The 72,089-nt window shown below is 33.7% G+C and overlaps 2 protein-coding genes and 2 long non-coding RNA genes across 6 annotated transcripts; 2 read left to right on the top strand and 2 right to left on the bottom strand.

The window, feature by feature from the left end:
• Positions 1 to 21,471: 21,471 nt before the first annotated feature.
• On the top strand, positions 21,472 to 22,513 carry LOC132611444 (uncharacterized). The gene is made up of 4 exons (XR_009571650.1): positions 21,472 to 21,738; positions 21,817 to 21,913; positions 22,001 to 22,293; positions 22,388 to 22,513. It is a non-coding gene; the product is annotated as an uncharacterized LOC132611444 (long non-coding RNA).
• A 10,034-nt stretch (positions 22,514 to 32,547) lies between these two features.
• LOC132609318 (2-isopropylmalate synthase A-like) lies at positions 32,548 to 34,374 on the top strand. The gene is made up of 5 exons (XM_060323231.1): positions 32,548 to 32,683; positions 32,766 to 32,849; positions 32,962 to 33,096; positions 33,269 to 33,414; positions 33,821 to 34,374. Exons 2-5 carry the CDS (start codon positions 32,796 to 32,798, stop codon positions 33,948 to 33,950), a joined length of 465 nt encoding a protein of 154 aa, XP_060179214.1. The 5' UTR covers positions 32,548 to 32,683; positions 32,766 to 32,795; the 3' UTR covers positions 33,951 to 34,374.
• A 10,797-nt stretch (positions 34,375 to 45,171) lies between these two features.
• LOC132609317 (uncharacterized) lies at positions 45,172 to 47,108 on the bottom strand. Its single transcript, XR_009570798.1, has 2 exons — positions 46,549 to 47,108; positions 45,172 to 46,362 (listed from the first exon to the last, which is right to left on the bottom strand). It is a non-coding gene; the product is annotated as an uncharacterized LOC132609317 (long non-coding RNA).
• A 3,770-nt stretch (positions 47,109 to 50,878) lies between these two features.
• LOC132609316 (BAG-associated GRAM protein 1-like) lies at positions 50,879 to 68,095 on the bottom strand. 3 transcript variants are annotated; one of them, XM_060323229.1, is made up of 18 exons: positions 67,524 to 68,086; positions 64,061 to 64,111; positions 63,788 to 63,885; positions 62,428 to 62,503; positions 62,123 to 62,251; positions 61,955 to 62,001; positions 59,569 to 59,686; positions 59,348 to 59,464; positions 58,858 to 58,887; positions 58,654 to 58,753; positions 57,620 to 57,726; positions 54,456 to 54,599; positions 54,267 to 54,371; positions 52,719 to 52,865; positions 52,559 to 52,612; positions 52,328 to 52,391; positions 51,355 to 51,416; positions 50,879 to 51,235 (listed from the first exon to the last, which is right to left on the bottom strand). In XM_060323229.1, exons 1-18 carry the CDS (start codon positions 67,695 to 67,697, stop codon positions 51,116 to 51,118), a joined length of 1,743 nt encoding a protein of 580 aa, XP_060179212.1. In that variant the 5' UTR covers positions 67,698 to 68,086; the 3' UTR covers positions 50,879 to 51,115. The 3 variants fall into 3 exon arrangements, 2 of the variants coding, with proteins under 2 accessions (XP_060179212.1, XP_060179213.1); XR_009570797.1 differs by lacking the exons at positions 50,879 to 51,235; positions 51,355 to 51,416 and having other exon boundaries at positions 52,719 to 52,861; positions 67,524 to 68,091; XM_060323230.1 differs by lacking the exons at positions 50,879 to 51,235; positions 51,355 to 51,416; positions 52,328 to 52,391; positions 52,559 to 52,612; positions 52,719 to 52,865 and adding an exon at positions 52,881 to 53,807 and having other exon boundaries at positions 67,524 to 68,095.
• Positions 68,096 to 72,089: the final 3,994 nt, after the last annotated feature.

Genomic DNA, 72,089 nt, shown 5'->3' with positions numbered 1-72,089 from the left:
GCGCACTGGTCAGTGGTTGCTTTAACCACGTCAGTACTCTGTTCCAGAGTTGCTGCGCATATGCACACTTGACGAACATGTGTTCCCTGTCTTCATTATACGTTTTACACAGCACACACACTGGATCAAAGCTCAGTTCCCAGCTGAGTAGTCTATCAATTATCAACAATTTTCCATGAAGACATAGCCACAAGATAAACACAGATTTGGGTCGGGCATCATTATGGAACATTAAGCATTTCCAATTCACTCTCTCATGGTTGTTCAGTAGCTGTAGATAGATGTTTCTGATCGCGCTTTTGGTAGGCAGCGTCCCAGTGGTCACTTGCTCGAGTTTTTCCCAAGTGCCAATAATTTTTCGCACCATCCAACTTGCTTGGCGAGGTATGTTAAGAGTGGCCAACTGCTGATCTTTGATGTAGAATGTATGAATCCATTTTATCCAGAGTGGATTGCTTTTTGTATTTCTTTTTTCCCTCCAGTCATAACAAATGGGTGAAAGATATAGCTAAAACTTAAAAGTCTATAATTCAGTTAGTATTTGGACGAAGTGTACAATTATACGCTTTTGGGGCCGCCATTTAGTTTATGACCCAAGTTAAAAAAATTATAAGTTTAATTCGTTCCGAGCACAACTTTAGACATTCGCGATGAAAACTGTGGAATTTGCGTATGAAGTTTGACAAACATCGACATTTTTTTTGAAGTGTACAAGACCACACTTCAGACATCAAACTTTTTTGCATGAAGTTTGGTATAGCTTGTCAAGTTCAATTTCAAACATTTTTTGCATGAAGTTTGGCATAGCTTGCCAAGTTCAATTTCAGACATTTTTTTACTGAAGTTGTGGACTTGACAAGGTCAAATTTTGAATTTTTTTTACAGGGCTAGTTGTATTACAAAGGGAAAGTCACACAAATACAACTTTTTCAAATGGTAATTAAAAAGATTACAACTAATTTCAAAAAATTACATAAATACAACTTATTCAAAATTTTAACTTCTTAATTACAAAAATACAACTTTTTACATTCCTAAAATATTAATAATACTTAATTTTAGGAGTCACTACCACTAATGCATGTCCACTTTTTACTTTCTCTTTCTTTCAAAATCATTAGAATGTAATTTTTCAAATAAACATAACAAAACCAACTTCAAATCCCATATTCCATCTGCCATTTTAAAAAGACTTTTTTTTCTTTCGTTTCCTCCTCTTTATTCTTTTTTTTTTTTTTTTTTAATTTCACTTGATGATGATTCAATTATTAGTTTTTTGTGACTAAAAGAAATTATTTGAATATATTAATATTAAGAAAAGTATATGAAAAGATATGGTATATGAAAATATGGTATAAGAAATGTACATGAAAATATACCTTAAAAAGTATATGGTATATTCAAATTAGTATATTTAACTGAAAAGATGATAACAAAATATTTGTGAATATAATAGTAAAAATTAGTATATTTAAGTTTGTATATTATATATAGTATATAATATAATAATATTATTTGTGTATATAGTATATAATATTACGATATACCTAATATATGAATATATTACTCTATCTGCCAACCAACTGTACTCTACAATAACATATAAAATATACAATATACAATATATTGAAAGAATAATATAATTACTTATGGATTACCACTAAAATAGGATCTTAATTAATAATTGACACCCCATCCCAAAAACTTGGCTTCCTTTCTGCCATCACATATTAATTATTCAATTTTGTTCTCTCTCTTCCATGAAATAGGAAAATTAACTAATTAAATTTATATTTGTATATATTTAATATAATAAACAATATATGCCTAATATATACAATAATGTATGTGGTCAAATATATCTAATACTTTTTGTTTACTATACATAAGAAATTATTTTATATATAGTATATATTAGTTAACATACTAGTTAATATGCATAAAAAAAATATTATATATAGTATATAATAGTGAAATATACGTAATATATAAGTACAAGAATATATTTACTTGTTCAAGAAATTATATAATATATATCATATAAATAGTAGTATACTATTTTATGGATTAAAATGCTAGCTGAGTATATTGAGATGTTTAGAAAAGTAATTAATGTGTTCTGATATGTATTTAATTTGGTTATCACTAATATAGGAAACTCCTTATTATTAGCCTTTTATTCATAGTAACATTTTTTTATTTATGGTATAAAACCATACATATACCCTAAATATAGAGTATATATTGTAGATTATGTAATTTAGTTAATAGTTGTAGATTACGAAATATTTTACTTATTTATTTGTATTTATGTAACTTCCCCTATTACAAAGCCATTAAAGCAGTGGCTTAGGGCCCAACTTTTTGGAGGCCCCACTTTTTTCTAAAAATGTATCCTATATATATTATTAAAAATAGTAAATACTGTTAATTTGAAGAGAATTTAATTTTTTGGAGAGAGTATAATAACTTTTTATCTTTTAATGTGGGAACTGTTGCAATAATTGGGGAATGAAATTAATTTTTGTTGCAAAACCAAACTCAAAGTAACAATATAAAATATTAGAACAAAAGAAACAATATAGAATATCATAACGTTGTATCTCTTCTCACAATAGGACAGATAAATTTATTGCTAGCAGTTTTGTAGTTGCTTCTCAAATTGCAATTTTAGTGATGAAACGTTTATCTTTTATGCTGTGCTTTATACTGTTGGTGGACTGACTTTTCCTGACTATGCAGGTACCTATAACATTCCTCGAATACTCCATGAATGCAGTCACAAAAGGTATAGATGCCATAGCTTCAACCAGAGTGTTAATCCGGGGTGAGGATGACCTTCCTGTAACGAATGGTTCAGCTGGACATACTCCTCATCGCACATTTCGGTATGAAATCTACAAGAAATATTGTTTGCCCTTTCAGTTCTTTCATGTAGAATCTGGGAACATGGACATGACATGACAGAGTCAGAGACAGTATTTTACACGGAAAGTTTCCTAAGAATGACACATATGGAAGTGAAATGTACCTAGCGCTACAAAACTGGGGCAAACATGGGAATAGAAAAATATACACACAAAATATGACAAGTAACGACATTGGTATCTAAATGTCAAACATTTATGTATCACAAATATATCAAAACATGTCCTACATATACTAGTTCAGCTTGTAGTTGATACGTGAATATCATCTTGTTAGGCGACTCATAGCTTACCACAATAACTGTTATTAGTTTTTCATTTTGACTCGGAATGTTTTTGTCTACTCTTTTCATCCAGTGGAACTGGAGCGGATATGGACGTTGTTATCTCCAGTGTCCGAGCCTATATTGGTGCATTGAACAAAATGATGAGTTTCCAAAAGCTGGTCTCGAGATACAACAAACGCGAAGATAGTGGGGTGGTATAGTTGGTGGTGTGTGATCAAGGAATAAACTCCTGCCTCCATCATCTCTTGTCAACTGTACAGAAATAGGGAGCCTATCCAACAAAAATACGACTTGCCTGGAAGAGAGCCTTTGACCAAAATAAGCTATTTTTTAAATCAATTTACCAAAGTAATACGTTTTTTATTTTTTTTACGGAACTAGCATAAACATATTCTTGAGTAACGTATTAGGCATTATTTTATTCAAAAATTCTAACGGAAAAAATTAGGTCGGGTTAACGGTGTTAAAAGCTAATTCGTGACTGTTAGTAACGTATTATTCCTAATACGTTACTGTCAGTAACGACTTTAGAGAATTCAAATACGAACAATCCTTTTATGTAATCTGACATTGACTGATGTTAAAGCCGTAACTAGGAGTTACGATTTTAGCATAAAATGTAACTGACAGTTACGTTTCTACTCAAACTAGACATGCGCAAATCTTGCCGAGAATCCTGCAAATTGGGAATCTTTCTGATTGATTTGACTATAAAACGTGATTAATAGTTACGTTTTAATTGTAAAACGTGACACACAATAACGACACACTGCTAAAGTCCCTCTTCCTCATACTTTTTGAACAAACCACATATCATTATAAAATATAGTGTATGAAACGAATGTTCAAACACATTCGAACAATTTTCATCAAAGCTTCTACTTGTGTGGCCTATTGTTGGAACAGCATTAAAAAATTCAACAGGTATAAGTTAATTAAGTCAAATATTTCGTAATATGTTAAAATAATACTATAGTTTTAATTTATTTTTCTGTTATATTAATAATAATAAGTGTCTTATTTTCGTGTGTAGGAGTAAAGATGACCAATTTTGAACATAATGTGATGGTTGCTTTGTATTGGGGTGGCGAAATAATTACTGAAATGAACGGATTCAGGTACACTGAAGGTGCCAAAATGATTGTCAGCATGTTTATTTCAACGAACTATGCTGAATTGGTTGAACTATTGCATGAGAAGATGGGGACAAATAGTGAAAATATTCAAATTGATATTTCTGGAAAATATCCATGCTCATTTCAAGGTAACAATACAAGGTTCATTGAGTTTAAAATTGAGAATGACCAGTCCTTGCTACAATTTTTCTCCATACGGCAAAAATTTGCGGATAAGATCGATATAAATATTTTGGAGATTTATGTAAAGACCAAACCAGCAAATCAAAATAATATATTTCAAATGAGTGGTCAGCATGGTTATCACATGAATTTGTTGGCTCAAAATTATGGATTTGCTATGGCCAGTCAGCCTCATCTCGGAATTGAACAAGTTTTTTTTTATAAATATAGTTAATACTTTTATTAATATTTTTAGGTATACCTGTAGTAGTGGTAGGAATCCCGCTATCTCATGTTGCTTAGCCTGTGAGGCCTTACAAAGATAGTGATACTTAAATACACTAAGTTTTTTCAAATAAAACTTACTTCGGGCATCTTTTCAACCCCTAAAATGACGATCCGAACGTCTACGTATCCTTGATGTATTGGGCCTACATTATTGTACGCAGAAAAAAATATCAGGTTCTATATAAAATATTGACGTTTCGGAGTCTTGATCCACGACTAATCGTTGGTCAAAGTATGGAAAAAACACTAAGTTTTTTCAAACAAAACTTACTTCGGGCACCTTTTCAACCCCTAAAATGACGATCCGAACGTCTACGTATCCTTGATGTATTGGGCCTACATTATTGTACGCAGAAAAAATATCAGGTTCTATATAAAATATTGACGTTTCGGAGTCTTGACCCACGGCTAATCGTTGGTCAAAGTATGAAAAAAACACTAAGTTTTTTCAAACAAAACTTACTTCGGGCACCTTTTCAGCCCCTAAAATGACGATCTGAACGTCTACGTATCCTTGATATATTGGGCCTACATTATTGTACGCAGAAAAAAATATCAGGTTCTATATAAAATATTGACGTTTCGGAGTCATGACACACGACTAATCGTTGGTCAAAGTATGGAAAAAAACACTAAGTGTTGCAAAAAATAAAGTTTGGCCAATTTTTTTTGCTTTTTGGTACTGTTTCTATAACGCAGTATTTTACTACGCTAAAGGTAGTTTTGTAACTTTTTTTTTGTTGGAAGAGCGAAACTAGAAGCCTGGACACGGGTTTCGCCAAACTCAATAATTGTTGCTCAAATAATATATGTGTTAAGAAATTTATTAAATATGTATAAATAATAAGTTTAGAACATAAGTATTAAATCTGAAATCGTCGTTCTAAAATCTAAAAACATAAAGTTGAACTCTTGGCTCTGACTCTGCCATCTAATCACGTGGGTAACAATATCCAATTTTTTTTTTCTTTCTATGTGAATAAAATAATCACATAACTTGCACACTAAATTGTGTAAGAAAATGTTGTCAGCATGGAAATGACATTGACATAACAAATAACAACTATTAAAGGTAAGTGTACAATTTTATTGTGTGTCACGTTTTACAAATAAAACGTAACTACAGATAACGTTTTATAGTCAAATCAGTCAGAAGAATTGTAAGTGCACAATCTTATTGTGTGTCACGTTTTACAAATAAAACGTAACTACAGATAACGTTTTATAGTCAAATCAGTCAGAAGGATTCCCAATTTACAGGCACTACAAGAAATTAGGCTTACGACGACATTTTATAAATGTCATATTAAATGCCATAAGTGTCGCAAAATCACTTAGCGACATTTATTTTACATTTAGTACAAATGTCGTAAATTTGAGGGTCGGGAATTTTCCGACATTTATATTAATGTCGGTACATAATTTATGACATTTATTTACAACTTTTTAAAAACGTCACAACAAAATTTCCAACATTTAGATTAATGTCGGCAAAATAATTAGCGACATTTATTTGCAACTTTTATTAAATGTCACCGATTTTGAAATTAATTTAATTGCGACATATAACGAAATGTCATCAAATCATACCATCCTTACTACGCATACATAGAAATGTCGGAAAATCATCTCTAGTCAATAGCATCATTTTTCTTTTTTATATACTGAAAAAATCTAATTTAATGCCACGATGAATCATATAATTCCAGTACACAAGTTATACACTACAATAGAACTTTGAATTAAACAAAAGAGTCACTTCGACAAACTTTTGAAAAATCTCGTGAACACCATTAAATATATGGTTCCGGAAGAATACAAAATTTTCTCCTAAGCTGAGAATGCTATAAATAAAATCTAATATTGACTAGTGACCACAAAAACACCAATTCATTGATTGTCACTTGTTGAGCCTTCATACAAAGCAGCATCTTGAATCTCTATGACAACATGCATCCTCTTCAAAAGACTTCTCTTCTTGACTCTAATTTTTGCATATCGACTTCTGATGAAGATGAGAAAGAGATCTCTGACAGCAAACCAAAGATAAGGGCAAATATTAGAAGTTAGAAAAATATGGTTTAAACAAAATAGCAGGCAACTTTTATAGAAGACAAAAGATCGTGAAATAAGAGTATTGCTACATTCACGATACAGTTAAAAAAGTAAAATACAGATCTCAAAATTTAGTGTCAATCCTAAAGCCCACACCACAGAGGATTACTTTCACATCCACAAAAATATGATCCAATGCAACAATCATATTATACAATTAATCTCTTTCGGGACTCCACTTCGTAAAACCTACAAAAGAAAAAATAAATCAAGAAAAGTAAATGACAAATAAAATTCAAGCAGAGAGAGAGAGAAGAGAAATGGAGAAATTAGGCCGCCGGTGCAGCCTATGACGTAAAGGGAATTGGGGGAAGGGAAAAGGTTAGGGTTCCAGCTTTTATTCGTGGGAGTAGTATTTGATTAAGTTTAAAATTATTGGGGGGAAGATTTAGTCTTTGGGGATTTTTTAATTTTTTGGGGGGAAAGTCTGGGTCCAAATGAAAAAGAGTATTAAAGTACATAGAACCAAAATAAATAAATAAAACTGCTCCTATTTCTATAACTACTATAATTTCATAAGCTTTTTTTTATTAGTAGTAGCAAATAGTATTCCTTGCAAAATCAATTACTTTAATAAGAGCTTAAATAAAGTTCAAATGCATATAAATAAAATAAATATGACACGAATTGTCCCGTAGTAAAATCGATTGTCGTCGATGCCTTTTTCTCGGTTCTTTCCTCCATTACAAGAGTTCGAACAAGAAAAAAATAAGAGTGCCCTATGAAGAATGTTGTAAAAATTCATAATAGAATTTGGCCATAACAATAATGAAAAGATCAATAATGGATAAAAAAGCCAAGTCATATTCTGAAAATAATTAATATTCTTTAAATATTATCCGCAATGACACCTATTCTAATACTACTAGTTAAATACTTTTTAAAAAGTCATATGTACGATAGTTTTCTTTAATTGGTAGAAATATTCAATAGCTCTATTGTTATAATTGTATAATTTAATTTTAACTAATTTACACAAATAATTTAGTCACGTGTGGGACTACACTGTATGTGTTGTTGTTGTTGTTGTAATTTAGCCATATTTTTAGTTCCAAACTCATTCGTTATATATATATATATATATATATATATATATATATATATATAATTACTACTTTATGCATCCACTAATTATTTCCCTAGAATTAAATATAAAGAGTGATGACATAATTTAAAAAGATTTAGATTTCCAACATTAGGTGTAAAAGTCAGTAATTAGCGACTAATAATATGACATTTGAAATAAATGTCATAATATTTTCGACATTTGTATCAAATGTCGTTATTTTAACGACATTTTACGCCAAAAATCGTTGTTTAGCTATATTTTATTCCAAATGTCATTATTTTAGTGACATTTTTCGTCAAATGTCACTATATTTACGACATTTTACATCACATGTCATTATTTTTATGACATTTTTTTCATAAATGTCGAGAAATTCCTTTTTCCCCGACATTTATTTTAAATGTCACTAAATAAATGTCGTCGTATCTTTACTTTCTTGTAGTGAGGATTCTCTGCAAGAGATTGCGCGTGCCTAGTTTCAGAAGAAACGTTACTGTCAGTTACGTTTTATGTTGAAGTCGTAATTGCGGGTTACGACTTTAGGATCAATCAATGTCAGATTTCATAGAAAGATTGTTTGTACCTAGAATTTCTAAATTCGTTACTGTCAGTAACGTATTAGCCATAATACGTTATTGGCAGTAACGAATTATATTTTAACGCTGTTAACCGGTGACTTTTTTGTCCGTTGGAATTTTTGAATAAAATAATACCTAATTCGTTACTCAGGAATACGTTTATGCTAGTTCGGTTAACTTTTAAAAAAACGTATTATTTTGGAGAATTGGCTCAAATAATAGCTTACTTTGGTAAAAAATTCCCTGGAAGAAGTGGCAATGATAAATGAAAAATATGAGTCGTCGTGCATTTTCATTTTTTCCTGCATTCGCTCCATTCTCTGCAGGTTGATGTACAGCTTGTAGTTTTTCTGGGACAAAGCTTAAATGTCTTAATGCGTGAAAGTCAACTAAGCTTTGTGTTGCACCAATTAAACAGAGACACTTTATATGGTTTAGCTCTTGTGCTTATGCATTGCTAAGTCAAAAGCTTCTCTTTGAAGTTAATTACAGAAATTTCTGAGGTTCTCGTCTAATATGGTTTTTAAAATTGCAAAAATCTGTTCTATTGTTAATTTTGTCATCTGATTCTTTGGTTGATTTTCCTTTCCAAAGTAAGTGTTGGGACTTGGGACTTCTCTTTCAGTTTGCCATCTACATTTTCAAATTTCTATTTTGCAAGGGTTCATTTTGCCACTTTTAATCACTTTCTCCTTAAACTGAAATTAAACTAAAATTAACGTTAACATGATAACTAAACTCTCTCCATTATGTGTTTGAAAGGAATTTGAAACTCTTATGAAGAAAAATGTTATGATCTGAATCCAAACAATTAAATGAACTGGAAAAGAAATGGAAATTGCAAGAGTTTTGGGACAATTATCTGTTTTGTTATAACTGAAAAAGACGATTACAACAAAAGACTTTTCATATGTATTACACCAGTATAATTTGGTGAAGAAAAAGGAAGTTTTGTGAGAGTTGCTCCTCCTATTGTAATTCTGTTCCGGTTATGAATAGAAGACTTTTCCAATCCTAACAAGTGGTATTAAGAGCTTGGTTAATCTTCCAGACCAATCTTTTAAAGTTTCGTAAAATTTTCAGTCAAAAATATTTTTGTCCCAAAATTGTGCTCTGAGTATACCATTAGAAAGATCTCGTTCCGAGGATTCCGAATATATATTTTTCGAAATTTTTTGACCACCGGAAGGCCTCCAAAAGTCCAGTCAAAGTTTCTCTGTCCACCATCGCCGCTGCCGCTCCGCCACCTTCCGGCCACCAGCTCACCGGAGAAGACGACAGGAGAAACCCGATCCGACCAACCCATTTTGTCCAGACCAACCAGTTTGACTAGAACCAGATCTGGTCAAAGTCCAATTGCCACATCATCCTTTTGTTGACTCTTTCAACCAACTAGTGGTTAAACCGGCCTGGTTCGGTTTGAATTAGTGCAGCCCGGTTCACTCTGTTTTTGTCCGATTTTCAGATTGGTCAGACCGGTTCCCAAGGTTTTCGACCATTCTAGATTCAACCGTGAGTCCCGTTTTGCATGATTCTGCTTCCACAGTCTAGTACAAGCAGATTAGGTGCACTTTATCATGGAGAAATCATCATCGGATACCATGATTCCGCTAACATCCTCAAATTATAACATGTGGAAACCTCGTATGGAGGACTTGTTAAATTTGAAGGATTTAGCCGAGCCGCTCGAAAATAAAGGTGCCAAACCCGACAAGAAGACAGACGAAGAATGGGCAAGAATGAATAGGAAAACGGTCGCACAAATTCGACAGTGGATTGACCATAGTGTATTCCATCATGTCACGCAGGAAACGAGTGCTTACAAACTTTGAGAAAAGCTTGGGAGCATGTACCAAGCAAAAACGGCTCGAAATAAAACATTGTTGATGAGGCGATTGGTAAATCACAAGCTACGTAGCGGTACCTCTGTCACAGAACACACAAGTCAGTTCTAAGATCTCGTGAACCAGCTAAGTGCAGCCGAATGGGTTCTCAAAGATGAGGAGCAAGCAATCTTGCTCCTAAGTTCTCTACCTGATAGCTGGGAGACTCTTGTCGTCACTCTCAGTAATTCCGCCCCCAATGGTAAGGTGACCATGCAGATGGTTACGGACGCCTTAATAAACGAGGAATCGCGAAGAAAAGAAGCCGGGGTAGATCAATCATATGCCCTTGTTTCTGAAAATAGTGGGCGCAACGGAGGTAGAAGCGGAGGTAGAGGAAGAGGCCGAGGCAAAGGTAGAGGTCGAGGTCAAAGTAGAGGAAGATCTCAAGTTCGAGGGAGATCACGAGAGCGGGGAAAGTCTGTCGATACCAACACTTGGTTCGAGGGCTATTGTAACTATTGTGGCAACTATGGACACAAGAAGGTGGAGTGTCGAAAGCTTAAACGGGAGCAGCCTCAAACTAACCAGAGTTCAAGCAAGGAAGATGGTGAGACCATGGTCACCGTGTCACTAGACATTTCACTTGTTACATGCGGAGAGGAAACATGCTTACACGTGGGCACAAATGATATTGAGTGGGTGATTGATACTGCTGCATCATTCCATGCCACTCCACACCGGGATTTGTTCAGTACTTATAAATCTGGAGACCACGGCGTTGTGAAGATGGGCAACACCAGTTTCTCGAGAATTGTTGGCATTGGTGATGTGCACATAAAAACCAGCAATGGAAGCTCACTTGTGTTAAAAGAGGTTCGTCATGTTCCGGATCTGAGATTGAATCTGATCTCAGGAGTAGCTCTGGATCGACAGGGGTATGGAAATCTGTTCAAGGATGGTACGTGGAAGCTGTCCAAAGTCTCTATGGTTATTGCTAGAGGACATATTTGTGGTACTCTTTACAAAACCAATGTAAAGTTGTATCGACTGAGTCTCAATGCAGTTGAAGAAGAGACATCGCCAAACTTGTGGCATAGACGATTGGGCCACATGAGTCTGAAGGGATTGACGACTCTTGCAAAGAAAGAAGCCATCTCAATAGATAAAGACGTAACTTTGGATCCCTGTTTATTCGGGAAACAACATAGAGTTTCTTTCAGTTCCACCAGAAAGAATCGTTCCTAGTTGCTGAGCCTTGTCCACTTTGACGTATGTGGACCCATTGAAGAAGAATCTCTGGGTGGTAGCAAATACTTCGTGACATTCATCGACGACGCATCACGGAAGGTTTGGGCTTATTGTCTCAAATCGAAGGATCAAGTATTTGATCGTTTCAAGACATTCCATGCTATGGTAAAAGGGAGACTAGAAAGAAGCTAATATGCCTCTGATCCGACAATGGAGGCGAGTACACTTCCCGGGAGTTTTTTTGCATATTGTGCTGAACATGGGATCAGACATGAGAAAACGGTGCCACGAACACCACAACATAACGGTGTAGCTGAAAGAATGAACCGCACTATTGTTGAGAAAGTTCGATGCATGCTCAGTATGGCTAAACTGCCAAAGCCATTCTGGGGCGAAGCTGTTCTGACAGCTTGTTATCTTATAAACAGGTCACCTTTAGTCCCATTGAACTTTGAAGTTCCAGAAAAGATATGGTCTGGGAAAGATATTTCATATTCTCACTTGAAAGTGTTCGGGTGCAAGGCATTTGTGCATGTATCCAAGGAGTTGAGGCAGAAGCTTGATCTCAAATCAACTCCGTGTATCTGTATCAGCTATGGAGATCAAGAGTTCGGATACAGGCTGTGGGATCCCGAAATGAAGAAAGTGATTCGAAGTAGAGACGTCGTGTTCCATGAAAACCAGTTTCATGAGTGTGCTCCAATAGTCATCAAGCAACGAAGTTATCATGCTCCAGATGATGTCCCTGAATCACCACACATTCATCTCAACAACGAGGAACTTCATGATAATGTCCATGATGAACAAGAAAACATTGATCCGGCAGATGTTGATGATGATCAAAACGAAGAAATTCTTGAGCAGGGGGAGCCTTCACCCCAAGACGCAGCTGGAAATAATCGAGTTGGACGTTCTGCATGAGGGTTAATCCCTTAAAGGTCATACTCGCCAACAGAATGGATCCTTCTTACCAGCGAAGGGGAGCCAGAGAGCTTTCAAGAAGCTCAATCTCATCGTGAAAAATTCAATTGGCGACAGGCCATGGAGGAAGAAATGAATTCTTTACAAAAGAATCAAACATATGAGTTGGTGAAACTTCCTCCGGGAAAGAAGGCCTTGAAGAACAAATGGGTCTTCAAGCTCAAGAAAGATGCTAGCGGAAATATCGCGAAGTACAAGGCAAGGCTCGTAGTCAAAGGTTTCCAACAGAAGGAAGGAATCGACTTTGATGAGATTTTTTCGCCAGTTGTGAAGATGATGTCTATCCGAGTGGTTCTCGGATTGGTGGCAAGTATGGATCTTGAACTTGAGCAGATGGACGTGAAAACAGCTTTTCTGCATGGTGATTTGGAGGAAGAAATATACATGGAGCAGCCCGATGGTTTCTGAATCCCAAAGAAAGAGCATCTCGTTTGCAAGTTAAGGAAGAGTCTCTACGGTCTCAAACAAGACCCAAGGCAATGGTACAAAAAGTTCGACTCATTCATGCTGAAACATCAATACAAAAGAACAACTGCAGATCATTGTGTGTACTTGAAGAAGTTCCCCGATGGAAAATTTATCATCCTTCTGCTCTATGTGTGATATGCTGATAGTAGGCCAAGATGCAACTATGATCAACAACTTGAAGAAAGATTTGTCTAAGTTCTTTGATATGAAAGACTTAGGCCCTGCACAACATATCTTGGGCATGAAAATCATTCGTGATCGAAAGGCAAAGAAGTTGTTCTTGTCACAAGAGGAATACGTTGAACGCGTGATCAAAAGGTTCAACATGAAAAATACCAAGCCTGTTGGTACTCCACTAGCAAATCACTTCAAGTTGAGCAAGGAAAGTTGTCCTTCTTCCGAAGAAGAAAAGAAGAAGATGAAAGCAGTGCCCTACTCTTCAGCAGTTGGAAGTTTGATATATGCAATGGTGTGCACAAGGCCAGACATTGCTCATGTTGTCGGTGTTGTGAGCAGATACTTATCAAATCCAGGAAGAATACATTGGGAAGCTGTCAAGTGGATACTACGGTACCTGAAGGGTACATCCAGACTATGTTTGTGCTATGGGGGAGCTAAGCCGATTTTGGAAGGTTACACTGATGCTGACATGGCAGGAGATTATGATAGCAGGAAATCAACTTCGAGTTATATATTCACATTTGCAGGGGGAGCTGTGTCATGGCAATCCAAGTTACAAAAGTGTGTAGCACTATCAACCATAGAAGCTGAATACATTGCCGCAGTTGAAGCTGGGAAGGAGCTTATGTGGCTGAAACGTTTCCTTCAAGAACTGGGTTTCCGACAAGAAGAATACACAATTCATTGTGATAGTCAAAGCGCTATGGATCTCAGCAAAAACTCGAGGTACCACTCACGCACAAAACATATTGACATTCGATATCACTGGCTCAGAGAAGCAGTCGAGCAACATGAACTGAAGCTCTCCAAGATCAACACAAACGACAACCCTGCAAACATGCTGACCAAGGTGATACCGAGAGACAAGTTCAAATTGTGCAAAGAACTTGTCGGCATACACTCAAACTAAAAGCCAGTGTACTCTCCTTCAGGTGTATAGGACTGGAGGGGGAGATTTGTTGGGTCCATCCCATAATTTGAGGAAGGAAACATCTCCCTCATTTTAAGGAAGAAAACAAGGAAGAAAACATTTCCCTTGTTTTGAGGAAGAAAACATATTCCTTGTTTTAAGGAAGAAAACATCTTCCTTGTATTTGGCAAATTGTCAAGTGCTTGCTTGAGTCACAAATGACATCAATAGGTTCATTTCATCCCTATAAATAGGGAAGCCTTCTATCATTTGTAGCATCACCAAGAGCAAGAGAGAAAAACAGTAAGGAAAACACTTGAGTGAGATATAGGTATTAAGTTTAGGATTGGTTTTTTGTAATAGTTGAGTGTGAGAGTTGCTCCTCCTATTGTAATTCTGTTCCGGTTATGAATAGAAGACTTTTCCAATCCTAACAAGTTTGGTGGGAATTTATCAAGGAATAAACAACAAAAGACTTTTAATTTTTATCAATTACACTAATATCATTTAGAGAAGAAAACGGAAGTTTTTCGCATTTGAGACTGCAAGACAAGTTTAGGGGGGGAATCCAAATGAAAACGCACGAAACAAGTCTTTTTTGGAGGAAAGGATGTAAAGCAAACCAATTTATGTGACACTTTTCGTTTTTCGGGAGTTAATTTGATTAAATTTTGAAGCTACAATTGGATTAATTAGATTAACTTAATATTTTATGATTAAAATTTATATATCTGAAATCTACATGAAAAGTACTATAATTTGCAACTTTTCTCATATCGAATTGGTGAAAGTACATCTTAAAATGTTAGTCAAAATTTTGAATCTCGAAAAATGAAAAGTGTCCCATAAATTGGGACAGAGGGAGTAACTCTTTTGGAAGGGAAATTTAAAGTGTGAGGAGTTTCAACACGTGTCATTGGACTTTCTCTATGCCTAAAGAGTATAAATGTCAGCACAGTGTTCTTGATAATTTCTCGACAGAAGTCTTTTTTCGAAAATTAAGATAGTCATATCTATTTATATATAATATAAAGCTAGACATAGACAATCCTATGTGACACCTCTCTATGACCGCCATTGATATTTATCTTTTTTCTCCTTTTTTCTTTTTTTATTTTGAATTTTGAATTTTTTCTCATTTTAAAATTAATAAATGTGTTGTATATTAAATAATTCAAAAGTCACTCTCTAAATTCTATTAATTAAACTTCTTAATTTCTTAATTACACCTTTCCTCTCCTGTTTAATATTGGTACTTAAAATTGCAGTTAGTGATGAACCTTATGAAGATCAAGGGTCAGTAAAATAAAGCTTAAAATTTGAGGGGCACGCTACATCTATCTTGTGATAAGTACAATCCATTATTATATCTTGTATAATAATTTGTAATTGCACTAAATATTACTCCTACAGATTACGTTAGTAGCATTCCCAAAAGTCACTTTCTTAATCTCCTTAATTACACTATTTCCACTCCATTTCTTTTGATTTTAATGTATATTGAATGTGGTATTCATTTGGAATGTGAAGTGGCAATCCCAAAAGTCACTTTCTTAACATCCTTAATTACACTATTTCCACTCCATTTCTTTTGATTTTAATGTATATCGAATGTGGTATTCATTTGGAATGTGAAGTGCTTAATCTTTGTATATATTAACCAAACAAGACAACATGAATTGAGCATTCATTTTTGCAATTTTTCTATTGTACCTTTGACAGCATTTGATCTTTTAGCTTTCTCAATTTCGATCTTTTTTAGTTTATTCTTGACATAATCGTGTTTCTTCATTAAAATCCTTTATCTTGCTCAATTTCTATCACCTTATTTTTTTACTTCTCATGTCACCTTAGTAATAATATTGTAAATTTTCTTATGTCGGTAAATTTGAAGAAAGGCTGGTTGCTCGACATAACAGAAATTAGAAATGACTATGATTGGTACATAAGGTAAAAAGGGAATTGTAGCTTTAATTTTTTGGTTTCCAATTTCATTTTTCTTCTTATTTGTAATTTTTTTTTTTCCTACAAAGATTATTCTTTTGGAAGAGTACAAGGAGGTTCCGATTAATGAAAAATGATGTGAGGTAATTTGATTTGACGGATTGCTCTTTCAATTCAGTAGGTGTAGATATGTTGGCATAAATTTTGTGTTCTTTGCATTTGTTTTCTTTGTAAATGTGAATAGAATATAACATTGAAATTCTACTCCTCTTGTATTTGCAGTTCTCTTTAAAATAGTTTCTACATTTTTCATCACTGATCATATATTTTTCTCACTCCTCCTTTTATATTTCATTTTGCATACATTATTTATGTAAATGTGAAGCGATTTTTTTTTTTTTTGTGTTTAACTCTTACGAGATGAATAAAATTTAGTTTACTTCTACGTTATATGTTTATATTTTGAAAAGAGAAATGTCTATATATATATATATATATATATATATATATATATATATATATATATATATATATATATATATATATATATGGCATAGATAAGGTGATTTAACACCTCTCTATGGCCGAAAAAATTATTTATGGAGAAGTAAGGGGACACAGATTGTGAACAAAATGGATGCAAAAAACTATTATTCTTATGTGACTGTAATTTTAGGTTACATTACTGACGTCCAAAGTTGTAAGTCTTCCTAAATTGTATAGATCGCACCTTCCCGTTAGCTAAAGTAACCATTACGCAAATCGTGTTCATACAATAGTTCTAAGGGAAATTCGCTCTATATATCTTTAAAAGTAAAGGCAGCAGCTTCATTATAAGGTCATTGCATCTTTTAAGAATTGAAGGACAAAAAATCTAATAATATTATACTACATTGCAATTGCTTTTAATTCACACCTCTTTGTCTCCTTAACTTCTGGTCTTAATTTGTATCCATAAGTACTGTGTATTTCATTTTCATAACTCCTAAAAATATTTAATGTATCAAAGATTGTTTCATAATAATAATGGCAATAAGTACATCATATTGCTATCCTCTTAATTGTAGTTCCTTAATACGTAATACGTAATCTATATATAATATAAAGCTAGACATAAACAAGGTGATGTGACACCTCTCTATGGTCTAGCATGCCATTTATCTTTTTTTTTTTTTTTTTTTTTTTTTGAATTTTGTCCTCCACTTTCATTTATTTCTTGCTTTTTATTTCCTCTCATGCTTTACATTCAACTGGTCTAAATCAGGGGCGGACCCACGTACAACCTACCGGTGCTCGAGCACCCATTAACCCCCACGTAAACTATATATAGGGTCAATGTATATGCGGCCCCCTAAACTTGCCCTTTTTTTCCATTTTAGCACCTCAATTAAGTATGCATATTGAACCTCTGAACTCGTCCTCAAATGTGTTTGTCAAACACAATCCGACTTACATAGTATTCTATTTTCAATGTAGCAACATGCTAATATATAGTCTAATTTAATTAAGCCATCTTTCAGCTAAGATTAACAACAATTGAGAGGGGAAAAAAAGAGTAGCTCTTAATTAAGCTGGCAGTGGAAGAGCAGAATCAGCAGAAACCGATACATCTATTACATAAACAATAGCTTACCACGTGTCTAAAATATTACTCCACCTGCAGCTCCCCAATTTAATTTTTTGCTTCTAATAAAAATCAAATTTAGGGGGTTTGATAGACACACTGGAGGACGAGTTTAAGAGTTCAATACGAACAACACTTAGTTGAGGTGCCAAATTGGAAAAAAGAAACAAGTTTAGGGGGCGCATATGCATTAAGCCTTATATATAACTATATAGAAACTGCTCAAAAAAGAGGTATATTAATGCGATAGCACCCAGTGAACAAAAAGCCTATTGGGTGCTCTGGTCGGACGGTTGGCCTGAAAGGTGTATCTTTGGTCTAACTCGAGGGTTCGATTCCTATTTGTGATGATTCATTTTATATTTTCCTCCTTTTTTCCATTATAGAGTTCTATTCTTCTTTTTTTACTATTGGCAATTTGGCCAAGAAAATCCTTCAAGCTAATTCTTTTTTTCTTTTCAAAAAGTGAAAAGTCATTTTTTGTATAATGATAATATTAAGTGTCATTTTCTCGTTAACTCTTTAAATTATCATGTTTAAATAATTGTGCACTTATACTATGTGGTAAATTTTTATTAAAAGAAACGAGCATCCACAAGCCGAAAATCCTGAATCCGCCACTGATCTAAATGTTGTATTAAACTAAATTATTCTATACTTTAAAACCACAACGGTTTGGAAAGTCCTATTTGTGACGATTCATTTTGTATTTTCCTCCTTTTTTCCATTATAGAGTTCTATTCTTCTTTTTTTACTATCTTTGATTACTTTACATTTATTTTATAAATTCCTTTAGCATTTATGTAATTTCTTGTGAACATGCAAAGAGAAAAAATCATTGTCCAATCACTTCTGTTATTTTTCTTGAGAGATTTTGGCAATTTGGCCAAGAAATCCTTCAAGCTAATTCTTTTTTTCTTTTCAAAACGTGAAAAGACATTTTTTGTATAATGATAATATTAATTGTAATTTTCTCATTAACTCTATAAATTATCATGTTTAAAAAATTGTGCACTTATACTATGTGGTAAATTTATATTAAAAGAAGCGAGCACCCATGAGCCGAAAATCCTAAATCCGTCACTGATCTAAATGTTGTATTAAACTAAATTATTCTATACTTTATAACCACAACGGTTTGGAAGTCGAAAGAAACAACCGTTCGGCATTCGAAAAGTCTACCAAAAGTTTAAAAAGACCAAGCTTGTATAGATCAAACCCAAAAAACTATAAAAAAAAAAATGCGTGAAATATTGAGTTCACATGGGACAACGATATCTATGCAATTTGTATTCTTTGCTGCACTTCAACCCGTTTTTGGTAAGTCGATTTCCATGGGTATCTATGTATTTTGTATAAATTAATCTCATCCGAGTTGAAGGAATTTGACAATAGCAAACCGGTGCAATAATACAATACTAAAAACAGACATTCCTCCATTATTAATATTATAAGGAACTTGTGTTTTGAATAAGCTCTGTTAGGCACTCAGTGTGGTATGGTTTTGCTGGCTACCGTTGCTTATGTCTTTTTAATTTTGTTCCTCTAATTATTTTGAGAAGATTGTCCTGGACTCATTTCTCATTGAAGGGACGTTACGTTGGATGGGAGAGGGAAATTTTTATCATATTTTAAGTCCTAAACTTAACCATGTAATTAAGTTATGGGAAACTCAATTTAATGATTAGTGCTGTTACATCCCCCACACTTTTTGATACATGCAAAAATCGTCTTACTCAGGAATAGAAAGCAGTACCCATAGCATACGATCATAAGGACAAAGAAACAATAAAGGAAACAAATGTTAAGGGAAGTTCATTAGTTAAAATAGTCACTTCTTAAATTAGTGTAAAGGGAAGTTCATTAGTTAAATAAGTCACCTCTTAAATTATTTATCATTGAATTTCCCTCTCATCTCAATATGCATATATATGAGTTATTACTACAACATCAAACAAACTAATATGTAAACTTGACATATGAGATACTATTATTGACTTGTGAATTATTATTCTTGAGATATTTAGTCTATCGGTTTCATTATGTATATAAATTCCCTGTTTGTGTTATTCTCATTTTTTGCTTTTTCCCTTTAGTTTGAATTACTATATTATTTTAAAGAAAATTAACTCACTAATGCATTGAACATCTTTTGTTACGTACCCACTTTTATTATGCATCAGATTTCTTAGGTTACATTTTTAGGATATCAAAGTCTTTTTGGTTTTGACTTTTGTTTATACAAAGGAAAAAAAAATACAGATTTGATATTTGTTTCTGGGAAATCAATGGGTATCTATATCTATATCTATATCTATATCTATATCTATATCTATATATATAAAAAAAAAAGAGGTACAAGCAATGTGGTTAAGCCAAGTGGCAAGCTAATAACAAGCCACTTGGCAATTTTAAGACAAAGTTAATGAGAATTAGGACAAAGGTTTTTATAATTATTATCAAATTCCTTAATTGATGAATTAATTTTATAACTGAAAATAAAGTTTTAATTTTTTAATATAAAGCTAGCATAATTACCTAAAACAACTACTCATCTTTATCATTAGCATCGTAATTTTAGGACTTTTCAAATTCAAACTATCTCTTTTAAAAACAATTATTTATTAACCAATGAAATTCTTTTTTTTTTCTTTTTCTATCAGTAAAGTAGAATACGTAAATATACATTTTCACAGCTATGGAGACAACTATGAGAGAAATAAACACCAATTTTATGGCTTTTACGTTTATAACTAAATAAATATTTGCTTGAGTTTACGTGATTAATTGAATAATCTTAAGCAATTCAAAATATTTATTGTAAGTATCAAATGTATTTCAATGAGCCAATTAATGATATTTTATAAATAAGGAAAAAAGGTAAAGACAAAATAAATAGAGTGGAGAAAATTCACACTTCATAGTTAAGTTGGTCTTTCAACGGAAAGACATAATTAATATAACGGACAATGATAAGGAAGAGTGGAGAAAGATAATGATCATTGTTTAATAGATGAGTTTGAATAGATAGGAAAAAGAATCAGTTTTCAATAGGAGTTTGAATTTTAAAGAAGTGATCTAAATGTACTGGAAATTTATATATAGATGAGAAGATATGTTTCCGTAAGTTTGAATTTTGAATAAGTGATCTAAACCTAATGGGAATTCATATTTCATTTCAACACGAATTTAATTTAGATTCAAATTCAAAAATAATACTAATTGATAGGCTTAGAAATATGATATGTTTTTTAGAAAGATCTTTTCAAATTAATACTCGGTAAGCATTAGCTTTCTAAGAAACATATCATATTTCTAAGCTTATTTGACTCTATCCTAAAAGAGGCCTACTGCTGAAACCATGCTCTTCAATTTCTTATATAAACTGCTGTAAGACTCTCCGTAACACAGTTCAAATTCAACATTGAAAAACAAATACGCTGTCCATTATATACATCAAAAATATGTCTCCCAAAATTGACTTTATTAGCGATATATCGAGTAATAAGATGATGTGGACCTTAAAGGTTCGCGTAGTGCGATTCTGGAAGGTTACTGATATTGAAAATGCTGACAACGTATTGTCGCTAGAGATGCTGTTGCAGGATGAGAGGGTATGTTTACGGTTTTGCTATTCTGTTACAATTTTTATTTCATAGCTATATGATCTCATTTATCTGTATCCATAAATTTAAACTTGCTCAATGTATTATCTGTTTTCAGGGGGGGTCGTATTCAGGCATCTTTAGGAAAATCTGTTATGAACAGGTTCCAAATAGAGATAAAGGAACTAGGACTATATTATATGAAGAATTTCGTGGTTGGCCCGAATAAACTAAAATATAAGACCAACGATCACCAATTTAAGCTAATGTTCACCCATAGAACGAGTGTGGAGGAAACAATTGATGCACACTTTGGTATGGAAGTCTTCAATTTTTGACCATTTGAGCACTTGATAAATCAAGTGAATGTTGAGGATACTAAACTATTCGGTAATTATTCTTCTTGTATTTTGATTAATTTGAACATTTTACCAACTTTATCACAGGCTGCTTTTTACGTTGTGATAGATGTCATAGGAGAGATTGTTAGTTACGGACCTATACAAGAATACAAGCAAGGTGATAAGTCCAGCGCTTTTATGAATGTTGAACTCCAAGATCATGAGTAAGTTCGCGATCGTGAATTCGATTAGTGATATATTTCATGTTGTCCCGCTTTCATATGATTAAGTTGCACATTTTTTTCATGTAGGAATAATAATATTTCAGCTACTTTTGGGGGGGAATTTGTGGAGCAAATCATGCCACACTTGGATACTTCTATCGAAAAGTTTGTCATTGTGGTTATGCAGCTAATACGATCTTATAAGTTTCAAGGTTTTCAGCTAATTCTGATGTACATTGGGTTCTCTTTTGTGTATATTTAACATATGATTAAATATATAGATAAACGGTTGCAGGTAAATATTCTGTACGTAATTCTTGGCATGCTTCGAAACTCTGGATTAATCCAGATTTGCCTCAAGTTGCAGAATTTAGTTCCAGGTTTATCATACTATAAATTCCATTTATAAGTTTTAAAATATTTATGGAACTTTTTTATTATATTAGGCTTTCTTACAAATTTTAATACATGTAGATTGGAAAATGTGCGTGGGGAGAAATCCGAGAGGATTTCTCAAATATCCTCTCAACGTAATTATTCTGCTGCAAAAGAGTTGGCTTCTGGAATGGCTCAAGTTAAAACAATCAGAAACTTGGTTGAGTGTCTTCAGATGAGTACACTGTTTGGAGTTTTCATGATTAAATAGTAGTATATCGTATAAAATTTCTTTTAACAGTGTTTTTTAATATAGGAAGGGAGCTTCTGGATTGTTGCCACTATAGTGTATATAGAACTTAAGAACGGTTGGTCGTATATGAGCTGCATAAAATGCGCCAAGAAGGTTTACAAAGTGGGCAGTAAATTTAACTGCCCGAAGTGTAAAAGCAACGAAAATTCTGCGCTAACCAGGTTCGAAAGCAATCTAATTTCGATAAATGAGATCATTAAAACATAGAATAAATAATTTTTGCAACACCTGCCTTTCAGGTATAGACTACAAGTTAGAGTTATGGATAATAGTGGCTCTGTTTCTTTGTTAATTTGGGATCTCGATGCGACAAAGCTCATCGGTAAGACTGCTAATGAATTAAGAGCGGGATTACTTGAGGTATGTTATTCTCTTTAAGTTTTTATTTTTTATTTATTTACTACTTCTGATACCACTTTGATTTTAGAAGTCTGGTGCTGCTGATGCATTTTCATATCCATCGGAAATGGATAACATTTTGGATAGAAGGGTCATATTTAAAGTGGCTGTAAAGAGTGACAACATAGAAAACCATGATGAAGTTTATGGTGCTATTAAATTCAGTAAAGATGAGGATCTCATTAAGCAGTATGGTTCTTCTCCAAGCGAAGATGCATTCTCTGTATGTTGTTTTACAAGCATATCTCATAACATATAAATTTGTTGGTTGATGTTAAATATTTTTATTATTGATTATGATTGTTGTTTGACAAGATCCGGATTTCAACCATGAAAAAGACTCATCTGTAAATAATGAGCTCACGGTGATATGGACACTCACTTTTACATCCTTTTAAAGATTATTTGAAAAAACTCATAAAGAAACTTATTTTTTTCTCGACCTTCATATCTTAATTTTGTAGGATTCCATCACTGAAAATGACATGAGCTCTCCAACAAATACCCCTGCAAAGAGGAGTAGATCGGAGAGTGGGTCATCTGTGGTTGAAGTCGATGATGATCCCAGTGCACAACTTTCTAGCAATAAGGCCAAAAGAGTGATAAAGAAGGAGAAAATTGCATGAGTCTCTGAATGTAGAGGAGTCTTAAACAAGATATGTTTAGTCGGATGACAATTTTTAATTTTTAGTTTTAGTCGTGGGATTTCATTTAGTTCTGAACGATGTGTTTTGATGGCGCCAGTCACCTGGTGCGATTGCTTAAATTTTATGGATTGCAAGCTTATGTTATAATTTTCTCTGACTTTTCTGGAACTTTATGACATATATAAGAATTTTGTGGTTGGATGCACACTATCTGTTATCAAAAACTACTTTAAAAATGCAAATAATTGTGAAGATTTATGATATGGTGTCTTTTGATCCATTTCGTTACCAGCAAGTAAGAATTTCATTTGACTTCACCATTAATGCTTTATATCCTTCAATATTTGCTCCTATAAAATTCTAAGTCCTTTCGTATAAGATGAACAAAACAAATAGATATATTCTGAACTTTTCTTTGTCTAGGTAAATATAGCAATGTTATGTTGAAAAATGGTTCAAATATTATGACACTGCATCTTATCGTAATATCCCATCTGCCTAAGAAAATTAGTATATGCTGCAAGTATGTTCAAAATAGACAAATAGAAAGAATAGAAGACTGGGTCCTTTGTATCCTTTCACTGCTGGGGTCTATGTCACATTGATGATGGCCCAGGTCTGCTTTTTATTTCAATCCATATGGTTGATTTTATTTTTATGTTTGAGTCGTAAAAGTAGGTCCGCTGTGTGTATATTGAGTTGCTGTCAACTTGAATCTCTTCAAAATCCTTCTCTTCATATATGCTCTCTTTTTAGTTTTTAGCTACAAGAGTTTTTTACCTACTGATGCGAGAATACCTTTTAAGTTCCAGCGAAGACAATTTCCCATCGTTACGTCTTTTGCCATGACCATTAATAAAAGTCAAGGCCAGTTGCTATCTCATGTGGGGTTATTTTTGAAGAAACCAGTGTTTACACATGGACAACTGTATGTTGCTCTTTCACGGGTGACAAGTAGGGAAGGGTTAAAGATTTTGGTTTACGACGATGATGGGAAAATAACAAATGAAGCCAAAAATGTAGTGTACAAAGAGGTTTTTCGTAATTTGATTTGAGAGGTTGTTAAATAAACTTTTCGCTTAATTGTTATCTTTTACTGCTGTCTTTTGATCTTTTGGTCTTACCATGCCAGACAGATTGCTAAATGAATTGATCATGTGAATTGCTTCTTCTTAATCAAAATGAGGATTTTATCCCAGTACACTTTGTTCTCAATCTTATTCACAAAGCATATAAATTTCGTGGCTGAATACCAATCAATGGTTCGCTGAAGGCAGATATATTATGAGCAGCATGGTAATGATGCTCTAATTTGTAGTGACAGTGAGGAGGATATTGCTGAACCAGAGGAAGAGTCTTTAAGCTCCCAACAATTACATTTTACTAAGTTTAAGTTGCTTCTTATCACTGAGAGATATTATGTCCAGATGTATGCGCAGGGATTCAGTGTTGAATGTAGAGGACTTTATGCGCAGGGATTTAAGAGTCTTTTATGCTAGCGGGTGCAATTGAAAGGCCATTAATGCTTCTTGCTGGTAACACGCAGCACACAAACTTGGCAATTTACATTCTTATGTGCGCGGCTGTGTTGGAATCACGTTGTGGAATAAAAAGTAAGCGGTTTGGGAGCATATGCAAGTCTTTAACTTAGGCTCATGGAGACATTTTCCTTATGTGTGTATCCCCTTCACAGATCCTGTAAGCATTATTTTTCTTCTTTTGTGGGGACCTAATTTCATGTAAAAACATACTTTAATATCCCTTTTATTTAATTGCAATCAATATACTTCTTATTTGTGCTTTATACATATAAAACGTTATTATTACTGCATAATTTATTTTCTTTCTAAACAATATAAAGCTGCAATTTTTATGCATTGTTAGCAGAACACTGTTGATAAACTGTAAAATTATGAACAAGTAAATATCTCTTCTTTCATCTTTATTTAATCTTTTAAGTGTTGTGTCCTTATTTTAACATCTTAGGCACAATATTTATAATGATTCATTTCTTTTGAAGCGATCCGCGCATCGCGCGGGTACGTATACTAGTATATAAAATAGGAGAGATATAAGCAATGTGGTTAAGCCAAGTGGCAAGCTAATAACAAGCCACTTGGCAAATTTAAGACAACAATAATAAAAATTAAGACAAAGTTTTTTTAATAACCAAAAAATATCCCATAATAATTGATATATTTATTTTTAAAACTAAAAAATAAATTTTAATTGAAATTTTGAATTCAAAGCCAGCCTAATTTTTTTAAAGGTGGTTACAACAACTTATCTTTATCCTTATCAATTACAAAATTGATATATTATAATAGAAAGAGAAAAAAAAAATGGTGGATTGAGATAACTATGGCTGTTTATGCATTGATCCATTTAACAAATATAAAGTCATTAAATTTGAATTGAAAGATAAGCATTAACAACATTAAATTCAAATCACATTCAATTCAAATTCAAAAACTATAAGTCACCTCAAACTTCTCCAATTGTACAAAATTCTATACGGATGAAATTAGACTTCAATTTTAATTAGAAAAATATAAAATGACAATTTAGCCAATAAAACCCACGTTTTTGGCTCCTTTTTGTAGCAATTAAATCACAAGTTTTTGTCTCCTTTTTACTTTGTTTTATAACAATTGTGGTTATCCAAATCAACACAATTGAAATTTTTGAATTTGAAATACTTAATTTATAATATTATTTTTTAAAATAAGTTTAAAATTTCAATTTGAGGATGAATATTTTAAAACGGGTAATAACAATAATAAACTAGATATTGTCATATAAATGATAGATATTTATTTACTATTTGAGATCAATTTAGATATTTTGAATTTGATTCATTTGAAATATAACGGTATTTGAATTTACAGAAGTTATTAAATCTCAATTGGGCTTGAAAATAAAATTGAATATGGATAAGGAGGGAAGAAAGAGAAAAAAGGAGGAAAAGAGAAGAAGATAAAAGTTGCATTTTACGCATCAATATTTTGCTTGCATCATATTATTGTGATAATCTTTTGATTTAAATTTTAATTTGAAGATAGAGTTTTCACTTAAGTTGGATACTTTTTTTTTATTTGACTTCTATATCTTTATCTGTAGCTATAATAATATCTCTCTTTCCTTCACCTATTTAATCTCCTAAAATCTGAAGTAGAAGCGGACATTTACAAAGCTCAGTACGTTATTCATTGAAATGAGTGTGAAATTTTTAATTCTTATTGATTTATTGTTTTCATTACTTACGAAGCTATTTGGTTATGCTTCTCCTCAATTATTATTCTTTGCGATATTTTTTTTTACATGTAGCTTAATTTGGAATTCGTTTTTGGTCTATGGTGTTACAATTTCTTTCCTCATTATTCATGTTTTTAGTTATTATACTTTATGTTAATTACCTTGTTGCTGTTTTTGGTGGTACAGTTTAACCTTTTTATGTTAACTGTTCTCGCTTCTTCTATTTGCAGTCATGCAACAACATCAAGTTTATCGTCAGTTTCTTATATACGGTATATTAAATCTACTCTCTCTCTCTCTAAATGAATTTCCTCATCTTTTGAATGCTTTGTTAAACTTGAAGAATGTTGCTCTATTTTTTAATTCTCAGTTTTTAAAAAGAAAAATGTAGTAGAGGCACATGGACACAACAAAAGGCGCAGAAGAGTACTCTTATCTTCCGGCATATCATGAGATCTAACAAAAGGAGATGAGACAAGCAAAAAAAATGGTATTTTTTGATAGCATTATTAGTTATAACTGTGTAGTTTTTATTTTCATTTCAAGAACAAAAGCTTTTCTCGTCGTGTATATAATATTGTCTATATGATCTTCATGTTAATTGTTGAATAGAAATATCAATACCATTGTTGCTAATGTTAAAAAGCTTTATTATATTATGTTTAATAGTTGTTTTTAATTAGTTGTAAATATGTCAAATTAGAGATGATAAAAACATTAGTTTTACTAAATCAAAGTTTAGTTATATTAATATTTTATAAATTGAATATTTTTATATATGTTACTGGGATATGATAGAAATGTTATTTTTGTTATATGGAAACGTCTAACGTAATCGCAACCGCGATATTTAATATTGAATTCTTGAATTAGAAAATAAAGTCTTAAAATTTAAATAAAAGCTACTTTTCTAAAATGGGTTTCCTTGAGTCGAGAGTTTACCGGAAAGGTTTGTGTACACTTGGTGAGATTATACTGGGATTTTGTTGTTGTTGTTGGATGCTAAATGTTTTAAAATCATCAATATCTACCGTATGAGTTTATTAAAATATGGCATTATCTTGAAACCTATAAATATAATAGTCAACCTTAAGGTTAAGCCACTCCACAATTTTAGAACAATATTTACTGTGGGTATTAGTAACATACAATTTAAACGAAGAAATAAAGATTAAACTTCTCACATAGAAATTAAATCATTAAAATTAAAACTCAAATTTATATAAAAAATAAAATAGACCATTTAAGCTTGAAATACGTACATGTACGTTAAGATATTTGTTCTACTTTATTTATTATTTTATTTGATTTTTCTAGGATAAGTTAGAATATAAAATTATTTTGGTAATATAGTTCATACAAGTTGAACAAGATACAACTGTGTTGGTCTATCCTCTCGAGTTTGTTTATAATTCAAAATATTAAGTAGGCGTTTTGCTATAGATTCCAAAATTTTTACTTTATTTGGAATTTATGGAGTGAGTTGCGATTGATTATATTTTTTGAAAAGAATATTTGGAATGATGTTCATGTTTAAATGTACTTAAATACAATTTCAAAAGTGAAAAGTAAGTTGAAAAATAGGTTATGAGTCGTTTTCCAAATTTGAAATACAGCTTCAAGTTGAATTTGGATTTTTCAAGGTCAAACGCTGATTTTCAAATAAATATGTTTTAAATTGCAGATCTATCCAACTCAAAATAAGTGAGGCAAGGTCAAAAGCACAGAGAGGAGATATGAACTTTTTTTATGATGGGACAAAGTTTTCATGTATGTCCAATTGATACCATGGATGCAAGTATAGAGCATAATGATGTTTTTGGAAGAGCACTCATAGATGAATATATAGATGCAAATTGCTTCATTTAGATTGCTATTTTTCTATTTTAGAAAAAAAAAAATAACATTAGACATCAATTGGTTGTAAATAAATGAAATTAGTTGTAGAAATTTGATAGGACAGAGCTAATTTGGTACTGTGAGACGATGATAGTTATTCTCCCTCATTTAGTTGTTTATTTACTTCTCAATGTTAGTTTTAATTTTATAGATAACATGATAGTAATCTATACAGATGATTTCGAACCTAATTTTCCCTACCAGGTCGGAAGGTTTCTCATGATCAGTCAATTGTTTGACTTTATGAATATGAAATGTTCGACGTGTATATCAAATTAAGAATTTAAATCATATTAATATACTTATGACCACTTAATTACTTAATTAACTCAATTGATAAACATAGTTTATTAAATTGAAGCCATTTAGGAGTCGTTCTCCTTTCTTTTCTTTTACTTTTTCTAATGGCTAGCTTAACAATTAATACGAAAACATTTCAATTGTTTACGTATATCTTTGAATTTGAATTTAAACTGGATATGGTTAATTTAAAATTGCCTATATTTATATAATTTTGCATTATTTAGAAAAATCATCTTGTGGATGAGATCAAGTAGCTAAACTTTTAGAAAATGAGATAAAATAAAAATATTGAATAACGAAAATAAAATGGAGATAATATAATGGTATTTATACTTTGAATTAATTTCAAAAATAAAATAAACAAATAAAAAAGCTGAAAGAGTCTATTGATACACACTAGGGTGATTTATAGAATTTTGAGCTTTCCATAAATATATTATTTTCTGATTATATGAAATTCATTTAAAGTATAATATCAAACCACTAAGGCTATTGTTATTAAATATATCGTTATTGATAATAACTATTTTTGTACAATATATCACATGCATTAGGTATATGTTTGGAAGGTTTCTGTTTTCTATCTCAAATAAAAAGATTGAGTTTTTACTACTATAAGTATAGATAAGTCCATAATATATGTTAAAAAGAGAAAAAAAATTGTAATATTAAAAAATTACAATAAGAAATTATTTAATAATTTAAAGGGTATAAAGGTATTTGAAATGTTCAATTGGGAGAGGGTGGGGTGGGGGAGGGGGTGGCGAGTGGAGTTGGGGGGGGGGGGGGGGGGGAGGTAAAGCAAACTAGAAAGGGAAAAATAATTTTCACCTATAAAAGATTGCGATATATTTTTGAGCAATAGTTTAAATAATAATATTAAACATATAAAAGAATAAAATAAATTAGATATCTATTTAAGGAACTAAGAAAATATTCTAGCACTATATATCATTTGTTTCATTAATTTCATAAAGATTTTATTATTAAGTACATTGCAATGTAAGAAACAATATTAAAATTTAATTACTTATTTATTAAAAATAATAAGGTCCAATGCACTTAAACAAGCCAGATTATAATTTGTCATAATTACGTTCTTTAACACTTTCCGCGCATCGCGTGGGTACAGATACTAGTATATATAAAATTTGAGAGGCATAAGCAATGTGGCTAAGCCAAGTGGCAAGCTAATAACAAGTCACTTGGCAAATTTAAGACAATAATAATAAAAATTAAGACAAAGCTTTTTAATAACCAAAAATATCCCATCATAATTGATATATTAATTTTTAAAACTAAAAAATAAATTTTATTTGAACGTTTGAATTCAAAGTCAGCCTAATTTTTCTAAAGGTGGTTACAACATCTCTTCTTTATCCTTATCAATTACAAAATTGATATATTATAATAGAAAGTGGAAAAAAAAAAAGGTGGATTGAGATAACTATGGCTATTTATACATTGATCCATTTAACAAATAAAATAAAGTAGGAAATAATCTCTCTCTCTCATAACAATCTTGAATATTTAAGATAAAGTTGAAAATTTGAATTTAATTTTTTAATTGAAAAACTGACGAAAATTTTGAATTGGAAAATAAATCTACGTTAGTTGCTAATTTATCAAAGATAACCTTATCTTCCTACTTTATTTGCTATTCTCTTTTGACTTTGTTTTAAAATTTGAGTTGAACCATATCCAACTTGAAAATTGAGGATTTTAATTATAAATACACGAGAAGTATATGACTGGTAATATTCTATAATATCTGAAATCCATTAATTAATAAATTTTGCAATATTATTCAATAATTAAAATCATACATACTAATACGTTTTTTGGATTTTTTTTTTTAAATTTAAATTAATCTAGATCCACATCCTAGCCAATTGGGGTTTTTGAATTTGAATCAATTTTTTTTTTTTAATTTTGTTAAGATTACCATTATCATATTTATTTGCAATTTTATCATTTGTTACAAATCTAATATCTATTGTTAAAAATAATAATAATTAAAAAGATAATGATGAAAGTTAATTTAGAAAAAGAAGATGTGGATATAAAGCTTTTAATTAATGAAAGTCAATTAATAAAAAGGGCTGCAAAAGTTTGAATATCGTGACACATTTTCAAATGTGACTTTATTTTAACTAAAAGTAAAGTGTTTAATTAAATATTGATAGTTTTAAATTTTAAATTGAAATATACACTCTTATTCATCCTTATCAGGATTTGGTTTTAAAGATAAACACATATGTAAGAGCAAAAAATTACTACCCTATCTTAACTAATTAAAAAGATACAGATAAAAATTTGAATATTTTCTTCTATATATAGAGAAAGGAGGATGGTTGGCTTAGATTGAGATATAATTTACGTGTTCTCTAAGCTATATTATTTTTTTATTTCATTGCTGGATCTTTTTTTGTTATTGCATATCATCGATACGGTCTTTAAACTTCTTCATATTAGTTGTTTTCTCTTCTTTGTTATGTTTTTTAGTAATTGATTGACCATTGAATTGTCTTCTTCTTCTTTTTATTTCATTCCGAAAGGTATCAAGTTCGTGTATTTGAGGAAACTAAAAAGAACTACAAGGTTACGTCAAAGTGGATCCAGCGAAAAATAATTAGGTAAACTAAATATAATAAAGATGTTTTCTTATACAAGCAGATGATATCAAATTACTTATTCTCATTCATAGCAGGCATAAAAAATTATTCATTGATTATTTCATTTGAACTCTCTCAAAAAATAAATATTACTTTCTTTCTTTGGTTTCATCGCTTTCAGAAGAAATTAAAAATACGGTATAACTCATATCTGCGAAATCAAAAGAGAATGAAGGGCAAGGACAAAGAGAAAATGGTTCTCAATAAGATACTTCTAAAACAAATCTGAAAATGGCAGTAAATACTTCACGAAAACTAAAAATCAAATGGTAAAGTTTCTTTCTGCCACTTGTGTTTATGTTTCTTTCCACATTTTTTTGATGGGTATTTTTCTAATGTATTGAATTACTTTATGTGATATTAAAAAAGGGTTCCAAGGAATATTCATAGATAGCCCAAAGAATCTGAACTTGCAGGTTTAAGAAAAGAAGAAAATGAGGGAAAAAAAACACCGATTAGGAATTTAACTTTGTAATCTGTCATTGTTTATAGTCAATAAAATACTAAAATTGATTATCACTTACTTTCTGGTCAATTAGTTTTGTAATCCTTTACAAGCTAATTTTTAATTTTATGTCTCATTTTATAAGAGATTTTCATTTTTACACATAAGATTGCTGAAAATAACACACAACAAATTTAAAAAGATTATTTGTTCTATTCAAATTTGTAAGTGCTTATACATATAGCTAGAAGACCACTGCCTCAATATTTGCATGGAATTTAATGATGTAATATTATAAAGGAATTTGTTTTTACATAAAGAAAGACATACTTTGATTTGAATTCGTTTCAAATCAACGGTTCGTACTTAAAAAAAAATTCTAATTTTATTTATGCACTAATTATTTATGCACTGGAGGGCCTGTTTTGGCGATTTAAGTCAGTGGCTGAGAAGAAAAAGGTGAATACATTGTTCATATTTCCATTACCTAGCAGTCAAATTTGTGTTGTCCATTTGTTTACCTTCCCTACTGCTCTTTCAGAAAATTACAGATGATGACATAATAGCACCGATGTCAGATGAAGTTTTCCAGCCTCAAGTTGTTTGGCTGGTTGGTGACGCACAGGTAGGTGAAACTCTTCTTGTGGTTAATCTTTGCTGGTCCTTTTTTATTTTCTTTCTATTGGATTGAAAATAAGAGTTAAGCTGATTCAAATGATTTAATGTTCAATGGACAGATTACATGTGGAAGTCTTGGGCTCTCTACAGCAACTGTTAAGCTTATTGACATTGACGGTCAAGAGCATATTGCTTGTTCTGTTGGAACAGGACCTGTTGATGCAGCTTACAAGGCAGTGGACCTCATCGTAAAGGTTTAAATGGAACAGACTCTCATAACGTTGTATCTCTTCTCACAATAGGACAGATAAATTTATTGCTAGCAGTTTTGTAGTTGCTTCTCAAATTGCAATTTTAGTGATGAAACGTTTATCTTTTATGCTGTGCTTTATACTGTTGGTGGACTGAATTTTCCTGACTATGCAGGTACCTATAACACTCCTCGAATACTCCATGAATGCAGTCACAGAAGGTATAGATGCCATAGCTTCAACCAGAGTGTTAATCCGTGGTGAGGATGACCTTACTGTAACGAATGGTTCAGCTGGACATACTCCTCATCGCACATTTAGGTATGAAATCTACAAGAAATATTGTTTGCCCTTTCAGTTCTTTCATGTAGAATCTGGGAACATGGACATGACATGACAGAGTCAGAGACGGTATTTACACGGAAAATTTCCTAAGAATGACACATATGGAAGTGAAATGTACCTGGCGCTACAAAACTGGGGCAAATATGGGAATAGAAAAATATACACACAAAATATGACAAGTAACGACTTTGGTATCTAAATGTCAAACATTTATGTAATATATATGTATCACAAATATATCAAAACATGTCCTACATATACTAGTTCAGCTTGTAGTTGATACGTGAATATCATCTTCTTAGGCGACTCATAGCTTACCACAATAACTGTTATCAGTTTTTCATTTTGACTTGGAATGTTTTTGTCTACTCTTTTCATCCAGTGGAACTGGAGCGGATATGGACGTTGTTATCTCCAGTGTCCGAGCCTATATTGGTGCATTGAACAAAATGATGAGTTTCCAAAAGCTGGTCTCGAGATACAACAAACGCGAAGATAGTGTGGTGGTATAGTTGGTGGTGTGTGATAAAGGAATAAACTCCTGCCTCCATCATCTCTTGTCAATTGTACAGAAGTAGGGAGCCTATCCAACAAAAATACGACTTGCCCGGAAGAAGTGGCAATGATAAATGAAAAATATGAGTCGTCGTGCATTTTCATTTTCTCCTGCATTCTCTCCACTCTTCTGCAGGTTGATGTGCAGCTTGTAGTTTATTCTGAGACAAAGCTTCAATGTCTTAATGTGTGAAAGTCAATTAAGCTTTGTGTTGTACCAATTAATCACAGATACTTTATGTGGTTTAGCTCTTGTGCTTATGCATTGCTAAGTTAAGAGCTTCTCTTTGAAGTTAATTACAGAAATTTCTGAGGTTCTCCTCTAATCACGTAGTCTTTCTGAATGGTTTTTAAAATGTCAAAGAACTGTTTTATTGTTAATTTTGTCATCTGGTTCTTTGATTGATTTTCCTTTCCAAAGAAGTGTTGGGACTTGGGACTTCTCTTTCAGTTTGCCATCTAAATTTTCAAATTTCTATTTTGCAAGGGTTCATTTTGCCATTTTTAAGCACTTTCTCTTTAAACTGAAATCAAACTAAAATTTACCTTAACTTGATGACTAAAAGGAAATTGAAACTCTTATGAAGAAGTAAATACTCAATACATAAATCATGCCAACCCTATCCCTTTGTCAATTGGGAAGTCAAAAAGGTAGGGCAATGAGGGGGTGGGTATTTGGATAATTCTAGCGAACTAATTAAAGAAGAGCACACATATCCGGCACACAAATGACAAAACTTTAAAGATAGGGAAAAGCTCAACTATACTACCCCCACTAGTCTAAAATAATTGAGGTTTTAGACTTGGGCACATGAATTAAGGAAGTCACTTACTTTTAAAAGTTAAAATGTGCACTGACTAAAATACCCTTAACTAATAGGGGCTTTGAAACTATAACAAACATTAAATTTGTTCATTGAATTAACAATGTGTCAAGGGTAAACGTGGCTTGAGACAAGGCTCAAATATGCCACTGAACTTAACAAAATGGTTCACATATGTCACTCGTAAGAGGGGATGAGAGGGATGGGGGACTGATAAGTAATGAAGAGTTTAGATAACGTCACGTGACAAAATCTTATTAATAGTAGGGTTCCGTTAGTGGATAATGGCACATATGACCCAAAATGGTTACGTCGATGGCATGTTAAGTCCAACTATTAACAAGTGACACAAATAGACCATTTTGTTAAGTTTGATGATATATCTGAGCTTTCCCCTTAAATATATACTCAATACCTCCTATTTTATATAGAAGCGTTTGATCGGACATGAATTTCAGAAATTAAAAAAAAAAAAAAAACCTTGACATTAACATATATGCTGAAATATGCAAAGTATTAAAAATTATTTTCTTGAACGGGTGAAGTTGAGAGTTTTACATATCTTTTTATTTTCTTTTGCTATATAAGAGAATGAACTTTTTATATTAAGTGAGTTGAATCAAATTATATTATCAAGCGTAAATTGAAAATGTTAAAGACTACCGAGAAGGGATTAAGTTTCAGTGGATTGCTTTTTGTATTTCTTTTTTCCCTCCAGTCATAACAAATGGGTGAAAGATATAGCTAAAACTTAAAAGTCTATAATTCAGTTAGTATTTGGACGAAGTGTACAATTATACGCTTTTGGGGCCGCCATTTAGTTTATGACCCAAGTTAAAAAAATTATAAGTATAATTCGTTCCGAGCACAACTTTAGACATTCGCGATGAAAACTGTGGAATTTGCGTATGAAGTTTGACAAACATCGACATTTTTTTTGAAGTGTACAAGACCACACTTCAGACATCAAACTTTTTTGCATGAAGTTTGGTATAGCTTGTCAAGTTCAATTTCAAACATTTTTTGCATGAAGTTTGGTATAGCTTGCCAAGTTCAATTTCAGACATTTTTTTTACTGAAGTTGTGGACTTGACAAGGTCAAATTTTGAATTGTTTTTACAGGGCTAGTTGTATTACAAAGGGAAAGTCACACAAATACAACTTTTTCAAATGGTAATTAAAAAGATTACAATTATTTTCAAAAAATTACATAAATACAACTTATTCAAAATTTTAACTTCTTAATTACAAAAATACAACTTTTTACATTCCTAAAATATTAATAATACTTAATTTTAGGAGTTACTACCATTAATGCATATCCACTTTTTACTTTCTCTTTCTTTCAAAATCATTAGAATGTAATTTTCCAAATAAACATAACAAAACCAACTTCGAATCCCATATTCCATCTGCCATTTTAAAAAGACTTTTTTTTCTTTCGTTTCCTCTTTTTTATTCTTCTTTTTTTAATTTCACTTGATGATGATTCAATTATTTTTTTGTGACTAAAAGAAATTATTTGAATATATTAATATTAAGAAAAGTATATGAAAAGATATGGTATATGAAAATATGGTATAAGAAATGTACATGAAAATATACCTTAAAAAGTATATGGTACATTCAAATTAGTCTATTTAACTGAAAAGATGATACCAAAATATTTGTGAATATAATAGTAGAAATTAGTATATTTAAGTTTGTATATTATATGTAGTATATAATATAATAATATTATTTGTGTATATAGTATATAATATTACGATATACCTAATATATGAATATATTACACTATATGCCAACCAACTGTACTCTACAATAACATATAAAATATACAATATACAATGTATTGAAAGAATAATATAATTACTTATGGATTACCACTAAAATAGGATCTTAATTAATAATTGACACCCCATCCCAAAAACTTGGCTTCCTTTCTGTCATCACATATTAATTATTCAATTTTGTTCTCTCTCTTCCATGAAATAGGAAAATTAACTAATTAAATTTATATTTGTATATATTTAATATAATAAACAATATATGCCTAATATATACAATAATGTATGTGGTAATATATATATATATATATATATAATACTTTTTGTTTACTATACATAAGAAATTATTTTATATATTGTATGTATTAGTTAACATACTAGTTAATATACATAAAAAAAATATATAGTATATAATAGTGAAATATACGTAATATATAAGTACAAGAATATATGTACTTGTTCAAGAAATTATATAATATATATCATATAAACAGTAGTATACTATTTTATGGATTAAAATGCTAGCTGAGTATATTGAGATGTTTAGAAAAGTAATTGATGTGTTCTGATATGTATTTAATTTGGTTATTACTAATATAGGAAACTCCTTATTATTAGCCTTTTATTCATAGTAACATTTTTTTATTTACGGTATAAAACCATACATATACCCTAAATATAGAGTATATATTGTAGATTATGTAATTTAGTTAATAGTTGTAGATTACGAAATATTCTACTTATTTACTTGTATTTATGTAACTTCCCCTATTACAAAGCCATTAAAGCAGTGGCTTAGGGCCCAACTTTTTGGAGGCCCCACTTTGTTCTAAAGATGCATCCTATATATATTATTAAAAATAGTAAAAAATGTTAATTTGAAGAGAATTTTTTGGAGAGAGTATTGATGAGTCGTGAAATTACGCGATATTCGACGCTAATTCCTTAAGCTTTTGTGACTCCTTAAGCACTTTTGTTGTTACTTTTTGTGTTTTTATGTTGTTTTGTAGGAAAAGATGCCCGGAGAGCATAAAAGAGCAAAATGGATCAAAATGGACCAAAATGGAACAAAATAGAGCAAAACAAGCCAAGTAGCTGAAATGAGTGATCGGAAGAAACCAAGTGAAAATAAAGTCAAAAAGAGACCAAACTGGACCATTTTGCAAAACTGTCAAAACTGGACAGTTTTGCAAAAACGGGACAGATTTGCAAAACTGTCAAAAGTGGACAGTTTTGCAAAAACGGGCAGAATTGCAAAAACAGAAATATGGGGGCAGATTTTGACATATTTTGGACTTGAAAAAATAGAGGGCAGCTACAAAAGAGAGATTTGGGGCATATCATTTTCATCTTTTGCCATTTTGCAAGTTTTGGAGGCTAGGGTTTTCACCTACACCATTGGAAGAGAAGATTGGAGCACTTTAATGAGATAATTCTTAAACCTTTCTTCAATTCCTTGTTTTGTATTGAATATTTTAGTGTGTAGTATTTCATTTCTAGACTTGAATCTTGTTTATGAAAATATTCTTGATTAAAGTTTGGATTAAAACTCTTGTTTTGCTTATGTATTGAATGATTCTTATTGCTATTGAAGTGGGTCTTTGTTGATTTAATTAATCTCGTTCTTGAATGTTTCCAAAGGGATTAGCTAACCCTAGGACTCACCCATTTACTTAGATTGAGCTCGGAAGAGGAAATCTAGGTTGGGAAAGATTAATTAACAAGAATTTGGGTCATTAAACTCATCTAATAACTTGAGCTCGGAAGAGGATAGTTACTTGAGGTTAAATTGATTGTGCCTAATATCACACTCTAAGGCTTAGAAAAGCTTAGAGTGAAATTCATTGATTTGGTTGGAAGACTTTCAATGAGATTTTAGATATCATTATCTATTGACATAAACCCGTTCTTAGTTGTAAAATCGTGAAATACATTGGATCGTTACTTGAGTGTAATTTCCTTTGTATCCAAACTTGTGGCCATTGATCATTTTACTTGCTTTCTAGGTTAGTTTACATTTCCGCATTAGTCATAATTTTCTCAAAAACCCAAAATATTATCTATCGTTTGGCTTTAGCTTAGTTGGTGAAAGTTCCTTACTTTCTTAATCGCCTAGCATATTGTTCCCTGTGGGATCGACCCCGACTCATAGTTGGGTAAATATATTGCATACGACCGTGTACACTTTCTCTTTGAGGAGTGTATTTGGACGTTATCAAAAATGGCGCCGTTGCCGGGGAACAATTTGGCGTATTTGGGTTAGTTTGGGATTTAAGCTAACTTGCTTTGGTTCAAACTTTCTTTGCTTTATTTTATGAAATAAAAAAAAAAAAAAAAAAAAAAACTGACCAGTTTTTGCAGAACTGTCCAGTTTTTGCTTCTGCAAAACTGACCAGTTTTTGCAGAACTGTCCAGTTTTTGCCTCTGCAAAACTGTTCAGTTTTTGCAAAACTGTTCAGGTTTTGCTTTTGTAAAAAAAAAAAAAAAAAAAAATAATGGCATCATATAATGAAAATTGGTCGGATGGTAGTTATGCATACTTTGATGACCCTTGTCTTTATTGTGGAGGACCACACTCATGGCAAAATTGTTTGAATTCTCCCGCGGGCGGATTGTGCGCACAATCCCAAACCTATGAGTGGAGTATTTGTGATAGGTGTGGTGGTCAAAATGGTCATTGGGATAATTGTGCTTATTTGTCCTTCCCTTCCCCGAACCCCCACTATGACTATTCTAGTTTTGATTTTGATGATAGTAGGGATATGAAAATGGAAGAAGCCTCAAATGCTCAAAATAAGAGGATAATGCTCATGTTAGAGACCATCCTTGAAAAAGTTGAAAAACAGGACTTAGCGGTTAAGGACTTGAGGCAACCACTTGATGACTTGAGGCAAACAATTAATTGCAATGACAAAGCTATTCACATCTTGGAGGATCAAATGAAATCATTGGTTCATACTCATAATGCTCAACAACTTGAGGGTGTTGAAAGTAGACAAGAAAGTGGCCAAAACATGAATTTCTCCAAGGGTGGATTTTTTCAAGCTTTGAATGACTCTCAACTTGAAGAAGGCCTTGGCAAAGTGGAAATTGTGAGCCAAGATTGGCTTACGACTCAAGCTCAACAACTTGAAGCCTATGGGGATCATCGTGAAGGCATTTCGAGGGTGATGGAAGAATTTTTAAAAATCCATGTTGAGCAAAGTCAAGAGTTGAAGAACCTTGAAATTGCTATCCGTGACTTGAAAGTCGAATTGAATGCAAAAGTTGAGGTATGCAATACTCAACATCAAATATTCATGGATAGTAGTTTTAAGTTGGTTCCCAATGAAAAAGTGGTCAAAATTGATTTTCAAGAGCTAATGATGAATTGCCAACCGACCAATCCAAAAATAATGCAAGATGCCGAGATTGAAGAAATGATACTAGAGTTGCATAAAAAAGTTCATGAAATGGTTTTTGAAGACTCTAGTTCATTTTTGGGTGAGGATGTCAAAAATGAAGCGAATTTGAAAATGGAGCGCCTTAGACCACATTCCAACCATTTTTCAACATTATGCTTGGTTAGTGAAATGGAAGTTGAACTAACCGAGCCTATGGAGAATTTTGAAGATGAAGAAGAAAGCGTTTTCATTTTGAAGTTTGCTATGCCAAGAAGACAAAATGGCATGCCTCACTTAAGGGCCAAGAAGTGCAAAATGCGACACCCGAGAGTTGGCCTCCTTGTTTTTCTACCACCGCCCCATGAGCGTCATCATGATCTTGATTCAAAGCTGGGGAGCAAATTCATATCTTTCAAATGGAAGGAAAAGTGGTAAAGGTAACCGTCATGCCGCGACGTTAAATCAAGCGCTTGGTGGGAGGTAACCCATCGTTTTAAAAGTTTTAAATCGTTTTTGAAATTTTATTTTTTAGAATAGTTTAGTTTATGGTTTTTGACTAATCTGCAAAGTTTCAGAATTTTTGGAGTTGTTTTGAGCATGTCGGATATCCGGACAGCCCCCAAAACCAGTAAAAGCTGCGATTTTTTTTTTCTGGTGTCATAACCTGCGATTCGCAGGTCATACCTGCGAATCGCAGGTCACGTCGCACATGGTGACAGAGACCAAAAAAAAAAAAAAAAAATTGGTGACATCACCTGCGACTCGCAGGTCATACCTGCGAATCGCAGATGGGGTCGCAGGTGGTGACAGTAAGCAAAAAAAAAAAAAAAAAAAAAAAATTCAATATTTTTATGTTTTGTTTTGATTATGTGCAGCGAGGACACTGCAATGTTTATAGTTGGGGGTGGCACGTGGTAGCGCATTATATTTTGAAATTTGTTCAAAATTTCTGAAAATTTTGTTCTTTTGACATGTTGTGGATTAGTTACTCTTATTATTTTATTTTCTTTCTTAACTTCTTTCATTAGTCATGTAAGTTTAGGTGTAGGTTCTCGTTTGAGGAAAAATGTGAAAACTCTTGGCTTGTTTGGTACTAATAGAATTAGTCTCTTGCATGTGAAATTGAAATGTGAATACCTCTCCAAATTGTTGTGAAAGTTAAAAGCAAGGTGCATAGGAAAGAATGATCTTTGTGACAACTTTTTGGCTCATTTTGTGACTCTTTACCTACTAGTGTGTTGACTTTGGATTATGAGATATTGCGCTAGTTGTTCTTGCTTGGGAAGTGAAATTGATCCATCTTGACTAGTTCATATGCCATGTGTGTGAGTGTTTGTTGAATAATTCTTGTGTTTACTTTTATCATCTAGAACTTGCCCGGTTAGTCGTTCATTGCTAATTTTGATTATGTTGGTTGGAGAGATGACCTTGGGATATCTTTGTGATTTTTGAAAAAGCCTCTTTAGCCTTTCTAGCCTACCATTGCATAAATAATATCACTAGTAACCTCATTTGAGCTTATGACCTTTTCTTTGATTGCCCCATTACAAGCCTTTACCCTGTTCGATGAAAAGTCTCTCTTTTGAACCTTTCCCTCCTTGAACATGAAATTGTGAATTTGAGGCCAAAAGCCTAAGTTGGGGGTGTTAGTGTTGCTTGAGAGTGGTGAAGGTTGGTGTTGTGAAAAAATCAAAAGAAAAGAAGAAAATTTGAAAATACAAAAAGGTTGCAAACTTTTTGTGCAAAAAAATGTATCTTTAAAAAAAAAAAAAAAAAAAAAAAATTGCAGGTAGGGACCGTGACGGGTACCCGGGGCTAGCCACCGAGCACCACTCGCTCTAATACTCATCTTACTCATTTAATGCTCTTTTACCAATTTTATACACGAATTGTAGGAAAATTATATTTTATATAGAAACATAAATACTTATACCACTTTTGCCTCTCGGCCACCAAAATAATATATACATAATAATAACATCTTGTGAGACCATCTGACCCACACTGCGTATCTACGAGCCTCTACTGACATACTAAACATATAGACGGAACAAGACTTCGTTGTGCCCAAAATATGCATATATACCAAAAGAAGGATCATAAGCACCTCCGAACAATAGAGTGCTCTCAATCAGCTGACAGCTACTAAGAATCTGGATCAAGCTCACCTCCTTGTCTACCTGTGGGCATGAACACAGCGTCCGAAGAAAACGGACGTCAGTACGAATATTGTACTGAGTATGAGAGGCATAAACAATAACAATATATCAATGAAATAGGAAGGCATCAATGAAATAAGGAAGCATCAAGAAAGAGCAATCTATACTGGCTGTCAAATATAAATGAAATAATGCATGCTGACTTACTCATAATCATTATCATGTCATGTATGTATACATATATAAGCTGCCCGTCCATATAGGTACGGTGTGATAATGTATAAGCTGCCCGTCCATGTAGGAGCGGTGTGATAATCATAGCCTGCGTCCAGGCCTCCCGCGTCCGGGGTATAAGCTGCCCACTATAGTGGTGTGCACATCTACGTGCCTGCCCGGCCGACTATAGTGCGGCGCGGTGTGAGAAAATACATACATATATATATATAAAGCATGCATAAGAGCCCAAGCAAAAGCTATAACTATATCGGAGTGACGTAAGGTCGGTGGCTTCCGACGTCATTATGGAATATTCATTGACATCCTGCCTCACCTTGAAGGAATTAGCATATAAGATGAGTGTAAGAAATAAATAACATCATTAACATCATAGGATCATCACAACATGAGTATTGGGATTTCTATACTTTACTCATTACCTTGTGTGGCTAATTATGGACATAGACTCATATTTTCCGGAACTTAAGGAAACTCATGGATAAAAAGAGAGTCAAGCTATAAGATTCATGCCATAGAAAGAAAGGACTAGCCTCACATACCTTGAACTCTATCTAATGTCCAACGTCTACTTCTCGAGCTCGTAGGTCTAAAATCAAGATAACATAGGTCACAGTTAGATTATCCACATCACTTACTAACCAATCCAAGTACGAATGAAACTTAACAAAATTCGGGCAGCATTTCCCTGTAAACTTAACAATCCTCGAAATTCCAACTTAGCCAAACATCAATAAAAATACTAGCAACAACAATACCAACAATTTCATATCAAATTAGAATTAAATTCATTCTTAAATCGCTTCCAAAACAGCCCAATATACATTCGTATACCAATGCTTGTATACACTTCTTTATTTTCGTATATCCATAATATAACAATAAACACAACAACAACAACAACTACAACCCATCTCACGATATTCCAGCACACCAAACAATTTATGACAACCACCAAACAGTCCACATGGTAATAATAACAATTTATCCGATTTTTCGCAATTAATTTTGTAGTTCCCGTCTCTCAATTTAACTATGGCCTGGATGAATTTAAATATATCTAGTAGAGGAGAATTCTTACCTTATATTCCAAGAAATAATCTTCTTCCACCTTACTTCACTACGAAAAAAGCCCGAATTCAACAACACGATAAGACGGAATAACGAGATCGAAGCAGTGAGCAAAATTCGAATATTGTTCTTGAGAAAAAAAAAATACATTTTTCTTCCGTAAAATACCAAGTCACGTTGGTGCTCTATCAATTCAAAACTGCGTTGTTTCCATATAAATGGAAGTCACGTTGTTGCTTCCTTGCATATTGAAACAACAAAATAATTAGCTAGAGAGAAAATAATGATGTGGTACGTTTGTTATTATGGCAAAATGGGAAAGATTTAAGTTTGAATGCTTAAAAAGAGAAAGGGATTCAGCATCCTTTCTTTTGTACGTGTCATTATGCACTTTAATGTGCATGACTCATCACTCCCATCTGCATATTTTAATGCCACCTTTTTTTTTTCATGATGTCGTGGGGTCCAGCCCCATTCTTGCTTACTAATTGTAATTGTCCCGTCCACCCACCAAATAATATATAGTACAGCTGTACAGCCATGCATTGCTTTATATTTGTTTTTTTTTTCATGGCCCACATGAACTCATCAATCTTTACACTTGTCCACTTTGTTTCTAAATTGCCTCACTTTGTTTCCCACGATAATTGTGCACCCGTAATACTTATTCAATTCACCTTTATAACAATTATTTTTAATACACTTTATATACTCATTATCATAATTATGTGATATAGCACTCGTCTATAGTTCATTTTGGTACACATAAAATATTATTTCCAGTCATCGTCGTCACACTTTTCCTTCTTAAATCATCTCGGGACTCCATTTCTCGTATACACCGAATTCTTTTATTTTCATGTTTGACTATGACCAAAACATACAGTCGGTACAATTTTCTCATGCTAGACGATTCAATTTCCTAGTCCAAAAATACAGGATATTATAGCTTGGACTGTATTTAATTTAAATAAATTTCGAACCTCGACGAAACTTATTTTCGTAGCTTTGTTTAACTTCTAATATTTATAACACATTTGTCCCATCAATACCGCCTATAAGGTTGGGGGATAACCTCGCTTCCGTTACTAATGTCATTTAACTCGCACGCTTTCCAACGCACGAAAATACGAGATGTAACATTCTTCCCCCCTTTAGAACATTCGTCGTCGAATGTTAAACTAGTCCTGTATAAATATACTGGATATGGTGATCTTATGAAGAATCAGTTACTCTTCTATCATGTCGTGTCTCTCCTTGCTTAACTTAATACCATTCTCCACTATATTTCTCATTTAGGCAATTACACAATTTTTTTTTTTTTTTAAGGGGACTTTGCCTAACTTAATTTTAGAAAAAGGAAAATACATATTTTTCCATGCTAGCTCATCGTTTGCTGGTCATAGGAACATTTACACATACATTCTTAAGAGGTAAGTATATTCATCAATGGTATGACAATAGTTATAGAATATTAGTGGACCGTGGGGTCTCCCCCCCTTTTGTCATTACTCTAAAGAAATAATGTCTGGTCCTATATGTGTCACCATTAGCTATACTTAATAGTAAATAGTCTCTTGGTCCTATTTTACCAGTGGCACGTGGATTACATATTCCTTAATAAAACTTATCTATTAATCAATATTTACTTCCACTACACGCCCCCCCCCCCCCCCCCTCTCCCTTAATCAATTATGCATAAAATTTATTCTTTGATCAAATCCTATCACTACTGTTGACATGACTTTTCAAGATTTATTATTATTATTATTATTCTTTTTTTTTTTAAGAAAATTTTTGACAGAGTTTCCTCTGTATTTCTTACTATCCCAAAACCTACACGCAGAAAATACCAACAATGCGTCACAGGGCCAACATATATATATAGCATATCATAGCCACACAGGGCTCCCGATATCAACAACTGTATAGAAATGATGAACTTACCTCGTATGTCCAATTCAAACTGTACCTGTTATACTCTTCTGTTCACTTCCCCTTTTTAATCTCTAGCGACATTTCAATCATACCTGCAACATTCGCACTATATCTAACATATACCCTGCTTACTTATCTTTTTACTAATTTCTTCAGCTTCTTCTGTTCACACTTTGTAACTGAACTTATCATAAATATATATACATTCAATCCATTTTCTTACTATATTCACAATTACTAACCGTGATGATGACCAGTCGCCATTCCGTATATACAATTTCTGATAACGTAACCTTAATGAAATATTAATCTCTGTAATTTCCAGTAGCATTATTTGTCTTCTCTTGTCGACACCACTCTCTTGCTAAAATCAAAGATCAGTATATAAGGGATACCATTTCCTATCTTTTGGCTCTATCGCACGATCTCTTAAGATGAAAGATGGTCATTTTTCCTAAATGCCCGGTAGCCTCCTGTTTATTGGCGTGGCGCGCTACACACTATAAACAAGACTCTACTAGACACGGCTCGTAGACACTTCCTAGGACGAACTGCTCTGATACCACTTCTGTCACGACCCAGCTAGGGACCGTGACGGGTACCCGGGGCTAGCCACCGAGCACCACTCGCTCTAATACTCATCTTACTCATTTAATGCTCTTTTACCAATTTTATACACGAATTGTAGGAAAATTATATTTTATATAGAAACATAAATACTTATACCACTTTTGCCTCTCGGCCACCAAAATAATATATACATAATAATAACATCTTGTGAGACCATCTGACCCACACTGCGTATCTACGAGCCTCTACTGACATACTAAACATATAGACGGAACAAGACTTCGTTGTGCCCAAAATATGCATATATACCAAAAGAAGGATCATAAGCACCTCCGAACAATGGAGTGCTCTCAATCAGCTGACAGCTACTAAGAATCTGGATCAAGCTCACCTCCTTGTCTACCTGTGGGCATGAACACAGCGTCCGAAGAAAACGGACGTCAGTACGAATATTGTACTGAGTATGAGAGGCATAAACAATAACAATATATCAATGAAATAGGAAGGCATCAATGAAATAAGGAAGCATCAAGAAAGAGCAATCTATACTGGCTGTCAAATATAAATGAAATAATGCATGCTGACTTACTCATAATCATTATCATGTCATGTATGTATACATATATAAGCTGCCCGTCCATATAGGTACGGTGTGATAATGTATAAGCTGCCCGTCCATGTAGGAGCGGTGTGATAATCATAGCCTGCGTCCAGGCCTCCCGCGTCCGGGGTATAAGCTGCCCACTATAGTGGTGTGCACATCTACGTGCCTGCCCGGCCGACTATAGTGCGGCGCGGTGTGAGAAAATACATACATATATATATATAAAGCATGCATAAGAGCCCAAGCAAAAGCTATAACTATATCGGAGTGACGTAAGGTCGGTGGCTTCCGACGTCATTATGGAATATTCATTGACATCCTGCCTCACCTTGAAGGAATTAGCATATAAGATGAGTGTAAGAAATAAATAACATCATTAACATCATAGGATCATCACAACATGAGTATTGGGATTTCTATACTTTACTCATTACCTTGTGTGGCTAATTATGGACATAGACTCATATTTTCCGGAACTTAAGGAAACTCATGGATAAAAAGAGGGTCAAGCTATAAGATTCATGCCATAGAAAGAAAGGACTAGCCTCACATACCTTGAACTCTATCTAATGTCCAACGTCTACTTCTCGAGCTCGTAGGTCTAAAATCAAGATAACATAGGTCACAGTTAGATTATCCACATCACTTACTAACCAATCCAAGTACGAATGAAACTTAACAAAATTCGGGCAGCATTTCCCTGTAAACTTAACAATCCTCGAAATTCCAACTTAGCCAAACATCAATAAAAATACTAGCAACAACAATACCAACAATTTCATATCAAATTAGAATTAAATTCATTCTTAAATCGCTTCCAAAACAGCCCAATATACATTCGTATACCAATGCTTGTATACACTTCTTTATTTTCGTATATCCATAATATAACAATAAACACAACAACAACAACTACAACCCATCTCACGATATTCCAGCACACCAAACAATTTATGACAACCACCAAACAGTCCACATGGTAATAATAACAATTTATCCGATTTTTCGCAATTAATTTTGTAGTTCCCGTCTCTCAATTTAACTATGGCCTGGATGAATTTAAATATATCTAGTAGAGGAGAATTCTTACCTTATATTCCAAGAAATAATCTTCTTCCACCTTACTTCACTACGAAAAAAGCCCGAATTCAACAACACGATAAGACGGAATAACGAGATCGAAGCAGTGAGCAAAATTCGAATATTGTTCTTGAGAAAAAAAAATACATTTTTCTTCCGTAAAATACCAAGTCACGTTGGTGCTCTATCAATTCAAAACTGCGTTGTTTCCATATAAATGGAAGTCACGTTGTTGCTTCCTTGCATATTGAAACAACAAAATAATTAGCTAGAGAGAAAATAATGATGTGGTACGTTTGTTATTATGGCAAAATGGGAAAGATTTAAGTTTGAATGCTTAAAAAGAGAAAGGGATTCAGCATCCTTTCTTTTGTACGTGTCATTATGCACTTTAATGTGCATGACTCATCACTCCCATCTGCATATTTTAATGCCACCTTTTTTTTTTCATGATGTCGTGGGGTCCAGCCCCATTCTTGCTTACTAATTGTAATTGTCCCGTCCACCCACCAAATAATATATAGTACAGCTGTACAGCCATGCATTGCTTTATATTTGTTTTTTTTTTCATGGCCCACATGAACTCATCAATCTTTACACTTGTCCACTTTGTTTCTAAATTGCCTCACTTTGTTTCCCACGATAATTGTGCACCCGTAATACTTATTCAATTCACCTTTATAACAATTATTTTTAATACACTTTATATACTCATTATCATAATTATGTGATATAGCACTCGTCTATAGTTCATTTTGGTACACATAAAATATTATTTCCAGTCATCGTCGTCACACTTTTCCTTCTTAAATCATCTCGGGACTCCATTTCTCGTATACACCGAATTCTTTTATTTTCATGTTTGACTATGACCAAAACATACAGTCGGTACAATTTTCTCATGCTAGACGATTCGATTTCCTAGTCCAAAAATACAGGATATTATAGCTTGGACTGTATTTAATTTAAATAAATTTCGAACCTCGACGAAACTTATTTTCGTAGCTTTGTTTAACTTCTAATATTTATAACACATTTGTCCCATCAATACCGCCTATAAGGTTGGGGGATAACCTCGCTTCCGTTACTAATGTCATTTAACTCGCACGCTTTCCAACGCACGAAAATACGAGATGTAACAAAAAGACTCCTCGATGTAAGTGTTAGCATTTTATACATCTTGTGGTTGTCATAATTTAATTTTGATACTTGTAACATGGCTAATTCTTGTAAGAAAGCTATATCATTCTTTGGAGTGACACAAGATATATACGCTTTTTTGCTTCTTCTACTAACTCTTATATCGTTGTCACAGACAAGTCGGGAAAGTCGTATTGAAAGTATTAAAGTATTAAGATTTCAAGCACCATAAATAAGAGATGCTTTATTGAAACTAGTACAAGTTAGTGAGGATCCAAAAACTAAAAGTGAAGCTACTTGTTTAGAAACATATAAGCTTAAAGATCTTGAATTTTTATTGGGTATGACTATTTGGTATGATATATTATTTGCGGTTAACTCAATTAGTAAAATTTTATAATCTAAAGATATGCATGTTGATGTTGTCATAGCTCGGCTAAGAGGTTTAATATCTTTTCTCAAAAATAAAGAGAAGAAAGATTTGCAATTGCTATGATTTTTGCTAAGGAAAGAACCTAAATTTCGTAAGAAACATGTAATATATAGAAAGAAACAATTTGATGAAAATGTTGATAGCGAAATCACAAAGTCTCTTGAAGAATCTTTTAGAGTTGAATGCTTCTTATACATAGTAGACTGATTTGTCACTTCAAAATAGATTTGAATAATTTGAAGTGCATGAAAATAGTTTTGATTTCTTATTTAGTAGTAAAAAATCAAAATCACTAGATGATGAGAATTTGAAAAGCATTGCCTTAAGTAAATAAAAGTATATTCTGTCAAGCAGCTTTAACTTTTAGATGAGGTGATCACATAATCCAATATGGACATCACATTTTTAGGCGAGATTAGTGGTTACTAGAACTAAATGTATTACTCAATCCGCCTCGATTGATGTGTCACTTTTGGACCAAAAAAGAATGATACCTTTCTATATATATAATAATAATAATTTAACTTAGACCTTTTATTTTACTCTCAATGAGATGATTTATAGCTACATAAATATCATAGTTTATTTTGGAAGACAAGTTTCATAAATCTTCTTTTCGTTCTTAAACTTCATGCCCAGTCAAACACCTTCACATAAATTGAGACGGAGGAGGTAATATTTCTTCTCTGTGACTCAGAAAGTTCTTGTCTCTCTTCTGCCAGTGGAACTGGAGCTGATATGGACATAGTTGTCTCTAGTAGTGTCCAAGCTACGTTGGTGCATTGAACAAAATGTTGATTTTCAAATACTTCGCTGATTTAGAGATACAACAAGCCTCACTGTTATGTGGTTGCATAAATGATGGTGTCTGATCATGGAATAAACTTAGTTTCTCTTTGAAGTTAATTACAGCAACTTCTTAGGTTTGCCCCAATCACATAAGCTTCCTCCTAACAGCTTGTTTGGATGGTTGTTATCAATCGTTTCATAACGTATTGTCTTATGCTGTATCATGTTTTAATGTATTGTTTTGTGGGTACAATATTTATGTGGTTAATTGATGGATTTGCCTTTATCCAAGGACAGCATTCAGTTTCAGTTTGCCTTCCCTCTTTCTATGGCACTCAATTGAGCATTCAATCCTTCTTAGTGTTTACTATGACCCAATAAATGCAAGACATGTACCTTCCATACATATATAACTGTTGATGTAAACATCGGATGCAAGTAAAAGATTTACCCTCCATTTATTCATGTCTTAGAATATTTCTATTCAAACCGGAATGACAGCTAGTGTGCATGTCGGGTGGATTTTAATTCTAGAACACTGCATGAAGTGTGAGCATTTGAATGCTACTCTAACCACGGTATGTACAATCCATTATAATCTGACCAACAGTCTATCCTACATCCAAACTTACCCAACAAGGAATTCCGCTGCCGCCTCAAGACCGTTATAGCAACACATGTACTGCTCATATTGGTCAAAGCTTAAGATTTAAGTAAGTTCAGTTCACTGCTTTCAACAACATCAGTTAAATTTTCCTTCAACTACTGCGTCTTGTTCGCAGATTAAGGGGGAAGCTTGACTAGAGAGAAGCTGCTCTGGCAATTGACAAGTTGTGACAATATATTTCCACCCTTAAATTAAGAAGAGCAACATTGAGAAAAGTATATTTGAGGATATTAGATAAAAGAAAATCATCTATCTTAATACAAAATCGTGTCCATAAATTTACAAAAGCGCACCACTTGACCTCCGTTTGAGGAATAGGGTGCAATTACTATCCAAAGATTGTGATGAAATTACATGGGACTTATGGGACTATCTTACTTACAAACAAGCAAAACAGAATTATATAACAATTACAAGATTCCTGAAGCTAAATACAGCCTACATTAGATGTTTTCTTGAGTAATGGAAGGCTCAGATGCAGCATTTTGTATTTCACTTCCTGAGATTCTGGATTCAATGCATTGACGAGCCATGCCTATCATTATTGCGACCTCCTTCTTGTACTGCATGGGGATGGTGGAAAGAGAGTAAAGGGGGAAAAGATGACATAATCAATCTCTTGAGAGTCACTTTTGCTGCACATATAGGAATAGCACGAAAACCTTGCAGAGGCGAAAATTACCTCGTCAACAGCTCCTGCCTTAATTTTAGACTGCATAATACACCATTTCTTGAAATGCGCACCTGTTTGAATCTCGGAAATTAGTTCACCTTTACAACATCATATCCTCATTCTTGATTATGTAAAATGGTTGAAATTTTATTTTACCGCAGTTGCTACAGTACCCATCATCAAATAACACAATTGACACCTATAAACTACGTGTTAGCCTGTATCATGCTATAATTCACACAGATAGATATACTCGAATAATGATGACAGTGTAAATACAGATCAATCAGCTTGGATTACTCAAGAAATGATCTAACTGCAGTTTAAGATTGAATGATCTTAGAAAGTGGAACTTGGGAATCACAAGTGAAGGCTCTAACATTGCAAGAGGCTAACAGATTCACACCCACTAAAGTCCAAGCATGATAGATGATAAGGGTGGCAGTCCCCCATTGTGGTAAGAGCGCAACCTATGATGTGTGGGTTTTGGCGCACGTCATAGGTTCGAACGGCCTGTTGCAGGCAAAAGCTTGGTACTTAAGTGGAGAAGGGTACGGGGCTAATTATCCGCCAAAGTTCGAACCGTGCAACTTTAGCCTCGGGAATTTATCGGTTACTACAAGGTGACTAGTATGATAACTTACAGAAGAAAATAATAAAGCTAGAAGATCGCCAGAAGTGTAACACAAGGATGATTCGGAAGATGAGTGGCCAAAAGATGCTTAGAGGTTGATTAATGACACAGACTAGTTGAATTCTCAGAAAGGCAAAGTCATTCCTGATGGTGCATTACAACCTGAACAATTTAGACAAATATTCCAGATCCTGGTCTATTTCTAGAAAGAATCTTTCATCAAAAATTACCATAAAGAATCGGTAGACCAGGACCCCGAAATTCTTTTCAACAAGCAAAAGTTGACAAATGAATAGTGGATTGAACACTTCCAACTGAATGAGAAACCATAGCCTAGAAGAAACTTACCAACTTTTATGTCTATAACACAGGACGATTCAGAAGATGCCTCTAACGACCACCTACAGTGGACCTGATTCAATATCAAATCTAATCAGTAAGAAAAATAAGTAAGCGCAATCCTATAACAGATAAAGCGATGGTACAAAGCATGCAGGGTGATCTACAAGGACCTCCACACAACAGAAACCACAAATACTGGAAAAAGAATATGGTTTGATGACCAAAACCCAGCAATACCTCAAAGCATGACCCAAATGGGACATCATGGGCCTGTTGTACAGTCTCAAAAACCTAAAGAAAGGAAAATGGTAAATTAAAATAATAAACGACAAATAATTATAGCATAAAAGCAACCTCCAACCAGTAAATAAGTGGCAAAAGAAATGATGAGAGATACCAGCTTTTTCTTATCTGGTGACAAAATGGCATGCTGGTACTCCGTCATTGCTGAATCTGGGGGACACATAGGACTGTTACATATGGTTCTGAATGTAATCTCTCTGACTTGGCCATCATACTCATCAGCAGAATGCCATTGACCTATCTAAGAAAATGAAGACATTCGAAAGTTTAGCCACCATTAAGGCCACAGGAGTAAAGCAATTTCTATTTTGAGGTCACTAAAGCTAGACAGGACCAACTGAACATAGAGTAATATCTCCTTCCAAAGATGCGTTAAATTTCGTTAATCTCATTGCAGAAAAAAATGTACGCCTGTGACAACTACGTCATATTATATTTACTTCCTCTTCTTCTTGAAGTCCGAAATTTTGGTGCTTCAAAACTAATTTAGTAAATCAGCAGTGGTCAGTTGAATTTAACTGACAAAAGGAAAGAAAGAGGTCCAGTCTACAAAGAACACATCACGTAAATATAAGCAGTTGTTTTCATCCTTCTGAAAGGTTACTTCTTTTTTGTTCCATAAGTAACTCATATTAACACTTTCTTACTCCTTAATTTTTTTATTTAGCATCATTGATTTTTTTTTCCCAGAATTAAGGATACCCTTTATTAATTAAGGAAATTGTTGCAGTATGCAGGAAAAAGTGACTAAGACTAAATTGTCCACTCATATTTTAGGTGACTTAAAGTTGCTAAGTAACAGTACAATATAAGCATTTATTCCCTGTTGATCATAAAATCCTTTGTGTAGGAATAGGGATTAGATACAGTAATGCATCTAATTCATCAGACTTCAGAAGATAAAATAATTTGAGCAAGTAATGTTTTTCAGATTGTGATATGCAACTCCAGCTTTATGGTTTGATGCCTCATCGATCTAAAGAGTATTTCCTAGAGTTATCGTATCATTTTTCTTTCCATTCTATTCCAGAAGTTGTCGTATCATTCTTCTTTCCATTCTATTCCAGAAGTCTTCCCCACTAAATCTCCTAACATGCTCTTCCCTCAGTGCTACTTTCATGTTCCAAACCATCAGCAGCAACCCTTGCTCTTCGTCAGCTCCTTCTGACAGGCCTGGGCATATCTGCAGTGCAGTATAACACCACGCAGATTTGGATATATAACACACAACATACCATCACATTCAAGATATGGAGCAAATAATTTCCACCAAGTTCACTTTTTCTGCTTACATTGTTTTCCAATAAATAGATAGAGATTAATAAGAAACTGCACCAGAAGCACTGCAACCTGATAATAAATATTACCGGTTCTTCAGTTTTTCTTGCTTACTTCCTGTTGGAACTCAGCTATTACCAACCTCTTTTACTTTTGACTGAGCCCATGCCCCAAAAGATGCATTTCACTTGAGCTAGAAATTATTTTGATATCCATCAGTAGTAAAACATCCCCCTTCCCCAGAAAAAGAAAATGAGAGGAAAAAAACACAAAAATGTAGTACTCAAGGCATGAAATGCATAAAATAAGAAGCACATTTCACAAAAGTGTTCTAACTGTATGAAACAAGGAACATCGAACTTACATTGAGTTTAGAATCTTTGCGTGATGTTCGGTACTCGCTAATGAAATTTGAATCATCAGCCAATAGTAAGTCAAAAAACTGCTGAGGTGTGCATGGGAAGATGTCCTGAAAATTTATCATAAAATCTTAAATCATGTATCAATAAGGTTCACGTTTGCTAAAAGATAAGAGCCTAGGTCGCATACATACATTGTATATGCCAGAAAGGACTTCTTCTTTAATAAAAGGCTGAGATTTCTCAGTCCTTGGCACATTTTCTTCCCGACTCATATCCAGCTTTTTACTTCTTTTAACTGAGCTGCTATGTGCCCGTAGTGCTGACCGTTCTCTCTCCTAACAAACAAGATGGAAAATTTGTGGGGATGGGGGGTCATAACCAAGAAGATAAACGCAACAGGTACAGATAGAAATTCTGGGGGAAATTCTCATGACCAAAAGACACTATAAATAAGAACAAATTTCTTACATTCTAGATTCATAAGCAAATTAAAAACTGCTGAGATTAAGAACACGTCTGCACATGATGTCGCTTCGACAAGCTCACATCAAAAAATATCATTACATAACATCAAAAGTATGCAGTGACAACAACAAATTGCTATACCAAAGTATTTTACCCATCAAAAAAAGAACAACAATTGCTATACCACTGACATGGAAATGTTTTGATGCCTCCAAAATCAAAGGTGTATTCATTCGCTCTTCTGCTTGGTCAACAAGTTGATAAGATGCTTATGAAAAATGAAACATGAGCTTCATCCTTTTGTACTAAAAATTATTTAGGCAGGCAACAATTAACATGTAAATTAAAGCCTCCGCATGAGTCACACAAGTTTTTTCTAAAGCACTTATCGGTTGATTGGGACCTTCCTTGCACAGTTACACAATGCAATCGCCTTGAATTAGACTTGTAAAGGCTACTTACGACATGTTTGCGTTGGCTTACAAGCCATAACCCTTCCTTTCTAAACCTAATTGATCCAATCCTATTTGAAACCAAGTAATCACGATGTTATCTAATTGACAATAAGCTACACTAAAAAAGTCAAGTCTCCACATGAAAGAGAGACTATAGAGATGAAGTCGCTTCAGCCCTCAAAAGGCCCATGTCTCTGCTCGATGATACAAATTATTGTCTAGGATCATATTCATACAATTGATCTGAAAAACCTTGCCCCATGAAAGCAATCACCTTTTTTTTCTTGGAACAAGGGTCTATTCGGTTGTAAGACATTATACAAGCACATAAAGTAGGGTGTTTTTTGTCGTTCTTTTGCACTACTAGGCAATTGAATCATCCATCACAAGTCAAGACATGTATTCCAGTCCTTTTCCTTGTTTATTTTCTTCCTTTAGATTCTATACCCATTCACATGCTGGAACGTACACAAATATGCCCGAATGTTAATCACCCTAATCGGCTTTCTACCACTGCATATCTCTTCGTGAGAGATACATCAAAATGGTAATCATAATCATACTGGTATCCAAAGTCTACTTCTTACCTTGAGTGTAAATAGAGATATTACCTATGCTAGCGGAACTCTTGCATCTATTAGAAGTGAGATAAATAGAAGAAAATCCTAAATTTGATGCCTACTATGCTATAATGCATTAGTACATGTAGCTTACATGATACTGATCCTACACACTATTTGAGTCCTTTGCTACAGCTAACTTAAGTAGGAAATATTTTCCAATGTGCAGCACAGTGAAGCAGGTGGAAGAGGATACTAGTTCATTGTCCTATTGAATACAGATTATGGTGTATGGTCTGGCGCATGATGTTGAGTGTAAGAGGTGATACTAGGGACTGTAAGAGAGGTGCTTCTAGGTATAAATTAGGAGAAATAGAAGAAAAAGAGAGCATCAGAAGAGCTCCTCCAGCACTCATGTAGCTAATATGCCAAGAGAGAGAGATAGGAGAGCGTTTGAAAGGATAGAAAACATGTTCGTACAGACTATTGGAAAAAAATCTGTATAACTTATGGAGCACTAAGTGATATTGAATTAGTGTTGATGCTCTTTGTAGATAATCATGTCTTTCTTTTAGATCCTCTACGTTTTGTATACACCTTGATCTTGTATATGGGATTTCCCAATCTCATTAATAAAGAGGAAAACACAGTGCAGCAGGCATGTTGATTTCTAGGATGTTCTACAAGCAACCTTCACTAAGCTCCCGTTTAGCCGTAGATTTTGGGAGCATATTTAGAAGATTTGTTTTCAAATGGCCATAAAATTTTGACAGATTTTGAAAACAAATCTTCAAATTCCCAAATTCTGGCTCAAACCTGTTTTTGGACCATGATCTATGTTTTGGCCTTTTCAAAACTTTTAAAAACTACCCCAAACTTTTGTATTTTTTTTTTTTTAAAAAAAAAAACATATATTTATGACCCAACTAATTCTATCTACCATGTTCCTCTATTAAAGCCGTATCTATCATGTTTCCACAATTAAAGCAGTCTCTTCTATAAAGTGAAGATTGTTCGTACAATGCAGGTAGATTATATTAAAGAATAGCTAGTTACTACCGTTGTTTTAATTCTTGCACGGATGGATCTTTATACTGTAATTTGAATTGTAGTTAGCTAGTAAGTGTGTTATTAGCAATCATTATTAAAATATCATGTTCTGCATAATTTGGGATTAGCCAGTATGTATGTTTTGTATGGTTGGATATTCTTGATAGTTTTTATAACTTACGGGTATAAGTAATGTTTCATGTTTTCCAAAACAACAACAACAACAACAGCCCAGTGAAATCCCACATCTTGGGGTCTGGGGAGGGTATAATGTACGCAGACCTTACTCCTACCAAGGTAGGATGGCTGTTTCAGATAAGGTTAAAAGATTTAAAACGATATTGCAATGAAATAATGCAAGCGACACAGTAAAACAGGATAATCAAGGAATTCAAAGAGATATGGAAATGCAAATCACGAAAGCGGCACAGATAAAATAGAGTAATCAAAGTACAGAAAGTACCAAATAATAACATAAATCAAAGCACAAGAAATTATAATGCGCTAATGCGCCTACTAATAAGGAAAGATAACGAGACTTATATACTAGCCTTCTACCCTAATGTGGGTCCTCCACACCTTCCTAAACAAAAAGTGAAATATGTTTTGAAAAACTATGGCCAAACTGACACATTCTCAACTTCACCCAAATCAAGTTTTTCAATTAGTTTTTGGGAATCTATGGCTAAACGCTAGCTAAGAATGTATAACTGTCTTGATTAAAAAAAAAAAAATTATAATTAACTTGATCAAAACTAAGAATGTATAACTGTTTAATGTCTCAGATAATCAGAAAAAAGGACTAATTAAAAGCACAGAAGAAACCTTTTTCTCTGCTTCTAGCATGGCATGATAGTTTGTTGCTGAGCGTTGCAAGGCTTTAATTGCATGATTCCTATTCCAAAAAGATGCGAACATATATCGTACTCTCCCTGGAAGTTGAAAAGTTATGTGATTAATAAATAGATATTAAGAATCCAAAATCTCAATATTAAATTCACCCATCTAACATGAGTTTAACATAAAGAACTTCTCCTCGCGCAATTTGTATCTTGTTTTCACTTGATAGAGGAGTTAATTGGGTATAGTTTTTAGTTTGTTGTTAACTAGAAGAACATGTGGGGCTAACAGGAAGCTTTTAGAGTTCTTTTTCCTCTTTTTTTTTTCCAAAAAGCTTTTAGAGTATTAAGTGGCAGAAACAGGAAACTGTTGCAATGAGAAGTTTAAAACTAGGTCCTGACTAATTCTGGATCATATTAGACGTGGTACTTAAAATTTCATTCTCTTTTATTGAAATAGATACTATTTTTTTTTTATGACATGGGAACCCGCAGCCGCTACCCTTCGGGTGCGCACAGGGTAAACCCAGCTCCTGTGCAATAGCTCGCAAACCACACAGAAGAGGTAACCCGCACTAGGCAAGCCCGGTGCGACGAGCTCGACCCAGAAGGCAAATCCCCTACTGTCGTAGGCAGGGGGTTTCGAACCTGAGACCTCCATTATGAAAGTCCCATGTTCAACCAACTGAGCCACCCTTGCGGGTCTTATTGAAGTAGATACTATTTTGAGTCAGCCAAGGATTAGGTGGAAAACTTGGCATGAACTTTAGACTTGCATTATCGCGCTAGGAGTCTACAAGAGTTATACATGTCATCAGATTATCTCCTCCTAAAAAATCAATCAATCAGTCTACACCTCAACCCCAAATCAGTTTGGATGGGGCTTTCCTCCTAACAGACTGAAACTCAAAAAAGTGAAGGAGAAGCTCATTCATTATACAACTTGCTGACTCATATAAAGGAAGAAAAAACATATAAAATAACTGAAATTGAAGTTAGAAAATAGAATGATTTACTAACCATCAGGATTTCCTAAAGGAGGTACCCCATGGCCACCAGCACCTGTACGTAGAATTATTGTAATAGCAGGGTTAATGAATGCATGCTGGCTCCTCCTTATCTAAAAGCAAAATAACACTACCATCAATTTCCAAAATATTGCCCAGACAACCATCCCAAGCACTGTGACAATCCTGATAACATACACAGATAATGATATCATACCTCATCAATATCTCCTAAAGGAATAACTACCTGTGAAAAGAGAAATATAAGCATGGTCAAATAAGCAGCCTAGAATACACAAGTGTCAGCATTCTTGAGATGAATTAACTATATCAAAATTGCAGGTTAGAATCTTGACCAGTTAGATTCAGGCTTCGAAAGCGAAATATTAGGACATAGAACCGCATATACTAGAGAATTAGAAAAGGAATGTCTTTAGCCGAATTCAATTTTTTTTTATCAATCAGAAAAAGTTTCCAACAAATTTTTGAATAACATTCTCCAAGGTTCACAGTATCCACTAGCAAGGTCGCATTAGAAATATTTGTAACTAGGCTCTTGAATGGAAGTAATGCACCCAGAACAAACTAATTAGCATTGGGCAAAAAGACAGACAAACAAACAAATATTACAAGTGAAGAAGTTCAGAGAGCAGATCCATAAGGTTCCAACTTCCAATTTAGGGCATAGAACTTAAGGTGGAACTGACCTTCATTTGCTTTGAGAATACATTTGAATGGAAGCAAATGTGCCATGAGGAGACATACATACGTCCATGATACAAAAATGACCTCTCAAGTGCACAAGAATAACTATGTTCAACAACCTGCAATTAATGGATCCTTCAGCAATCAAGCTGAATAGTCTAGTTTTCCGACTTAGTGTCCTTGCAAAACCAAGAGACCTCTATAAAACTAAATCAGCACTTGCCTCATCAGCAGGAAGATCAAAAATTGTTTGCAGTGGCCCAGGTTTCTGATGAACCACAGTAGGCCCTTCTTTATCCGAAGCAATCCTTCTACGAGTATTAGCACAACCATTCAAACCCCTAAGACACCAGAAAGAAAACAGTAAGGGAAAGAACGTTATCCACCAGCTCACAGAAGTATTATTTTTTGGTGAAATAGCTATGGAAGATAGCAATTTATCATCAATTATTTTGCTGATGGATAAATAATTTTCCAGCAATAGGAAGAGTAACTTATTCTAAATAAGTCTCCTGCAACTCTCCATTGAAAGCGAGTAATGTTCGAATTGTTAATACTTTTTAAATTGTAAATTAAAAGCATTATCTAAAGATTGCAACACAAAGAAATTAGATTATATCTTATCATCCACTTAACTAGCGAAATAAAGGATCAGCAAAATCATACCTGCTCTTTCTCCCCCCTCCCCCTTTTCTCACAGAAGTGTTGCATTGCTTGGTTAATTTTCCCTCACTTCCCCCTCTTCTTATTACTACCCACCTATAACAGTAACGAATTAAAGATAATTTATCACACTATATTTTTTTTGAAACTGGTAACTTAATCACACTATATTATTATTTCTTCAAGACCAGCCTATATGTTATCATCATGTGTTATCACACCCATATCCTTTCAAACTATTAAAAAATGACTCACTTATCAAAACAGAACTATTAGAAAAGGATAGCCATTATGAAGAAGTTAGACAGTACTTTCCCTTTTGTGGGACTCCTCCTTTTTTTTTCTTTTTTTTAAGTCAAAAAAAAAAAAAAGTGTCCCATAAAAGGGAAAATACTGTCTAACTTCTTCATAATGGCTATATAAGCTATGTTCTAAGAACTGTGTTTTACTGACAAATGATGTTGAATGCTTAACAACCATACAAGCTCTATAAAACATAACTTAGGGAACTGAAAATATCCTCTTAGATACATTCAAGTCATTTCAGAACCGTGACATCTACAACTTCACAACCTGAACCTAGTTCATTAAAACGTGCGAGGACTTTAGCAGGATACAAAGCCACACGTAAATCAGTATTAAACACCAAGCTCTTTTTTGGGCTTTAATTGCAATGAGAGCGTAGGCTTTAGTGAAAGGCACAACTGAACAAAACATAAAACAAATATATATTCAAAGAAACATACCTATAAAGACGAGCAATTATACGAAAGAATTGAAAACAGGCTATACTTAAATGAAATATTTGAAGTACAAATCAAGTCGCTTTATAAATTTCGGATCAGATGCAAAGATACAACTTTATGTTTTTAATTGAAGTTTAATGACTAGGATCTTATTTTTTCCTTCAAATTTCCTATAATCAGTGATAACACAACATTTGTCCAATCAAGTTCAAAGTCAGTTGAAATTTCTGATCAGATGCAAAGATACAGGTTTATGTTCTTAATTCAGGTTTATGACTAGGATTTAAAATTTCTAATTTCCAATTTCAGAAATAACATTTCCTTGACAAGTGTATCACTATAGCAGCTTTTGGTTTGGTGATATTGAGCCAACCTCACACATCGACTAATGCAGGGGGCAGCTTCCTAGAGCTCACAACCAAAAGGCATCGGATAACTCTACCTACCAAGGCATAGAAAACGGACTCACAAAGAGCATTGTAGCTGAGATCAAACTTGGGACCTCTCATGCTCAACTACTCTGTGATCCCCTTAAGAACCACTTCGTCAACTATATTTATCCTTTAGAGCCCCCTTAACAAAAGAATAGTTATCTTTTAGAGCCCACGGGCAATGAGACACAAGCCACAGTACCTCGGTACCTTCATTAAACTCACAGGCGAAGCAAGGAGCTTAACTTATACTGCATCTAGCTTCCGGGTTAAAACGTGCCTAAAACGCGCCATTAATAACACAGATTTATCATATGCACAAACCGAAGTTTCAAAGTTTGCACTATATTCTCAAGTCACATGCCTTACAGTAGCTCCTAACAAACCAGGGTCATACCCAAGATTCCTTCCAGCGTAACTCATCAAAACATCATAGAAGGATCATTTGCAGCATCCCAACCATTAGGAGACTTTAAGAGGGAGGAAAGGAAAAGGGGAAAAAGAGCTATTCAACTACTTCGTGACATTACACATAAACATCTTTGTAAGTAATCCAATCACAAAATTCTTTATAGCACATAAATCTAGATATAGTATGTAAATTGAAGAGGCAGAGGCAGAGAATGCATGGACAAAAGGAAGGGACCCTAATAAACTAAAATGAACATTATCAGGTTAAGCATTTTAGTAAATAGCATTAGTCCCACAAAAAATGGTTTACATTCAAACAGGAAGAAATATAAGACCCCAAAAAGAAGGCAAAGCCTACCTTGATGAATTGACATTGAGTTTTACTGTTTTAATGTGAAGACAAACCTGGAAAAGAAAAGGGCATGATTTAGTTTCATTGGAATAGAACATCCACAACATCAAGCAAAACCATGATGCATTATTCCAAAAGATAAAGGAAAACAAGAAGATGATAATCAATAGATACCTGTCCTGATGTGCTGTTCAATGTATGCCAAACTGCACCTGTCTGACCTTCATTTTCAACAGGTACAGTCACAGAACCAAGAACAGCACTTTTCCAAATTATGTCCCAATCATATATTGTCACATTTATCTGCCCCACAATCAAACACAATAGAGAATTATTCTAAAGAAAATGATCAATAACACCAAACCGATGTAGCCACAGGTTAATGTAACAAATCAATTAGAGCACTATCTCCAAAGTGTGTTACAAAAATACAATATAGCACTTGTGCTTCATTTGGCAAGATGTGTAGAATAGCTTACCTCTGCTGGAAGCTCATCAACAGAAAAGTTGAACTCCTCCCCCCACATAGGATTTCTTGAACCAGGGATCATTGAACTACAACAGGTACAAGAGTACACTTTGAGACATGTTAATCAGATGCAACAACACATGCTGAATATATGCTTTTGTATCAAAACTGTCTAAAAAAAAAAAAAAAAAAAAGAACTTCTCCAACGTTTGGGCACAAACATATGTCTCAAGCCTTGTGAACATAACTATCACCCCCCCCCCCCCCCCCCCCCCAAAAAAAAATGCTTCTGATGATGAATTTAAAGACAAATCATAGATTGTATGCATTGTTACAAACCAACTAACTGAGAAAAAGAATGTATGCTCTCAGCTGATTAAAGAAGCTGTAACTGACTTTCAACGGTTACTACCTATGTTGCTAGGACTCGGGTGCGGGTGTCGTATACGGGTACAGATCTAGAGGTCGGATTCGTCATGATCTAAATTTTAAAATTCATGGGTAAGGATCCAGGTACGGATACGGGTGCGGAGATTTGGCAAAATTCTAAAAATAGAGTTATTAAAACCTAAATTATGAGATATTAAGTGGAAAACCTGAGGAGAGTCTCGGAAGGAGATAACAGGAAAAGGAGTTACATAAAAAATTCTATATACAAGTTATTCCATTTTCTTCAATTTCACCATAGCTTGTGTTTTGATTACATAAATCATTGAATCTATACAGCATTTCTCCCTCGATTTTGGTCAAAGTACCAAAATTGGTTGACCCACACCCATGTCAACACGGGTGCAGCAGCGAAAGGGAAGAGTCCGAGCAACATAGGTTACTATAGAGTACATTCAGTAAAATACCATCTTAAAACCAAATCAAATACCAATATAAGATATTGTTCGTTTTCTCCAACATAAAGTTCAAAACAACTTCATCTCATTTTAACAATATTTCCATAGCCGACATTATTATTTAAAAAATCTAGAAGATGATGAAAAACAGAAGAAAATCATCATACCAGCAAAAAGCAGAACTAGCACGAACTTTCAGAAAAAGGAAAGGACTAAGATGTAATAAGGTCCTTAAATTGATCTTCAAGTTAAAAAAAAAAAAAAAAAAAGAATAAAAATGCTTGTTCAAATGACTTTAGTAGCAACCGCAAGGGACCAAATCAACTAATCTCTCATGCTTGTGACATGTTTTGACATTCATTTTACAAATATGTACTCGCACAAGAAAATCATCACACTTCCTCTTCAACAATGCAACTTGGTTTCAGTCATAGCAATAAAAGGAAATATAGATATAACTAGGTGACATCTATTTATATGACTAGCCATCCAAGATAACAGGATAACAAAAATAGATGCAATCACCTAAATCTTTTTTGGGCACCGCAAGTGATGATTACGTATGGATCTGACGTGCCATTCAAATTAGCAGCAATGAGATTTTTAGCAGCTAACAGTTCGACCTGGAACATAGGAAAAATACTAGTCAACTATGAATTCCTAACATAGCTATTACATGCATTTAAAATCCCAACACATGAGTCAATTTAATGCATTGCATTTGTAGTAATAGAGTACAATACACCGCAATTAGAGACGAGTGATAACATATTGCACGATCACCAAGTTCAGAAATACCTTGATTATATATGCAGAATTAGCTTGAGGGTCTCCTTTTAATTGGCTCATCTACAAAATAAGTGTACAACTACATGTCAAACAAGTCGAAATTACTCAATGTAAATAAAAAACTAGTTTATAACCACACACTTCCAAAGAGAAATGGAAACAAAAGCCAAAAAGGAAACAAAAAAGCAATAACCTAAAAAAATGACTATCTAGCTGATATAAAAATACATATATGTTTAGCCCAAGACTAATAATAATAAGCATGAATAACAAATATATGGACTAACAAATTGTAAAAACATAACGATAAAGTGAAATATCAATTATCTAGTGTCATCTCTTCAAGAGAGGCTCATTGGCAAAGAAAAGTATGTCTTGGAGCCTTGATAATGACACTGAAGCGCACATAAAGTGAGGCGAAGCGCTTAACATGTTTTGAGCCTCGCTTCAGGGCTTTAGCGCGCTTTAAGCGCGCCTTTGACAACACTGCTATCTAATCTAGTAATCTTATCCAGTTAAGGCAACCATCAAGGTTCATAAATCTCAAATGAAGGGAAATTTTCTCACAAAGAAACTTCCTCACTAAAGTGGGAGATTCCTGTAATCAGGCCTCCTGATAAACTTTCTAAAGTAACCCACAAGGGTGGCTCAGTTGGTTGAGCATGGGGCTTTCATAATGCAGGTCTTAGGTTCAAAACCCCTCGCCTACAAAAGTACGGGATTTTGCCTTTTGGGTCGAGCTCGTCGCACATGGCTTGCCTAGTGCGGGTTACCTCTCCTGTGTGGTTTGCGGGCTACTGCACAGGGGTACCCTGTGCGCACCCAAAGGGTAGCGGCTGCGGGTTCCCTTGTCATTAAAAAAAAAAAAAAAAATCTAAAGTAAACATAATATACATTAATGTTAAAATATCAGCCCATTACCTAATAACCTGTATCCAAGAGATGAGTGTCATTATTACTGATAATTATGAAAAATCTTTTACATAGAAAATATTCTTCAATTCCAAATTGAATTTCTTATTTTAACTTGGCACATACATTACATTAGGATTTCATAACATAGATTGTTTATGTTAAGCGATGAGTGGCTACCACTGGCTACCACTGATTACTTTGTGGTTTCTGTGGATTAGAAAGGTGAGGCATTCACAACTATTGTGGAATATATTACCATGACCTCTCCATCTTGTTTAACTTATATATTATCTACGAAGTCAACATCAGCCTTCTTCAACTCAGTCTTCTCAAATTTATCTTTTCAAAAGTATTTGACTACGGTTTCCCCAGGAGTTCTTGTTTATCTTAATGATTTCATAGTGTTTTCCCTGGGGACTTTAAATTTACAATTTCTATTGAAGTAGAAATCAACCATTTTTCAGCGTTAAACTGAATAAATTAAGTCAACCATCATAAACCGACCTAGGTCATATGATCTGGGAGGATGTAATATATGGTTAAAAGTGTAGCTTTAGGAGTGGTTAGTATTGGGACATTTAAAAAAAAAAAAAAAAAAAAGGAAGCATTTAACCTAGAACAGATGCAGTTTAAAAGTAAAAATCATCAATGCTTGGCAGATTTCTTGTATTTACCAACTCTTAAAGGAACATGTTTAAACATAAATCAGCCGAGAAGTTCAAAATTCCAAAAGTCTGCTGCCAAGTGCTTTAAATTTTACTGGTTAGTTTTTCTCGCAAATAACCAAGTGTATACTCCTTACCTAAGTTACTCGGACTCTTCGAAAGTGTTGTCGCACCCGTGTCGGATCCTCCAAAAATACACTACTTTTGAAGGATCTGACACACACCCGACGACATTTTAGGAGAGTCCGAGTAACATAGCTCCTTACTTCAAAAAGTGTATACTCCTTGCTTCAAATTGAGTTCTTCGTTTCAAGTTGGATTCTTCAAACTTGAAAGTAATGTCGACTTTCTTGAAACGGAACATTCACCTCATACATATCAGCATCAAAAAAAAAAAAAAAAAAAAATATTGATCCACTTTTTACACTTCCCAAAAAAACAAAAAAATCAACATATAGCTAACTACAAAATGGGTCCACTAGCTTAAACTAACACATATTTAACTTCAAATACAATAAGCCTGGTGCGCAACGCATCCCACGCTACAACATACTACAACTACTACTATGCCTCAATCATAAACCAGTTAAAACAAATTTCTGGCAAAACACATCACTTCACACATTTTAGAATTTAGTAGGAGACTAATATGACCACCAACCACAATCCTAGCCCAACCCTTCCGCGGCAGCATTTACGACAAGAATATAAACAAAGAAGTCAGTCAAGCAGAAATGCAATTGTGTTTCCTGATTCTTGGCATCAATTCATTACCAAGACACTCAAGTAAGCAATGGCTCTTAATTAATTAAGAAACAAACAAACAAAAAAAAAAAAAAAACAAAGTGAATCTGGCCTTTACCTGCCTAAGATAAAATATATCGAGGCAAAGTTTTGCATTTTCAAAAGACTAACTTAATTAGAAAAGCCTTCCTTTACTTTTAAAACCAGCAACATTCTAAAGAAGCCTTCTATTCCCAGTGGCCTTCTACTTCCAAAAGAAAACCTCCTCTATTCAAAATTACTAGGGTATCAATGCAATATGATTCTTCACCTTTTTTATATAATTGCCATCACGCACAGTGGTGGAGCCAGGATTTGCGATTAGGGGGTTCAAAATATGAAGAAGTAAACACACGAAGAAGTCCAAGGGGGTTTAACACCTACTATGTATACATAAAAAAAGCTTTTAACCAAGTATAAACAGTGTAGTTTTCGCAATAACAAAATCATTTTCTATCACTTCAAAACAGTTTCATGTAACTAACTGATACGGCTCCATTACGTAATTCCAGAAAAGACATTGCACTCAATTAAATACAACAACAACATACCTAGTGTAATCCCACACGTGAGTTCTAGGGAGGGTATGATGTACGCAGACCTCAACAACATACCTAGTGTAATCCCACACGTGAGTTCTAGGGAGGGTATGATGTACGCAGACCTCACCCCTCCCTTTGTGGGGTAGAGAGGATGTTTCAGATAGACCCTCGGCTCAAGAAAATCGTTTTTCAGCAAATTGGTTTGAAAGAAATGCAAGAGTAAAAGCTATGATGGAAATATTGAAGAAAGCAATGTAGTTGTAAAATGCACCATCAAAAAAATCTTGTAAATGCTTCTAAATTAGCCCCAAAACCTCATCATCAATGTCCAAATTTATTTAATAACCGATAAATTCCCGCAAGCCAGTGGCGCACAGTTCAAAACTCAAGCCATGGACCCGATTTTATCCCGTGAATAAATCAAACTCCAATAACCTTTTTGTCACTAAAATTAACATTGCTGTTGTTGTTGTACTAAAATTAAAATCAATAACAACAACAAGCGGTTACTAAATTAAATTCTCTCAGATATGCATAAAAACCATAGAATTAAAAAAAAAAAAAAACCTTGTCTTTATCATCAATGCCAACACTAGAATCATCATCGGCGCCACCACCATTACCATCACCGCCAAGATTAAAGAAGCAGTAAGAAATTATAACAAACGCCGTCGCGGCTACGGTGATTTTCACCTCCCACCAAGACGGCACTAATACTTCCAACGCCGTCTCCACAATCATCTATTCCCCCTTAAGATTATATTTCCAGCCAAGGACTAGAGTTGGGCGTGATCAATTTTTGTGTATAGTTGAAAATGTCTTGGATCAAACAAAAGTGGTCAAATTAAACATTCCTAGTGTATGTATGTATATGTATATATATACACTGTGAAAGAGAAGTCAATTGTCAAAGAAAGGATGAGCAGGAGGAACAAGGAGAGTTCTATAAATTGGACATTGTTGAAAGTTAAATTGTTGCGTTGAAAGATGAATTAAATAGTCACTATTTAAATGACAGTTTTAACCCTGTTTGGTGTCATCATAAGAATGAAGTTTGATTGGATTTTCGAAAATTGAATGCAGGGAGGATTTGGGGGGTATTTTTGGGATTATGAGAAAAGAAAATGGAGGAAGTGGGAGACTTCTATATTGGACATTGTTGAAAGTTAAATGGCAGCGTACAAAGAGAATTAAATAAATAGTCTCCGTGTAAATTACAGTTTAACCCTTTTTTTTTTTTTTCGTGTAATCATGAAAATGATAATACACATTATACCTCCGGGGAGCATTATACATCATGTATCAATCTTGTATCTAAGTGTATAGTATTGTGTAAAAGGTGTTTATATACAAATATGTTAGAAAAATCAGGAGTTTATACACAAAGTATGGGCTAAAAGGTGTGAATACTTTCAACAATAAATATAGAGCGTAATTTCCCTAACCCACGTACTATGGAAAATGAAGGGATTGTTCCTATACGGGATGCATAAATGGGTGGGTTTTTAAAGTAATCGGGTATTTAAAATTATGGGTGACTTCATTTTAATTTGAGTTTGATGCGTGTTCCTCCATCAAAATTAAGGGTAATTTGTGCCAAAGTATAATAGGAGGGACTAACTGAGTCATATATTTGGACAAAAAGTACAACGGAAGGTGTATATTTTGGACGAAAAATATAACGAGAAGTACATTTAAACTATTTCGATACAAGGGTATATTTGACCCTTTTTCCAGTTTTAAATTGAATTACAGGGAGGGTAAGGGGTATTGTTGGGATTATGAGAGAAGAAAATGGAGGAAGAGCTAGAGTTCTAAATCGGACATTATTGAAAGTTAAATAGCGTAGAAAGAGAATTAAATAGCCACTATTTAAACGACATTTTAATCCATTTTTGTAATCATGAACATGATGTTTGAGTTTGACTAGATTTTCGGAATTGACTAACAAGGAAGATTGGGTATGGGATTTATAGCGCCTAGAAGTTTAGTTGGAAGTTGGAATTCAAAGAAAGTCTATCCTTTCATTTTCTTGAAAAAGCCGTCCACGTGAGTTTTGGTGGAACTTCTTGTTTTTGGCTCTACTTGGGAAAAAGTAGTGCTTATTTTTCTTTAGCAAGTCTAGTATGACTATTGAATAAAAAAAGTTCAATTTTGTAGTTACACGACCTTCTAGTTTGCGATAAAGTTTATTTCAACCAAAAGAAAAATTACTTAGATGGGGCTAATATAATTGTTGACAACTCACACTTGGATAGATATGAATTTGTTTTCTACGTTTACGTCGCATACTGGAATCGGAAAAGGAGAAAGAGAAAGGAGGTAGCGGATGAATTTGATCAAGAGTGGAAGCCGGACACTTTCGAGGGCAATGTTTTAAAAGGCAGTTTTGGGACTCGCCTCGAGATCCGTCTCGGGGCGGGACACTGGCATAACTCGTCAAGGCTCACGTGTGGGGCTTAGTTTCGTGAGGCTTACGCCCGATTGTAAACCATAGATATGCCTAACGCCCGCAACTCGCCTAACAGTACTTAGATAAATTATGTCAAATTCCTTAGTTAACACAATTGGGCCTCATAATTCTTTAATATATGAATGATGCTTACTAGTTTTTTTCATCTATAAAATAAAAAGATTGAGAGTAACTCAAATAACGAGTTATAGTATTGCATATTTACTATTTGAGAAAAACTGTGAGGGTGAAGAATACTTAACATTTCTTTTAAAAATACATAACCGAATTCTACATCTTCACTTGTCATTGGTATTCATGTTTTTGTCCTATGTCTCAAAAATATCATATTTTATTGTTTCGCTATTTAAAAGTAATTTTATTTTTATTCATGAAGGAGCGATGTTTTAATTATAATACTGTTAATTATATGGTAGGAGATATCGCTCTTCTATTGGCTAATTCGATGCATTCGAGGTGAGGTCATGGGGGGTACCGATTTGTTGAGAGATTCCTTGGATAAGGTGAAGTCGATCCAGTAGAAGCTTCTTGCGGCTCAAAGTAGAAAACACGAATATGCGGATCAGAATGTTCGCGATATGGAGTTCATGGTTGGTGATCAGGTTCTGTTGAAGCTCTCGCCTATGAAGGGTGTGATGAGGTTTGGGAAGAAGGGCAAGCTAAGCCCGAGGTTCATTGATCCTTTTGAGATTCTTTGGCGTGTTGGTGAGGTAGCTTATAAGTTGGCGTTGCCAACAAGTTTGGCAGGTGTCAACCTGTATTTCATGCTTCCATGTTGAAAAAGTACCATTCGGACGGGTCGTATATAATCCAATGGGACTTGGTGCTTTTTTATCAGGATCTGTCTTTTGAGGAAGAGTTGGTGACAATCTTGGACGGGCGAATGAGTGGAATGAGTATTATTGTGATATTTTAACTATATGAATCCCTTCAGGAAGAATTTGGGTGAAAGATAGTCGTTTCGAAGTCAAACCAAATAAGGGAGTTCGTAAAAATTCTTAAATTCGTCTAAGTCTAAGGTAGTTTTCACTTATGTTTAGTTTTTTTTGTATTTAAGTTAGGAATCTGAAAAAATGCAAAGCATGAAAGTTGTAGGTCTCTGAAACATCTTTCCAACCATATATGGTGAAACTCAATTAGAGCTGTGTACGAGAAGTTATGGCCATTTTATTGAGCGAATACCGAATGTCGAAAATTTGCATTGCGCACCCAGTGCGCGGAAAACCTATCTCTGACAAATGGAGATAGGCGCGATGGGCATGCGTCGGGTGAGCATCGCGAGACCCACCTCGCGCGATGGGCATGTGATGCACGGCCATCGCGAGAGCCCGTATTTTCTGGTTCCGAATTATATAAGTTTCCCACTCCGTTATATTTATTCTCACTTCATTTTTGGACGAACTTTTGGTGGAAAAGAACCCTAGATAACTCTCTCAAACCCTAAGGTGAGTTCCTAATTCATCTATATCAATTTTATATCAAATTCACCCATTTTTGACATGAGTTCATCATCTCAGACCCTAGCTTCTTGAAAAACTCAAGGAAGAAGAAGGGGGCATGTGGGATTTCGTATAAAAGGTAATACTTCTGATTTATTTTTTTAGATTATTAATGAGGTTTGGACTAGTGTAGAGTATGCTACGGGATTAGAATCCACTAATGATTCAAGAACAAGATTTAAGGCTTAGAAAAAGTCCTTGTTTCCAAAACTGAAAGAAAACTCATAGAAGCGATTAAAGTTCTAATCTTTCTCATCTAAATCAATTGTAGAGTGGTTGTTGAACCTTAGAAAACCCGTTTGGTAACATTATAGCTGAAATTGAGGTATGTCTCTTTTTCGAAAATACTTTTTCAACTCTTAAAAATAGTTTCTTTGGCAAGGTTTCATGTGCGTGAGGGACAAGCCCTCATGGAACCTTAAGTGTGCTATACTACATATTATATTCATGATTTTCCTATTAAAAAGGGGTATTGAAATTGAATTACAAATATTGAACATTAAACATAGACCTCTAAAGGGATGATTTAAACTTGAATCGATATGGATATTTGAGGTGTTTTGCCCTATGAATGGATTTTGTTGAGTTGAAATTGAATAATGATTTGAATGTGATTTCTAAATCAGTTAATGATCTTGGTATACCCCAATTAACGGGATGATGAACATAATCCATAATGATAAATTCGGCTTCCATGCTACGATTCTGATTCGGTCGTTACGCCAAGATTTTATTGTTTGTGTTTGGCCTAGCTACTCGAGAGCAGTGTTTTAAAAGGTAGGGGCGTGAAGCAAGGTGTTTTACTTAGCACTGAGCGAGGCATAAGCCCCATGAATCTTTAAAATTTAATATAGTAAAATAGTATAATAACATAAAAATTAAAAAAAAATACATTAATAATCTAAAAAAAAATAAAAACATGATTAAAAAAACTCATAAAGCACAAAATTTCTAACATGATATTGCAAGTAAAAGTAATACAATGATATAAAAGCTATTATGAGATGCAAATTAACTCTAACATTTTAACTTTCAAACAATAAAGAATCTCAATTTTCTAAAAATATATTATTGTCATGCTATGCAATTTACCTCCCTAAAAAAATCAATAAACTTATAACAGTATCATAATAAAAACATCATTTCTTCACGAATAAAAAC

This window comes from Lycium barbarum, chromosome 9 (genome assembly GCF_019175385.1).
Source record: "Lycium barbarum isolate Lr01 chromosome 9, ASM1917538v2, whole genome shotgun sequence".
NCBI classification, from domain to species: domain Eukaryota; kingdom Viridiplantae; phylum Streptophyta; class Magnoliopsida; order Solanales; family Solanaceae; genus Lycium; species Lycium barbarum.
The sequence above is the reverse complement of the archived record's forward strand: the minus strand, read 5'-3'. Positions and strand labels throughout refer to the sequence as shown.

Excerpts from the sequence above, each read along its gene's own strand:
- LOC132609318 (XM_060323231.1), top strand. The coding sequence starts at position 32,796 with ATGTCAGATGAAGTTTTCCAGCCTCAAGTTGTTTGGCTGGTTGGTGAC. Across the intron at positions 33,097-33,268 it reads CAGTGGACCTCATCGTAAAG|GTACCTATAACACTCCTCGA; the intron begins GTTTAAATGGAA and ends CTGACTATGCAG. Across the intron at positions 33,415-33,820 it reads ACTCCTCATCGCACATTTAG|TGGAACTGGAGCGGATATGG; the intron begins GTATGAAATCTA and ends CTTTTCATCCAG.
- LOC132609316 (XM_060323229.1), bottom strand. The coding sequence starts at position 67,697 with ATGATTGTGGAGACGGCGTTGGAAGTATTAGTGCCGTCTTGGTGGGAG. Across the intron at positions 54,372-54,455 it reads TCCTTTCTGGCATATACAAT|GACATCTTCCCATGCACACC; the intron begins GTATGTATGCGA and ends ATAAATTTTCAG. Across the intron at positions 51,236-51,354 it reads AGGCAGGAGCTGTTGACGAG|TACAAGAAGGAGGTCGCAAT; the intron begins GTAATTTTCGCC and ends ATCCCCATGCAG.